This window comes from Capsicum annuum, chromosome 2 (assembly GCF_002878395.1).
Source record: "Capsicum annuum cultivar UCD-10X-F1 chromosome 2, UCD10Xv1.1, whole genome shotgun sequence".
Classification (NCBI taxonomy): Eukaryota; Viridiplantae; Streptophyta; class Magnoliopsida; order Solanales; family Solanaceae; genus Capsicum; species Capsicum annuum.
The window spans coordinates 113,405,490-113,477,578 of NC_061112.1; the positions used below are offsets into that span (position 1 = coordinate 113,405,490).

At 35.8% G+C, this 72,089-nt stretch overlaps 2 protein-coding genes across 4 annotated transcripts; one reads left to right on the top strand and one right to left on the bottom strand.

The window, feature by feature from the left end:
• The first annotated feature begins 27,695 nt into the window (after positions 1–27,695).
• LOC107859003 (vesicle transport protein GOT1) lies at positions 27,696–53,581 on the top strand. Of its 3 annotated transcripts, none has more exons than XM_047406637.1 (7): positions 27,696–27,765; positions 28,383–28,450; positions 28,749–28,840; positions 28,968–29,048; positions 29,186–29,283; positions 29,362–29,443; positions 53,272–53,581. In XM_047406637.1, exons 2-7 carry the CDS (start codon positions 28,420–28,422, stop codon positions 53,308–53,310), a joined length of 423 nt encoding a protein of 140 aa, XP_047262593.1. In that variant the 5' UTR covers positions 27,696–27,765; positions 28,383–28,419; the 3' UTR covers positions 53,311–53,581. The 3 variants fall into 3 exon arrangements, with proteins under 3 accessions (XP_047262593.1, XP_016559335.2, XP_016559334.2); XM_016703849.2 differs by having other exon boundaries at positions 27,732–27,883; XM_016703848.2 differs by lacking the exon at positions 27,696–27,765 and adding an exon at positions 27,882–28,144.
• Positions 53,582–53,898: 317 nt separating this feature from the next.
• On the bottom strand, positions 53,899–58,652 carry LOC107859004 (probable ribose-5-phosphate isomerase 4, chloroplastic). The gene is made up of 9 exons (XM_016703850.2): positions 58,191–58,652; positions 57,956–58,083; positions 57,309–57,378; positions 56,780–56,884; positions 56,524–56,619; positions 56,374–56,430; positions 55,044–55,161; positions 54,891–54,957; positions 53,899–54,259 (listed from the first exon to the last, which is right to left on the bottom strand). The coding sequence occupies exons 1-9, from the start codon at positions 58,362–58,364 to the stop codon at positions 54,181–54,183; spliced, it is 894 nt and encodes a 297-aa protein (XP_016559336.1). The 5' UTR covers positions 58,365–58,652; the 3' UTR covers positions 53,899–54,180.
• Between the last annotated feature and the right edge of the window lie 13,437 nt (positions 58,653–72,089).

The following is a 72,089-nucleotide window of genomic DNA, read 5'->3' on the forward strand; positions in this document are numbered from 1 at the left end:
GAGAACCCTGTTTCTTGGATATCAAGAGATACATTTAGTCAGGAGAATACCCAACATATGCCACCAACGATCAAAAGAGGACTATTACGCGTTTGGCTAGTGGATTTTTCTTAAGTGGGGGGATCTTATATAAGAGAACCCCAGATCTGGGACTTTTGAGGTGTGTAGATGTAAGAGAAGCCTCAGCAATCATGGTTGAAATACACTTTGGAGTATGCGGGTCTCATATGAACGGTCATGTCTTGTCAAAGAAAATTCTTCGAGCAGGTTATTACTGGCTTACTATAGAGAGGGATTCTATTCGATTTGTTCGAAAGTGTCATTAATGTCAGGTATACGGTGATCTAATACGTTCTCCTCCTGATAAGTTGCATGCAATGGCCGCTCCATGGCCTTTTGTGGCTTGTGGAATGGTGTGATTGGACCGATTGAGCCGAAGGCATCAAATGGACATAGATTCATTTTGGTAGCCATTGATTACTTCACAAAGCGGGTAGAAGCAGTAACTTTTAAGTCAGTGACAAAGAAGGTTGTGGTAGATTTTGTTCATGCCAACATCATTTGTAGGTTTGGAATTCCTAAGATGATCATTACAGACAATGCTGCCAATCTCAATAGTCATTTGATACAAGAAGTGTGTCAATAGTTTAAGATCGCACATCGAAATTCTACTCCATATCACCCAAAGGCCAATGGTTCTGTAGAAGCCGCCAATAAGAATATAAAAAAGATACTGTGAAAAATGGTACAAGGGTCTAGACAGTGGCATGAAAAGTTGTCGTTTGCATTGCTAGGTTATCGCACCACTGTTCGCACTTCAACAGGGGCAACTCCATATTTATTGGTGTATGGGACATAAGCAGTCATCCCTGCAGAAGTTGAAATTCCCTCTCTTTAAGTCATTGTAGAAGCAGAGATTGATGATGACGAATGGGTCAAAACCCGACTGGAACATTTGAGTTTGATTGAGGAAAAAAGGCTAACGTTTGTGTGTCATGGCTAGTTGTATCAGAGGAGGATGGCTCGAGCATATAACAAAAAGGTCCGTCCCAAAAATTTTGAAGTTGGTCAGTTGGTATTGAAACGTATTGTTCCTCACCAGGTTGAAGCGAAAGGCAAGTTCTCCCCTAACTGGCAAGGTCCCTTCGTTGTGAAGAAAGTGTTGCCCAATGGAGCCTTATATTTGACAAATATTGAAGGCAAAATGGTAGAAATGGCTATCAATGCTGATGTGGTCAAAAGATATTATGTATGATATTTTATCCTTTGTTGATTTTATTGCATGTTTAGTACTTGCATTTTTTAAGATTGATATGATGAAGGCATTTTATTCTTCTATCCAAACATTGTGTCATTCTTTGTTTACACGTTTGAGCTTCGTTTAATTTTTTATTTCATATCCCTCTTTTGGAATCAAAATAGAGTCAAAGATAAGTGTCAAGAAAATAAGAATAAAAGAAAGAGTTCAAAAAAAAATCAAATCAAAACAAAGAACAAGCTTATGGAACTACGTGCGACCTGATTCTCCTCTCTCGGGAGTGAGATACGTAGGCTGCCCTATTTCGGGTTCGGTCCAACCAAATAAAGATTTTAGAGTCACCCAGTCAACAAAAACTGGGGCATGAGTTAATGTGTTGTTTTAGTCGATTCCAAAAGTTGTAAGTCCCACCCCCACTTCAAGTGTCCTTTGAACCTCTTGCCATCCTTTTCTAACCTTATCCGAAAGCCAAGTTACAACCAAAGAAAGTTCTTCAGATTAATTTTTGATAATGGTAAGGCTAAGCACGCAATGGATATGATGATACATTGTGAGGTACCACGTGTCTCCCTCAGCATAAAAAATCAGGAAAGAAATACAAAATAAGAAAGTCTTATTGGTGAAAACCCCCGTGGGCATCATAAGGCGATGGTGAGTTGAGAGAAATGAAAATAAGAGAGTCTTATTGGTGAAAACCCTCGCAGGAACCATAAGGCGATGGTGAGTGGAGAGAAATAAAAATGAGAGAGTCTTATTGGTGAAAACCCTCACGGGCACCGTAAGGTGATGGCAAGTTCAAGAGAAAAGTGAAAAGTGAAAAGAAAGAGATTTGTTGGCAAAAGTATTTTAAGATGTTGTCAATTGAATATGATGTATGAGTCCAATGGATTTGAAGAAGCGGCTTAGCGGCAAAGGCACGAACTCAACAACAAATGGGGAGTTTGGATAGGAAGATCAGGTAGCTTAATTCAAAATGCATGTCGTACTCATTGGAGTTGGTTGTCGTATTCAGATAAGTTTTTTTTTTAATATGGGACATTGCCCTTTTCTTTCATTTACATATTCATGCTTTTGTCTTTTTATTATCATTTATCAAAATAAAAGTCACAATTATTTCTTTACATTTTAAGTCAAGTCTGTGTCAAAACAAGCGAGAAAGAATTTCAAAATTTACTACCAGTCTTTCCAATTATATGAGGAAAAGCCGAGGAACAGCACATGAAAGAAATATGATCGTAATTCAACACGAAGCAAAGGAAGTCTATCAACCGATAGGCTGTTGGATTCGTGGAAGCATTCAGATTTGGAAAAAGGGTGCACCTCAAAGGCACGGTAAAATGGAAACCCATTGTTTGAGTCAGAACTCATTTCCCACAATCTGGATTCGGGTCGACGATGCGGCAAGACAGGGCAAGTGTTAGCGATTTGGAACAAAGATGAAAGGAACGAGTATTGGGGCAGATACCTGAGAAGCCAAGAGCTGCAAGCCACCACTAAGTTTTTAACTGACAAATTTTCTTTGTTGAAATAGGGGTAAATTCGCTTCACTTAATTCAGCTACCATTGGAAATGCACATCCGTGAGAATTTACTTTCTGTTCAAGACCCTCCTGAAAAATGGAATTTTACCTTCTGTTCAGGACTCTCCTGAAAAATGGAGATTTATTTTCTGTTCAGGACCCTCCTGAAAAATGGAATTTTACTTTCTGTTCAGGACCCTCCTGAAAAATGGGACTTTAATTTCTGCTCAGGACCCTCCTAAAAAATGGGATGACCCTCCTGAAAAATGGGATTTCCTCCTGAAAAAATAGAATTTTACCTTCTGTTCAGGACCCTCTTGGAAAATGGGATTTTACTTTCTATTCAGGACCCTCCTGGAAAATGGAATTTTACTTTTTGTTCAGGACCCTCCTGAAAAATGAGATTTTACTTTCTGTTCAGGACCCTCCTGAAAAATGGAATTTTACTTTCTGTTCAAGACCCTCCTGAAAAATGGGGTTCTACTTTCTGTTCAGGACCCTCCTGAAAAATGGGACTTTACCTTCTGTTCAGGACCCTCCTGAAAAATGGGATTCTACTTTATGTTCAGAACCCTCCTGGAAAATGAGAATTTACTTTCAACTCAGGACCCTCCTGAAAAATGGGAATTTACTTATGTTCAGGACCCTCCTGAAAAATGGGATTCTGCTTTATGTTTAGGACCCTCTTTGAAAATGGGAATTTACTTTCAACTCGGGACCCTCCTGGAAAATGGGAATTTACTTATGTTCAGGACCCTCCTGGAAAATGAGAATTTAGTTTATGTTCAGGACCCTCCTGGAAAATGAGAATTTAGTTTATGTTCAGGACCCTCCAGAAAAATGGGAATTTACTTTCAGTTCAGGACCCTCCTGGAAAATGGAAATTCACTAAATGTTCAGGACCCTCCTAGAAAATGGGAATTTACTTCTGTTCAGGACCCTCCTGGAAAATGGGACTTTATTTTCAGAAACATGGAATCTTTCTTTATCATAATATTTGTTTAGAATAATTTTGTTCTAGTTTGGACTTTGATATCAGGATCCCTCCCGAAGAATAGGGTGATGAAATTGCAAGTCAGGAGCCCTCCTGAAGAACAGGGTGATGAAATGGAAAGTCAGGAGCCCACCTGAAGAACAGGGTGATGAAATTGAAAGTCAGGAGCCTGCCTGAAGAACAGGGTGATGAAATTTAAACTCAAGCAACAAACTGAAATTGAAAGTAAAGCAACAAATTGAAGAAATTGAAAGCCGAAGCACAGGGCGAATAAATGGAAAATTAAGCAACAATGTGAAACAATTGAAAACCAAGCAACAAGTGATGAAATTGCAAGTCGGGAGCCCGCCTGAAGAATAGGGTGATGAAACTTAAGTCAGGAGCTCAACAAAAGTTGTATAGATAGGATTTTGTAATTTCATTTATGTTTTAACTTATAATTTTTATTTTTTGATGTAATGACAAAGCCGCGAACCGGAACCTCGATGGAACCTCACTCGACTCTCCAGCTTGGTATAGTCCACCTCCTTTCTATCTTGTAAGATACCGGTCACTTGATTCCCTCATAACTTGGGTAGGTAGGATGTCCGCCAAGACTCGGTTGTCCTTCTTTCTTCAGTTTCTTTTTTCGAATAATCATCGGGGTAAAATTCTGTCTCGTTGTCTACTTCTTTGTATGAAAACACTAGGTGTTTACATTCAAAGGGGGCATGATGTAGACACATAATTTTTGTCCCATCGATGATATTTTTATTTCCGATATGACATAATTTAAGCTCACTTTTTATAATTTTTCCCCAAGAAAATAAATATCCACCTCACCTTTACTTATTTATGCATTTATTTTTTTAGTTTTGTTTTTATCCAAATAACAAGCCATAACAAACTTTATCTTATCCTAATATTCTAACAACCCACCCAACTAAAAATTGACAACACATCCTAACCCCTACCCCTCCTACCCACACCCATTTCGCCCTACCCCACTAGAAATACATACACGACATATATACACACACAGGCACACAGAATAAAGCATTTTTTTGGGGATTTTTTTTCTTTTGCTTCATCTTCATCATCTACACACATACCTGCACACACTAGAAAAGAGTATCACAGAATCCTCACTAAAAATAGGACATACACAAGCTTTCTCTATTCCTGAATACACACAACTCACGATTCCACTCTAAAACACAGCCATACACACGCACACCCATACCAAAATTGCATAAAAAAGGGGTGAAAAATAGTGACATCGGGAGAGTGAGGAATAGAAAAGAATTGAAAGAGGGGTTAGGCGAAGCTCTGGTTGGTGTTGAATTTTTGGCGTTTTGACTATTTTTTCGGCGACTGGACTATTTTTTCGGCAAACCCTTTTGCCGGAATTAATCTACCGATGGTCCTTTGAGCAAATTTCATCTTAAAATTCTGAAATCTCGTCTGCCAGTTTTGTTTTGTCCGTATTTTATTCTGGGGGTCCATTTGTTCTTGTCAAATCTCTAATTCGAGGGTTGGAGCTTGATATTTGAGGTTGGTTTGTTACTGAGGTTTTAGTTCGAGGTTTCTGTGCGGATTTCATCTCGTTTTATCAAATAATATTTGAAAGCGGCATTGAGGTCCATCTCTATTCCTCTCAATATTTACATAAATTTGAATGAATAATTGTTGATATCTTGTTCGTTGGGTGATTATGCGATTATGAATTATTGAGTTTTTCGGGATATGTCAATTGTTTGATAATTGTTGGATGATTTTGGACATAACGAGAATGAAAGAAATTTGTCAGTTTTGTTCAAATTAATTTGGGGGGTGGTATAAAAATCGGTTAATTTGTAATGACAGTTAGTTTACTTAATTTGTTACATCTTGATTAATTTTGATATGAATTCGATAGTATCATGTTTAGGTCAAAACGGGTAGGCAATAGTAGGCTCGGTTAGGCAAATTTAGAACTTGTGGTTTTGTTGAATGTTTGAAATTTTATTGAATAGTTTGGTTTTCTCGCATTGAAAAGATGTATTCATTTGATCGGGAAATGCCCTGAGGTTTCATGTATTTACTCACCGGGGAATGCTCCGATGTATCATGTCTTCAAAGAAGGTTCATGATCAAGGCCCAAGGCATCGGGTAAAGCATTGGAGCGTAGTTTAGGACTAATGTATGTTAGTGTAGGTTAACATTTTCATATTTTTTATCTCGGGTTGAATAATTGGACTGGACATTATATTTTTGGATTTGTTTGCTTGTTTGTTTGTTTGATTGTTTCTGTGTGGTTTATACATTCATAATGTCAAGATGGATGATACACTCCACCAAGCGACCGTGGTTGAACCACGGGATCGAGGGGTGTCTAACACCTTCCCCTCGGTCAACAGAATTCCTTAGCCGGAATCTCTATTCGCAAACCAGTTTTAAAGAGTCAAATTATTTTGAAAAGGATTTTCCAATGGTGACTTGACACACCGGATTATGCCAAGTGGCGACTCTGAATAAAAAATATAAATAATGTTTTTTCGAAATAAATTTTTAATCTTTGTCACTTAATAAAAACCCTTTCGAAACTTAAAACGAACCTTTTTAGAAAAAAGGGGGTGTGACACAAATCAACTATTTTCTTTCAATATTAATGTGATTGGTATTTATTTTAAAGTATTTACTTTTCAATAACATAATTTTGATTTATATTGTAGCGTATACATGTGATATTTTATTAACTTTATCTTTTGAAAAAAATAATAAAAGATTATATTTAAGTTGGTTGTGATAATTATTTTTTTCATGCAACAATCGATGATCTATTGAAAGTTACATTAATCCCCAATATCATGTTCATTCGAAGTATGTCACAAGATCCGTTGAATAAAATTCTAAGAAGCATTATTTTGTATAAGGGTCTTTTTTATTGTGTTAATCTAGATTCTATTATTAGATGTATGTTTTTTTCTATAAACAAAATAATACATTAATAAGTCTTAATATACACCATAGCAAGACAGTGGATGTCAAAACGTATTCGTTACTAGAGTTTACGGCAAAGGTTGTACCTTAGCTTCTGTGGCCTAAGAGTTAACAAAAATCTTGCAAAATCTGAGGCTACGGAGTTTGTGAAGGATCATTAAAGATGGTAGAAAGGCAGAGGTGGACCTATGATCATTGTTTTGATGATTTGACACCCATTAAATTTGAGGTAGATTAGGTATAATTACATTAAAAATATATAAAAATTGGTATAAGACTTAGAAAAGCACTCAGTAAACCAAAAAGATAGTAGTGTGCTTTAATTTTCAAGGAAAACCTTAAAGATTTGGATATCAATATACGTGTTTGGACCTCTCGAGTCTGAATTCTCTACTGTGAAAGAAGCAACGTAAATAACGCTGAGGTGATCAGGATATTATCTCAGAGCTTACAAGAGAATTGGAGGCAACTATTTTGACGAGGTAAAATAAAATCAAAAAAATATTATATTTGATGTTTGCTTGAAATTTTTGATGACGTAGTGTCGTAGTAAGATAGTGGTGGTCCCTTTACCCTTGATCAAAGGTAATCAGCAAAACGCCTCTATGGTTAATTTTTCCAAATCTTAAGAAATGTCTCAACTTTAGTTAAGATGTAAACAACAAAATGTTATTTTTTAAAAAAAAAAGAACCATAAAGTAGAAATTGAATAGGACATGGAAGAAGCACCAGAAATTAATGGAACATCGGTTATGAAAAAGAAACTAATGTGAGGGGGTGGGGAGTCTCTCTATCTGTGGAATCGCAGTAGAAAAATGAGGATTTTGCTGAATATAGTAATATGAAGTTGACATGGAGTCACTAAGCAGAGTGCAATTTATGAATCATTGTTTTCGTAATATCGTAGCTTTTATATGTAATTTAGTTTCAGTATTATTGCATGTCCTTAGTAAATTAGTAGGTAGTTTTTCTTTAAGTTGTTTTTCGACAGGTTTAGATTTGGTGGGAGTTAAGAGCATTGTGTCTGTTGTAATTTCTTATTTTGAATGTCTATTACCATCTATTATATTTTGTGTTTCAGTTACCACATTAGTTTATAGGAATGGTGACATGGCGCTCTCCTAGGCCTATAATCATATTTATCTTTTTTTCTCATTTTTTTTGAACTTTTTCTTTTTTCTTTCTCATTTAAATTCTATGTAAAAAAAAACTCATAAATCATGGTATCTCATAAAGTATTTATTGGATTTCATTACATACTGCCACAACCGTATTAATTCATTTTGTACGAGTTACTATATTAGTTGTTATGTACACTATTGAAAATTGATTTTGAAACTTTATCAATTCCTAGAGTCTCTTTATCCTCTTCAATTTCAGTTTTTTATCATAAAATGAATTAAATATCACAATTAAAAATATTAATGCATGAGTCTTTTTCTTCTATTCTTTGCTTATAAATAAAAATCATAAATGTCTTTTCCTTCTTACAAATATTGGTTCCTCTTCTCTTTTTCTTTTAGTTTGCTTTGTCACTTTTGTCTTAAATTTTAATTTCACAATTTTTTCTTTTTAATTTTCGAAGTAGCAACAAGAGGATTTACTACTCTTATCAAGTAAGTTTCATTATCTTCTCTTCAATTTTACCCATATGTTACATGATTGTTAGTTTTGAGTTTCAATGTTAATGCCTTTCTAATTTAAATGCAAATCAATAGTAACCAAATATATTTTTTTCCTCATGTTTTTTGTTTATATTTTATAAGAAAAAATTATTACAATCATAAAATCTTTATAAAAATTTCTTTCTATATTTCTTAGTTGCAGATTTATGCTCCGAAATTTTGTGATTCTCACAAGCAATTCTCAAGGTAAGCAAATGTTTATTTTCTCATATTTTTTGTTCATATTTTATAAGAAAAACTTATCACATTCATATAATCTTAATAAAAAATTATTTTTATATTGTGATTGAATAATTTAATATATTTTTATTTATATTTTGTAAGAAAATTAAAACCAATCTTTCGTAGTTGCAGATTCATGCTTCGAAATTTTGTGATTCTCATAAGCAATTCTCAAGGTAAGCAAGTGTATTCTTTTCTCATATTTTTTAGAAGAAATTATATAAACTAGCAACCTTAAGACTTTAATTACAAGACATAACAATAGTTTGGTAAAATTACAACTTATAACAAAAATAGCAATATTTTTTTTTAAAAGCGCGTTATATCACCTCAAACTTTTCACATCCCTACTTTTACTCTACTTTACCAATTTACTTCCCTCCAACTTCCGTTTTTTTTTTCTCCAATTTCTGCATATCTCTCCCACGATCTTGATAAAGATCATGCCCACTTTTTAAGGTAAGTATTTCTTTCATTTAATGCATGTTACTTTTTTCCATTTAATTTTTGTTAATGTGTTTACTGTTGCCATTTTTTTCAATATTAGTTCTGCGAAAATTCTCTGTTTCGGATCAATTTTTTTCTGTTAAAATTTATAATGGCTCAACATGCAAATCGAAGTTGTTCAGTTAGAGAAAATCAACCGAAGAATTTACTTACCGATGAAGTACCATCGTTTAGTCTTGGTTTAACACAAGACGAAGTTTTCCACTAATGTTTTCTCTAAGGAAGATGTTAACATTGAAGAGTTGAGATCTAAGCACCGAAACGATCCCGAAAAGATTGTGGAAATAATGAAAAGGAAAGGATTGACAAAAACTTCATCTCCCACAAAATTTAAAAAATCAGTAAAAAGGAAAAAGTCGGATGAAAAAGGAGAATGTAGTAAAATTGCAAGTCCCGTTGCATCAAATTCTGAATCTGAATAAGAGAAAGTGGAGGAGGTATGGTACTATTCGAAAATCTTGTTATTGATATGAATTGTATATGCTATATACAATATATTTTAAATATGTATTTCATATCTAAATTTTGTGTAAGATATTTGTATTTATTAGGTTTCTGTATATATATATTCTTTTGGAAAAATGGCTTAAATAGCAACTGTAGAAGTGTAATATGTATTCTGAAAATACATATGTTATATAATTTTTATATGTGTTGTTATATTATTTTCTTTTTAATTAAATTTGTAATAATCATGTATTCATAAAATACATATGTGTCTGTTGAAATATAATTCTAATATGTATTCTGAAAATACATACAGGTTAGATATGTGTTTTTATGTTTACCTCTAAGATTTTTATTCGATGTTAAGTTGTATTTGGTAGTCATTAGATTTTTAATGTGATATGTATTTCTTATTTGTTGAAATGTATTTTTTACATACATAGTTGTATTTGTTATTATACATCTTATAAAATAACTATAAGATGTATTTCATAAATACATATAAGACAATTTGTATAAACTAGTTTTAAGATATATTTCATAAATACATATAAGAGACTGTTTTGTCATATAAATACATATGTGTTTGTTGAAATTTAATTCTAATATGTATTCTGAAAATACATACAGGTTAAATATGTGTTTTTATGTTTACCTCTAACAATTTTATTCGATGTTAAGTTGTATGTGGTAGTCATTAGATTTTGAATATGATATGTAGTTCTTTTTTGTTGAAATGTATTTTTTACATACATAGTTGTATTTGTTATTATTCATCTTATATAATAACTATAAGATGTATTTTATAAATACATATAAAAGAATGTTTGGATTAATATGTATTATTAAAATACATTTGTTATATAATTTGTATATGTGTTGTTATATTCTTGTCTTGTTAATTAAATTTGTACAAATCATATATTCACAAAATACATAATGTGTTTGTTGAAATATAATTCTAATGTGTATTATGAAAATATATACAGTTTAGATATGTGTTTTTATGTTACCTCTAAGATTTTTATTCGATGTTAAGTTGTATTTGGTAGTCATTAGATTTTTAATGTGATATGTATTTCTTATTTGTTGAAATATATTTTTTACATATGGTTGTATTTGTTATTGTACATCTTATAAAATAACTATAAGATGTATTTCATAAATACATATAAGACAATTTGTATAAACTAGTTTTAAGATGTATTTCATAAATACATATAAGAGACTGTTTTGTCATAGAAATGTATTTTTTTGTTGTTTAGGTCATTCGTGATCAAATATTCATGGCGCGGGTATTGCCCAAATTTGCTCCTCATATAGGATGCCATACGGTCAATGACATTGAAGACCGTATTAAGACAATGTTGACGAAGAGTCAGTACAAGATGTTTTGTACTGAAAGTATATTTGGTTTCTTCATGAAGAAGAAAATTGTGTAGTCCAAGCCCAGTTAAGGAGATGCATTTTGTCGCTTGAAACTAGGGAAAGTTCTACAAGTGTCATAGTCATTCGAGCAAAGGGCACAATTCTTCATTTCACTATTAGAGAGTTTGTTTTAGTGACTGGTTTGAATTGTGCTATAAATAAGGATGAATTTGTGTTTGACGAGGAGCGCCCAAATAGAATTATTGATCAATATTTTGATGGTAAGTGTTTTGTACAGAAAAAAGATTTATATGCTGTTGTTTCTGACAAAATTTGGGGGAATGATAACGATGAAGATGCGTTAAAGTTTGTCAATTTTTATTTTATTCATGCATTCTTACTATCGTCAGTTGATACCGCAGCTATTCCACGCCTCCACTTTGATTTGGTTGAGAGTGGTCGCTACAGTGATTATCCGTGGGGATCGGTTGCATTTGAAGAATTAGCTAGAAGTTTGCATAAAAGTTGAAGCTGAAAGGAAAGTTCTATATGCTTCTTGGAATGCCACTGGCCATTCAAATTTGGTTGTACGAGTGTTGTTCAAACGTGCCTCGTAATGTTGCTTCCAAGGTGGATTCTCAAGTCCTTCATATTTTGAATTGGAAGACAAATTCTCCTCGTCCAAGATATGAAACTGTTATCGGAAGTATGTTTGATGATAAAGATGGCAAGGTTAGTTTTACGATTTTTTTTTTGTATGTGATGTTGATTATTTTGTAAATGTATTTTCTGATCTGGTATATGTATATATACAACATACCATTTGTCAGTGTATATTCATTATTGGGTTTGGATCATGGTTAACTAATTTATAATGTAATTAATTTTACCATCTAAATTATTATTTTCATTATGTTATTTAAATTGTAGGTTGTTTTTAAGAATATCGAGCCAACAAGAAAAGAGATTTCAGCTTTTCATATACCAAAGAAGCTTGTTCCTGGATCTGCTAGTCATAATGAAGATGACATTGATTCGGGTGATGATTTTCAGGATCCTCCACAAAGACAAAATCAGTTTACCACAAAGAAAAAAACATCATGGCGATTTCTCAGCTTCACCTGTAAAGAAAAAAATGAAGCCACATCCTAAAGGTGTAGATGAGCTGATATCAAAAAGGACCTCTCTACCCCGTGCTACAAAGTTGCCTTTTGTCAGGACTCCAATTCACAAGCCAACTCAAACAAAAGTTACGCTTCGTGGAAATAGGAAAGACAAAAATCGGCCTGACAGTTAAAAATCTATTTCGGTTCAGTCACCTGCTCCGTCTTCGTTCAGTTCTGAAGATAAAGACGGTGTTGTCTCGAAGAAAGCCTTTGATAAGTTTTGTGAAAAGGTAATTTTTCTTTAAGCTTTTGATTAATTTATTTTTTTCATTTCTAATTATTTTTTTTATAATTCAGGTATGGCAAGATTTTAATGATGTCCATGGCCTAGTGTCTTCCAGGTTTGATCAGATGATGAATGCAATCAATGAAAATAAGGTACAACATATATACATTTACAGCATATGTATTTTTTTACAACTAAGTTGTTATTTATTAATTTTTTTTATTTATATTTTCATGTTTTAAACGCAAAGAAACAAGCAAAAGGCAGCGAATCTGATCAGCCACCAGCGGATGAAAATGTTAAGAGTACACCCATCAAGCGACTACAAAGTTTGTTCATGAGTTTAATAAGAATCCTGAAGGCACATTGGAAAGTAAATTCCGTACATTTATATTCAACTAATTTTATATATACAATTCTAATTTATCATTATAAAAAATAATATTAAAACAGGTTGTCGAAGAGATGGCAGGATATCAAAGCAACAGTATGAATGATGTGTATAATGAGATTGATGGGTACAATGAGGATAATGACATTGTTCTGGTAGAGATTTTTTTTTTGGTTAGGTATAGTTATATTGATCAATAATACTTATTTTAATTTTTTATTGTTTCATGTTTTAAAGGAAAAAACTGATATAGATGTTCATGAAGCAAGAGATGTTTGTGTCGCTCCGGTATGCTGAATACATATTGGATAGTTTTTTAGTTCTTCATAAATATTATTTTATTTAATTTGTATGAACATGTGTAGATCACAAAATCAGTTGACGAAAGTATTAGTGAAGCACAAATATCAGAATCTCAACTCACATTTCCAGATGACGTCCTTAGAAGCATTGATCTTGACTCCATAACAAAAGCCAATGTTGAAGTTGAAGATGAGTTCAAGGTATCTACAATACGTGCATTGATTTCTATTTTTAATTTTTTGAATAATGCAATCTAACTACATCTTTATAAAATTTATACAGAACAAAGAAGGTGCGATCGAGATGAATGTAAATACACCAGCGGAACATGAGTCAGAGGTTAATGATGTGGATAATTCAAAGTTAGATCAGCAATATAAAAGTGCAGTCCACATTCCTGCGGGAGTAAATGTTGAAAGCAATGTTGATCAACATTTGTCTGACTCTCAGAACTCTTCTGGATGAGCTTCTTCCCAATCTTAATGCGTATGTCAATCTTGAACGAAGTATAATTATACATCCATCGACAAATAAAGCACAACAAACGCCAATGCATGTTTCAAGGATTAGGTGACCATCTAGATACAATGAGTCACCATTCACAATGAAATTTGGTTCAGCAGATGTTTAGTACTCTTAACATAATTTTTTCAGTTAACAAATTTGTTTACTTTATATTTTTTTCCTAATGGATAGTGAAGTATGAATTTGGTTTTTGTTGTTCAGTTGTATTTTTGGAACAACAGTAAATGTTTTTAATGAGATATGGTTATATTTTGAAGAATAATTTTTTTCATTTTGAAGTTGGATAGTTTAGACATTTTTACTCTGCATTTATTCATATGTATTTCAGAAATACATTTGTTGTAGTTTTCAGACATGATTTAACTTTTGTTTCAGCAGTATACTTATTGTTTCTTATAATACTGCATTATCTTATGTAATTGATTATATATACATAATTAATTGCATAACTTAATAATAAAGTAAGCACGGAAGAGCAATGGAGAACATTCGATCAGAAGCATCCCTTCACATCTAATCCAGTTAATGCGATAGAAGACACTAAAATCACCAACAAGTTCATGACGTGACTTTCATTGGATCTTCTTAAATATCATTCGAAGAGGTATACAGAATACAACTTAATAGTACTAACTTTTGTAAATTAAGATTATGTAAATTACAGACTAATATGTATAATGAATAAACAGGAACAACAAAGAAGAACATTATTTGAAGGGAAAGGCAAAAATACCAGTTATCAACTTTGAAATTTTATCTGTTGAAAATAAGAATTGGTTCTACGTTATGGGTACTCCTAGCCAAACGTGGTCAGATAAGGTAAGTGATGTATTATTACATTGATTTGTATATTGGAATATATATTAGTTCAGTGTTAAATATGAATAATTTAATCGATTATTTTGTTATAGTTGAAAATGTATATTGTAAATACATATGAAGTATGTTATATGAAGATTTGTACATGATATTTTCATATGTAAGGTTTGATTTTTTTTTAATTTGTTTATTTAATACTAAGTATGAAATTTATTTATAATGCAGCAAATTGATGTATGCTTGTACTATCTGCGAAAGAAGTCCAAGTATGATCCCAATATCTCATATAAGTTCAGCACTGTAGACTGCAATTTCATGAACATTGTTACAACTGTGTTTGATATGCATAAATTGGATGATGCAACTCTTAATGCTGGTGGAAAGAAATATCATCTGAATGAGTATGTAAGTGGATTCCGCATGCATGCTACAATGCCATGGCATACGGTTAATCATATGTTCATTCCTGTTCACGTAAAGGCAAAACATCATTGGGTTCTTGCAGTTATATCTTTCAATCATAGGTGTATATATGTATATGATTCTTTGTCAGCTGCTGGTCATGATGCGGCAGTGCTTATTGAAATTGAAAAGTTAACTAAGGTTATACCTATATGTCTCATTGAATGTAAATTCTACGAGAATAAGAGTATTGACATCGTCAATCATCCTAATTACAAATTGAATGATAAGATGGATTCGTTTGGTGTTTCAATTGTGGAGAATGTGCCTCAACAACCAAGTGGCAGGTTGTACTTAATTAGTATGCATATTACTTGTATATATACATATGCATTAAGGTTGTAACAACTTCTTACTTATTAATGTATGTCTTTGCAGGGATTGTGGTTTATATATGATTACGTATGCCGAGTGTCTTACTTTTGGTGAAGTTGTTCCATGTATTGACTTTGACCCAGATCTAATTCGCATAAGATATGCTTCACTGTTGTGGGATTATAGTACTAGGAAAGCAAACGCAAAGGCACAAAGTGACGATGAAGCACCAATGAGGCCTCTTTAGATCACTAAATTAACAGAAGGCACTGAAGTGGTAGATATTTGATTTGTATTTTATTTTGTTGAAGTTAACAACATTTAAGATTAGGTGGATATTTTTTTTTTTGAATAGATTATGGGATTCATATGTTACTTTAATGGTCAAAGATGACATGTTAATGTTCCTTTATTGTTAACTTTTTGATTTTTAATCGTCTAATTTCCAGTTTTTCATGGTTAGTATATGTCTATGTGCATATTTGAAATAATAAATATGCTTATTCCAGTGAAATTATGTATTTTTAACATATATATGCTTATTCCACTTAACATTTATATTTTTAACATTACATGAACATACAGTTACCGAATCAATTCTGAAGTCAACATATCACCATTACAGTGAAGATATGTATTTTCAAAATACATATTACCATTACAGTGAAGATATATATTTTAAAAATATATATCACCATGACAATAAATATATGTATTTGTAAAATACGTATTACTCATAAATATGTCATTCCAGTTAACAAATGTATTTTATTAACATAAATTTTAAAATTTCAGTGAGTAAATGTATATTTAAAATACATATACCATTCAACTGAACATAATCGTTTATAATACATATGTATTTTTATTTGATTTCCATATACACGTTTCTACTTAATACACATTCAGCCATATGTATTATTCAGATTTCAATTTGTATTTTTTGAAAGATACACATTATGGTTAATACTAATGTTCGTTTCAGATTGTATTTCCATTTACGTCTAATGTAAACATATTTATTCTTCAAAATAACAATGGCTCCTATTATTCCATATTCAAACATATTTTTAGTGCAAAAAATATATGTATATATATACATATATAATATAAAATTAAACATTTGAACTATAACAAATTAACAAGTTCAACTTCATAAAAGTGCAACATCTGAACACTATCAAATTATCAATATCGATAAAAAGTTCAAAATTCAAAATAAAACAATTCAAAAAAAAAAATAGAATAATAAAGCAACTGAATTTTCACTAAAGACATGATAAAATGTATCATTTGTTGTATTTCCTACATGAACGCCTATTGTGACCTTTTTGTCCGCATGAACTACAACAATTTTTGCTTTTTTTTCCAAACATAACCTCTCCTGATTTACCGCGCTCCTTCTTTGCAGGTCTTCTAGGGGGGCGTTTGTATTTTGGGGGCAAAACTACTTCGTCTAAAATTTCCTGAGGTATCACTCAGTCATCTTTATGTGGTAAAGGATATACAGGAAGATCATACATTCTCAGTACAATTTTTAGCTTGTATAGATTAGAGCAATATGGTCCTTTTTCAAGATTCTTTCTATCAAGTACGGCATAAGCATGCACACATGGTATCTCATCCAATTGGAATGCATGACAAGAACATTTTTTTCCTTTAGACAAACTATAAAATGTTTCTCCTTATCGTGAACAGTATAGACGTACTCTGACACTGGTATAACCTGAAAATATTAATACATAAAAAATATTATATAAAAAAAAATATTACATTAAAATTTGCTACAGATTAGCAAATGTATTTTTTTTTCAAAGCAGCAAATGCATATTAATATGTCTAAAGAATATATACATATTTTTTTCATTACAACACATAGATTTGTTATAATTTTAATAATTTTTATATTAAGATATGTTTCATGCAACATATAAAAATTCAAGAAGATATAACATTAAACGATTATATCTATTTTATCATACCTTCATACATGTACATTCTGCTTCATTCTGTTGGAGAATTGCTTGAAATTTTCCAATAAGATCCGTGCGTGTGTACAATGCCTCCTGTCTGTTTTCACAGTTTCCTCTACCAAACATCAATCTAACTTCCTCTAAAAATCATATATTGGAAGTTCTCTAGCTGATACCAGTGCAACATTAATTGACTCTGCAATATTTGATGTTAAGGTCCATCCCCTATGAACTGTTGCATATGACCTAGTCCACTTATCGTATCCCGCCAACTCCAAGTAATTCTTCACCCTAACATCAACTACCTCCACTTTCTCCATTAAATTATGAAATTCAGACTTTGAGTATGATTTCGCCATGGTATTGAAGATTTCAAACAATGCATCATGTGACTTCCTAATTTTTTTTTCACATTACGCCATAGATGCCACATACAAGCGTAATGTGGTACATTATTGTATACTCCAGCAATAGCTTTTATAATGCTTGGGTTACGATCGGAAACTACACACATATGTTCTCTTTCACCGTATGCTTCCTTTAGATTTTGAAAGAACCATATCCAGGATACATCATTTTCAGAATCTACTATTCTATATGCCAATGAAAATATATGGCCTAAACATGGAACAAATACATTAAAAGTACGATATATACAGACATTAAAAAAATCATATGCATTTTTCAAATACATACATCTGGGAACAAATTTAACTGGAATTTAAAACATAAACATAACTAAAACCTATAATACATATGAATATATTTGAAACTATATCCTGCTCCCAATCAACATCCACAAAAAAATTAAATAAGTACTCTATAAAAATGTATAACTTACCAATTATGTGAATGAAATTTATTTCATAAACATAATTCACAACTTTAATATAAATTCATATATCTAAAACATAACAAATAGATAGTACAAATATAAATATGCTGCATATATATATATATATATATGTATATATATATATATATTATTAACATATACATCTATTCATAGAGTCAAATACATTTCGAGAATAGCTTACCGGCTCCATCCATGGTACATGCAGCTACAAATGTGCCGTTGTACAGTCCTCTAAGATAACTTGCATCAACAACTATCATAGGTCTACAGTGATCGAACCCTTGTATGAATGTAGTTAGTGCGATAAAAATATACAAAAACTCATTATCTTCATGCTTTTTCATTCGTATATGTGAACCTGGATAAGTAGTGTTCAAAACATGAATGTATGCAGGTAGTTTTCCGTATGATGCCGAAGGTTTAACTCTCAAATCTTCAAGTGCTTGTTCCTTAGCTCGCCAACATATAATATACGTCAAATCCATACCAAGGTCTTCCTTCATGTCACTTCTGATTTCAGTCGTGCTGTACTTTCTTTTGTGATTTTTAAACTTTTGTTTCACCATACCTCCAATCAATTTACTAGTAGCATGAAACTTAGGATAAATCTTATCCTTTATCGAACATATGTGTTCGGGTAAGAATTCTCTAACACAAAAAATTCCTGATTTGTTGATATCAGATGCACGAAATAAAAAATTACAATTACATGGTTTGATATTAATGTGTAACTGCAAAAAAAAAAAATGATGTAATGTAATTTACAACATGTAAAAAAAAATAATCTATATGTATTTTTTAAATACATATGCTGTAATAAAATTTAACAAGAAAAAAACAACAGATTTTACATACATGACAAACTTACCAGGTTTTACTTGATCTAACAGATCGTGATTGAAACTTCTCTCGAATCGTGTAATCCTTCATGACAGATTTTAACACCCTTTTCGAGATATAAACTTGTTCAACCTCAATATGTTTGTGATGTGGGTCCGAGATAATTACTTTAGTTGCGTCAATATCCAATACATCTAAGCATTCATCTGAATTAGTAACTATCAATGCTCTTTCAGTACTTGTATTCACAACGTTACGCACAGTGATAGATAGATTCATACTTGCAGCGTTACATATTGATGAACTAACGAATTCATTGAAACTATTATTTTCTGAAATACTTATGTACAAGGGCAAAGCACTCATTGCTTTTACATCCCTTTTCTGCATAATGTAGACTTTCAAACCCATGTCATTATGTATACGTATTTTACCTTCAATATTTGTTAACTGATATTCAATTTGAATACTTAACAATGTTGCATCAGTGATGTAATCTTCATATTGTTGTTCAATGTTGTTCATACTACCAGTATGTTTAATGAGAACAGGTATGTTTCCTATCGTTAAGATCCAGAACACTACAAAATATTAAATATAAATTAAATTATATAATATGTACTGCATACAATTAATAATTTGTATATACACAAACAAAAAAAAATTTCACGAAAAATTATTTAGTTTAGTTTAGTTTCATACATAAATGACTAAAACAAAATCTTTGATGTTTGAGAAAAAAAGTAGAAAATAAAAAATTCACCCACAACTTATAAAATTCAGAATACAATATATAAAATTTTCAGCTTCATGATCATTAACACATATTGTTATTAACTTTCAAATTATTTTCGCAATTCCATTAACATGATCTAAAAAGTTTATTTAACCATACCTGTAATCGTTGGGTTGATTATTCAAATATTCTTCATAAAATACAGAGTTCATCAATGATATTTCAATCTCTCAATTTTTTTTAAATGCTTTTACCAGATGTATATGGAAACCGAATTTTGAATTTCAAATTGTTTATTAACGCTTAAAGTAAAAAAAAAAAGAGTCATTAATGGTAAAGGTATCTGTTAATTGAATGTTGCTTAAAATAAGAAACAGTTTAATCCCATAATTTGCTCTAACTGATTAGAGTTTAATAAGGAACATATTTGTATATGTATTTTTATAGCAACCTTTTATTAAAATACAAAATACATATTGCTATTTTTCATAATTTTGAAACTGTTGCTATAAAAATTTTAATTATGGCTCTACAGTTGCTATTTCTGAAATTTTTCCTATTTTTTATTTATATTTTGTAAGAAAAACTTATTACACTCATAAAATCTTAATAAAAATTTCTTTCTATATTGTGATTAAATAATTTAATAACCTAAATCAAAGGAGCAAAAGGGTTACTTTTCATAATAATAAATGGGATAATACCCACGAAAGTACGTTGGGAGGTGTGATACACACACCCTTTCTTATCCATTTTCATCATTTTCACCATTACAATCATATTCCTCCTACAAACAACACTAGTAATACTACAAATAATTCCAAAACACTGGTAATCACAAAAATCTTGATTTTTCACCAAAATCTTGATTTTTAATTCTTGAAATTTGGCTTATAATTAGTTCATATTATTTTATTTATCGTGGTTGATCCATTATTGAATTGAAATTAAACACAATTTCATCACACACACCCCCAAATGGGTCATCTTCTCGAAAACCTCACAAAACATACACACACAGTCACAGAGATCATACAACACATACCCAGATACACACACATCATTGGAAAACACTCACCTCACCAGAAAATGCACACACACAAAAAATTCACTCGTAAAAAACACAACATACACACACAGACGTGGGGTCTACACAAAAAAAAAAATCCAAGAGAGGTAGATCTAGAAGGCCAAAAACAGTGATAAAAAGATCAAAATGGACTGAAAATTGTCAAGTTCTGATCCGAACAATATCACCAAACACATCCAATTCATATTATTTTATTCACCATAATTGTTCTATTGTTGAATTGAAATTAAACACAATTTCATCACACACACCCTCCAAATGGGTCATCTTCAATACACCAAATTCAATTACATCAATTTGACCCAATTTAAAAAAAAATTAAAAAAATGCCCATCAATTTCAATTTCAATTACATCAACAACACAGTGTCTTCACTACACGTGGAGTGTGAGTAATAGACCAAAGATACTGTGAGTATATATATGATTATCGAATTGAAGGATTATGGAATTGAAGCTTTGGTCACTTTCTTTACTGTAGGTGGAGTATGTGTATATGATGAGTATATGTAAGTATTTTAATGGAAAATAAAATAAAATAAAGGTTTATAATGAAAATTAAGGGGTTGTTTGAAAAAAAAAGAGTTTATAATGTTTTTAATATTTTTCACGCGCTCAATGCGCGTGACTTATATGCAATAGTCCAAGTGGCAGATATATGCTATTAAAATACAAAAAAAAATAAAAAAAAAAAAAGTTTTGGGGGGAGGTAATAGGACCCCCGCAAAATTCAATATGCTCAACTGGTAATCCGGTCAAACTTCAGGTATTTTTGTGAGTATTCTCCCATAATAAATCTTCCATGAAGAATTAAGACTATAATGTTCATTCTTATTTTTTGTTACAGATTTATGCTCAACACTTATGTGATTCTCATAAGCAATTTTCAAGGTAAGCAAATGTTTTTTTCTTGTGTTTTTTATTTAAATTTTATAAGAAAAATTTATTACACTCATAAAATCTTAATTGATATTTTTGAGATATTTTGTAATATGTAGAATATAGGAGTATAATGTGATGAAATTTAAAAAATTGGATAAAATAATTAACTAGTCTAAGTTTATCTAATTGATAATAAATTTTTTCCTGAAAAGTAAATTTGAGATGAGACTTGTACACAAGACATCTTTCATTTTGAAATATACAAGTTTGATCATAAAAGTTGGCTCTCCTCTCTCTCAAGCAATTCTTAAGGCAAGTAAATATACCTTTTTCTTTTTGGTGTTTTATTTTCAAGTTTGTAAAAAAAAGAAATTACTCATAAAATTTTAAATACATATTTTCTATCTCTTTTTAAGATTTTGATTAGATAGTTTAATAATCTAACTCAAAGGAAGGGGAGAGAGAATTTTGCTAGAAGATTTTGAAGATTGGGTTATTGAACAAGTAATTTACGTTGCAATAATATTTTAGAATATCAAAAATATAATAGGGTGAAATTAAGGAAATTGAAGAAAATGTTAATTGATCGAAGTTTATGATGAGATCATGATAATCTTAGATAGAAATATGTTTCAATTTTTAATTAATATATATTAAGTTTTGATCATAAATATGGAACACGAAAAAATACTAACATATTTGAAATATATGTTTTAATTTTTAATTAATATATATTAAATTTTGATCATAAATATGAGACACAAAAAGATACTAACATAGTTGAATATTTCTTCAATTTTCTTCTCAATTCTATGATAGAAAGATGCTACATAAGAAATGATGCTAAATCAAAATAACTTTTGATTTTTTGGAGTAATTTTATAGTTATGACTTATATATAATATTTAATAAGAATGTAAATAAAGTATAGAAGATGAAAAGTTTTTGTAATATACTAGTTTAGGTGTTCGCGCTCCGCGCGTGTACCTCAATTTAATGAGTTTAATTTTATTAATAGTTGGATATGAAAAACATGATTGTTATCACATAATTATTAATGATATGATTATTGATGTTGATAGTGACAAAAATAAGCGAGAAAATGGTAGCTTAACTATCTAACACACCTTTTATCTTAATCTGAGTCTTCCATAATCTCCTATCAAAGTTTATGTGTTCGATAAATTGAAATTACGTGATATCCGTTCCATACAATATAATCAATCTATCACCACTCTATAGAACGTATAATTTATATATAATATTTAACGCTATTAATGAAAAGAAATAAAGAAAGACAAAGACTGTGATGATGACGTATGCAAGAAGATGACTTGAATTAAAATAAAAAATACGAATAAATATCGAAGTGGTAGAAGAAGACGAAGAAAAGTAGAAAAAATGTTCATTGAAGCTTGATCCAAAATATACAATTGTAATTTTTTTTTATATAAGGTAAAGTTTTTGATTGATTTTTATCTCTTTTTGGGGAGCAATCCTTCATCAGACTCTACGTGCACATGGGCAAGTCAAGAGTTATCTTATTTTGTATCCAACAAATGATTAAAAAAAAATTAAAACTGTTTCAGCACAAATAAAAAATTCACTAAAAATGAAAGTAGTGCGACTAAAACTACGACCGACATAATGCTTTTAGACTTTCAATAAAAATTCTGACATTATAAAAAATATAATTCATAAATCATTTTTTTTAACCTTTTATCATAGTCTGTGACCACTCTATACCCTCATATCTGATACACCTGTATAAAAAAAGAAGCACAAAATTTTGAAAATAAATATATCACGGACATGCAACATTATTAGAAAAAGCTGCGACATTATAAAAAATTTAATTTATAAATTAAAAATAATTTAACATTTTACCTTAATTTGTCACCTCTATATATACCATATTTAATGCACCTACATATATAAATAAGAATCACGAATCCTACCTCAAAAATAATGAAACTATTGGATATCTCAAACAAAAACAGATAATAATAATTTGAAATTCTCTATGAGAAAATTATAGAAGTTAAGAAAAAAGTAACAAAATATGAAGAAGAGGAAGAAGCACTAAGGAAAAACAAGGAGTTTTATTTCTTCTGAATAACATTTACACCGTATATATTCAAAATAGTTTTATCTTAGATATGATTTGAATCTGTTATTTAGTCCTAAATTATTATATAGTATTTTAGTTATACAAGAAATTAGTTTGATCCTAAATATCACCATAGTATTTTAATAATACAAGAAATTTCGGACATAATCAATAGTTTGATTTTTGTGTCCTTAATATTGGCACATAGAAATACTATTATATTTGATTCTGAATGTTATTATTATACGAAGAATTTTGTAGTTGATTTATTTTATTTTTTTTGAAGAAAAAAACTATCATATTTTTCCCTTTTTCTTACTATTTTAGAAAAATAAATGTGAGTTACCATAGAATTTCTTTTCCTTGTAGGAACCTTATACTAATATTATTTTTTAATCAAGAAAATAATTAATTAATAATTTAAAAAATATAAAAAAGATAATTTTGTCTATTGCGGGATTGTTTTAAGGAAAAAAACTCAAATATGCCACTGACCTATCAGAAATGACTCATTTATGTCATCCATTAAAAGTTGGGCTCATTCATGCCATCGTCGTTACAAAACTGGCTCATCCATACCATTACTTTTAACAGTCCTTTTTTAGAAAACAGCTTTGCCACATGGCGGCATATTAGAGGTCCATGTCATTCTTAAAAAATATTTTTTAAAAATAAATAAAAAAACTTTTTTTAAAAAAAACTTTTTGATGCATTAAAAAGAATCCACTCAATTTTTTGATCCATTAAAAATTAGTTTGATGTATAACGATTAGGTTAATAGTAGAGTCAAAATTTTCATTAAAAATTTTTAAAATAACATAAAAATATATATGAAGATATCAATGAACATATATATATATATATATTAATTATTTTATACTCCCACATAAATATATACTCATGTGTTATCTAACTTATCAAAAATATATTGGATTTACTTTTGTTTTTATATATGCCAACTGGCCTTAGACTATATTAGACAAATTTCATGTCATCTTCATTTTATTCTTTCTTCTTAGATATTTAATTTCATTAAAGAGAAACGAACAATAAAATTTTGGAATTAATCAATTCATTGAATTAAGTATATAATGAAATGATAAAGACAATACATACATCATACTTGTGAGTTGTAACTTGCATGCATGACTTATATATTGTTTTTATTCAATTTCTAATTAAGTTGGACCACTTAAAATTAATTATAGAAGGATATAAAACTATGACGTCTCACCAATTTTTATGTAACTATATCATTAAATCAAATTGTAATTTAAGAAAAACATAATTGTAATTTAGCCAAATATTCTACCTCCAATGATTAATGTTGATTGTCAAATAATTATCTTAATATATGATTGTGTCAAAACATTAAACGACATATTAAAAAAGATGAAAGGGAGCAGTATAATGAGTGTTTGAGAGAACAATATCCCACGTGAAAAGTAAAAAAGAAATGAAATTATTTATAAAATGTCGGATATTTAAGGTCTCTTGAAAAAAAATGTCAATTTGGTTCAAAGCGAATGATATCATATAATATTAAAAGTATTTTATGGTAATTAATTAGCACAATAATTGATATCAACCTCACTGTACTGAAATTTTTGCAGGATGGGTATGAGAATGATAGAGTGACGGCATGAGACGTATTGTCTTATTGTCTTTGCTTGTCTATGGATCAATTTACTATATTTGACCACAATTTTAAGCCGCATACAACCCCAAAAAAAGTCGATGAGCTTGAAAACTATAAATACTCGGATGATATGAGGCGATACACAAATAATCTCAAAATTAACTCATTAACAGTAATTAATCAAGTAAAACTTAGTTCAAAGGGAGATGATATATTATTGATCCGTATTGTGAACAAAGTCACACGTGAAAGCCAGAAAAGGAAAAAAAAATTATTGATATGGGGCAATAGACAAATAATCTCAAATTTTAAAAGCATAGATCAAACTAATTTTTAATAGATCAAAAAGTTGGGTGGATTCTTTTTAATGCATAAAAAAAAAAGGCGTGGACCTCTAATATGCTACCACGTGGCAAAGTTGTTTTCTAAAAATCGGATGTTAAAAATAATGGCATGGATGAGCCAGTTTTGTAATGGCGATGGCATGAATGAGCCCAACTTTTAATGGATGACATAAATGAGTTATTTCTGATAGTTCAGTGGCATATTTGAGCCTTTTCCCTTGTTTTAATGAAGGGTAAAAAGTTTGAATTACTTTTCTAAGAGCCTTCACATTTTTAATATATTATAAATAATATAATGTAATTTTGGTTAATTTAAATAGTTATGAACAAATTATTAACAAATTATTGATATTTTATTTTATTTTATTTTAGATTTCATGATATATAAGTATTTTGGTAGGAATGGATAAACAAGAGTTACAAATCAAAAAATATATTCCATATTATAGTCCTACAGGGACATAGTAAAATTTTATTTTTATTTTTCTTAATTAAAAGATAGCAACACTTTCTAAAAATGATGAGATTAGTCTTTTAAGTTGTTATGATTTTGATACTAATGATATTCATGCTTGGAGTTTGACTTCAAGAACAAAATGGAGAGTATTGAATGATGATCGGCTTGTGGGAGTGGATGTCGACAATATCTCAAATGATTGTGCATTGATTTCGTATTTTTTACTTTTAATTATGCTATTATTTATCTTTCTATACGTTCTCGATACTATTTCTTCTAATTTATATTTTATACAAAATTTTTATTATAGCAAGTTTATAATTTTTGTTGGTTCGAAGTATTAACTTATGACTTTGTGGGAAGTCTTGCCAACTACTTATTAGACATTTTTCTATATGAAACTAATATATATATATATATATATATATATATATATATATATATATATATATATATATATATGATAAAAAAAGGCACCCCCACTCCCGTTTTCTTTCTTCTTCATTCCCCCCACCCACCCCCGCCCCTGCCCTGCAACGCAGCCCCCATCCCCTCTCATTTTCTTTCTTCTTCACAACCTCCACCACCCCTGTCCCTACCATGCAATGCAGCCACTTCCCCCTTTTTTCTATCTTCTTCAAACCACTCCATCTCTCCCCTCTCCTCCATTTTTCTATCTTCTTCAAATCACCCCACCTCTCCCCTCTCCTCCATTTTCTATTTTCTTCAAACTAAAAACATACTACCTATAGCCATTGTTGTTGTCCAGTAAGCAAAAAAAATATATCAATTATTCCTTCATCAAACCACCAATTCAAGAAACAACAATGCAATAGCATCACCATGTCCCAATTCAAAACTCTTCATTCCGACATATTCCGACAAAACTCACCGAAAAACGATTAATATAAATTCACAAAAGAATATATGCACACCATTAACACCACCATCACCATTAACACCGCCGCTAATAACTTTTCTTCAATTTCAATTTTATTTTAAATTTTCAAATTCATGAAGATAATTTTTACTTTTAGAAATTCAATTATTTTCTAATGATCTTAAGTGAGTTTAAGAAGGAGAAATTGAAGGTAGGGGGTGAAAAATTTGGTAATTGAACGAGAAAAAATTGGGAGTTTGGAGGGGGTTGGGGCTGGTGGTGGTAGTGGTGGTGGTGGTGAAATTGGTGGTTGAAGGAGGAGGGGGGCTGGTGGTGGCGAGTTTGGAGAGAAAAAATTATGGTGGGGTGGGGGTAGAAGAAGAAAAAAGGAAATGGGGGTGGGAGTATGAAGAAAGTGGGTTTTTATAAAAAATTTTTATTAATATATATATATATTAAAAAGTGAGGCCATATCTATTTTTAAATTAAAGAATGCATTTTTTTTTAATTTTACGTCAGTTTGAGGGGTGAAAATAATACAATTTAAAGATGTCAAAGAAGGTAAATAAATGAAAATTAAAGTTTAAGTGTTAAAGTGAGTTGAGAGTATAGTTCAGGAGAAAAGCTGTCTTTTCTCATACATGTGTATATATATGTTTTGTAAATACCTCTTTTATCTATATTATATTTAATAAAATTATTAAATATTTTTAGTCATTAGTAATTGCGCTAAGCGTGAACAATTTTACTAGTAAATGAATAAAATAACAACATTTATTTTTTTAAGAAAAGTAATTTCCATCATTTCATTTTTTATCTGACATCTAAATTAGTAATTCATCCTTTCCAAAAATCATTTATCTTTTTAAAAAGTTGTGCAAAGTTCACTTTTGTTTCTTCATTTCTCAGGTTCGTTGGTAAAATAATCTCTGTATTTTGTGTTTGAATCTTTTAGGAATGAAGCTTAGCTGAATATGATTTACTGTACCATAATTTACAAACCCTAACTTCAATTGACCTCACTTTCATATACTAATATTCCTCGTGTTAATTCAATAAAAATCTACTTGTATTTTTCATTATTATTCGTATAAATTTCGATCAAATCGAGTGGAAAACCCTATGCAATAGCTTTGTAGATTTCACCTACATACTGGTTCGCTGAATTAGGTGTGTAATTTAACATGTATATTATTGATAAAATGATCCCTAATCGACCAGTGAGTTTGTAAATTTATGAAATTTTAGATTGAATTTTATATTTCTATCTGTTTCTAGTAACTTGTTTGATTTTGAGTTTTGCTTTGTGTTTATTGTAGTGTGAGTTCATTTTGTCTATGTGGCATATGTGCTTTCTTTGTTTATGAGTGAGAATTGATTGTATTTATGATGGATTTCTGTGTTGTAGGGTTCAATTGTGTTTGGATTGAATTGAAGCTGCGAAAATGTTGTCCTTCGAAATGAATGACCGCAAAAGTAAGTCCGTTGGACCTAAGTTGTTATTACTTAACTGTGGTCAACTGATTTGGGAATTTCATGTTGTAACAACTAGTTTGACCTAATTGTCGTAAACTACTTTAGAAATTGCATGTTATGCTTGTAGCTTAGTGTTCCAATCAATTGGAGCGAAACAATCTCTTTTTTTCGAGGTGCAGGTGTCTGCGTTCTGTCATTGTTTTACCAATACGTTATTTGCTCTCCTTAATTAAGACCTAGCTATTGAGATGGTAGGATTACGTTATGTCTGCTAAGCTTGGGCTGCTTGTTGAAACAGAGATAGGGCTAGGATTGACGGGATTTGGTGTGTTTTTCTCATTCTTGGGGATCATATTTTTCTTTGACAAGGGACTAATTGCCATGGGAAATGTAAGTACATTGTCTTTCCATTATCATTACATATCATAACTCATATGTTTTCTCTGACCTTGTTATTTACCCCTTTGTTTTCCGACTCCTGCCTGCCAGTTGACATAATGTTATTTAACTGAATCAGATCCTCTTCTTCTCGGGTGTGGCACTGACCATTGGTCTCAAGTCATCACTGCAGTTCTTCAGTAAACGTAGTAATTTCAAGGTTTAGTTGCTTTTGGGCTTTCTTTCCTTCCCCGTTCACCTCAACAATTCCTCCTTTCTCTCTAGAGCTGTTGGTTTAGTGTTACATCATTTGTATTTATGTTATTTAAAATGTGTATCTTTCCTTTTTTTGCACAGGGAACAATAGCATTTGGTCTTGGCTTTTTGTTGGTTATTATTGGTTGGCCTATATTGGGTATGATTCTTGAGGCATATGGATTTGTTGTACTTTTCAGGTAAATTGTTACATGGTTCCTTAGCTGCCTTAATAATCCTTTAGTTGCAATTGGGTGCTGATGTATAGTTTTGGGCAGTGGTTTCTGGCCAACATTGGCAGTTTTTCTGCAAAAGATACCTGTTCTAGGTTGGATCTTCCAGCAGCCCTATATCAGAACGGTATGTTTGGCTGTATCATTCATAGCTTTTCTTTCATTTCTTTCGGTTCGGGGGAATCATATAGTTTTTAAGAAAGCAGTTTCTTACTTCTGTTGTGTGTTTTCGGCCGTTCCTAACATAATAAATTGGTTGAACAATGATATGATTGTGGTAGAAGGAACCAATGGCTGATTTATGGAGTAGGAAATCATCCTTAGATTTTACCTAGAAAAATCTTTAAGTAGTCTTAAGTGCCTGTCTTTTGTTTATATTATGACTAGTCTGTATGATAATCACAAGGATCGTAGAAGGAAAAGAATCAAATGCTAAGTTTTTCTCCCAAGTCACTAGAAATTGCTTTAAGATTCACGGTTGCTTGTGCCACTCAAAAATTCAAAGCATTGCTCCACTATTCTATTTTGCTATATTTGTTTCTTTCTTTTATTGTTCTTTTAGTGTGTGTCCTCTATCACAAACCCACCATGTGGTTATTCTAATGGCATTTCCTAAACTTAGGGGCGGCTCAACGGAATTTACGGCCTAAAACCAACTTTAACAAGAGCCCTTAAATTTAATTAATAAAATTATATATTATGTTTATTTGATCTCTTTCCTTTTTGTTGTGTAGTGATGATATACGGGCAATTTTGTACGTATATTGACTATTCATTTGTCAGTAGTATTATTATATAGTGAATATCTATTGATCTAATCTTATTTAGTTTCAAAAAATAGTCAAATTAACTGTGGGAAAGCGAAAAATGACACATAAATTGAGACAGATGAAGTGTTTATTTGTGTAACATATATTGGTTTCTAAATAAAATCTATTAAATACATAAAAGACGAGCATAAATCTTGTTTTTTTTAATTTAAAAAATGATGCTTATCTTATAATATATATAATGTATAATATTAAATACCAATGAAAATATGGGCTGGGGCCTTTAATTTGGGGGGGGGGGGGGGCTAAAGCCATGGCTTTAGCCGCTTCCCCCTTAAGCCGGCATTGCTTAAACTTTTACATAGTAGTCCAACAGTTACTATAGACGCAACAACGCTCAATGTAGATTATTGTGTTTCATAATATTGTGAATACCAATGCGTGTTAGGGGTCAATTTTTCTGATTAATCTTCATATTGATTTCCTTATTAGCTCTCCTGGTATTCTCGTAGGATAATGCTTTTAGTCAAAGAGCCCCAGAGTACTTCTTACCTTAGTATGTGCCCTTTAATGTTTTCTCTCCTCCTCCTGCCTACCTCCTCTTTGTGACTCAAACAAATCCATCAAAATTGAATAATCACCTCAAACTTCTCATTCCTTCCTACGCCGACCAACTTGTCGCAATAGGCCCGTAGATGTACGTGTGGGTCACCTTTTCCATTAAACACATCAAACTTCGGTGGTTTGTACCCAACTGGCATGTCGATGTCTAGGTGAATGCACAAGTTATTATAGTCCAAGCTTTCAGTTCCTCTGGCGACTTGCATATTTCTAAATGCCCTTTTTAGACTATCAAGCTAAGATTCTATCGACCGTTGCTCATTCGATTGGAAATCCTTCCCTAATCCCGCATACCGATCAACCTCATATGGAACTTTAACAGCTGCAGATGTTGTGAAAGTAGGAGCCTCAGTAGCATATACCGGTGGCACAGGTTTCTCGTAGGCGCCGTGTGCCTCAGGTATGTGCTGCATTGTTGGATGAACCGGAATGGTAAAGTTCTGAGTAGGAAATGAAAAGTTAGGTGCAGCCCTGAAGGTGGGTTAAGAAGCAAGTGGGGCTTGAGCATATGAAGATGGATTTGTTGGGTTAGCGAGAACAACTAGGGGTGATTCAACATTTGAAGCCTGGAATTGAGCGAAAAAGGTAGCCACTGTCAGCTTGGTCAAATCCCGAACTTGATGTGGTTCTTCTTTCGGTATTTCGATTTCTTGTGCCATGTTAGCCATCTGTTTACCGTTCTGCTTGTCTGACAACTTTTGAGAGCTTTCGGCGTCATCCACTAGTATCATTGCGGCCTTGTCCTTGTTAGTCATTTTGCCTTTGGACCGAAGGTTGTATTGGGATTCTGCCAGATTGCGAGTTGATACAAATCAACTTTATTTTTTTGGGATTAATAAACGAAAAGAGAAAAAAGAAAAAGAAAAGGAAAACCATGTTAGTTTGGGAGATATCGAAAATTCAACAAGTATGTAGCACATATATACGCCAAGTTAGCGACATCCAAAAACGCGTCCTAATATAGAACCTCTTTTCTCCAGAGGTAGACCTACATTGCAATCAGTTGGATGATAAACGATTCATTTAAACACATTTGGATTTGAGAATAAATAAGACTTTCATTAAACAAAGGGCTTCAAGAGGTTATGTCAAAATATAACAATGAAAGCTTAGAAAGAAAGTACATGAATGTCCGCAAGGACATACAATGGGGTTGGCCATGCGGCTTTTTAGGGAATGTGTAAAATACAAACAAGAAAAGGAAATCTAGGGCCAAGTAACATCATCATCCTCATCTCTACCCGCATAAAAATATGATCTTGGGTGGTATTCTGGCGATCCATCGGGGTCATGCTCAGGTGCTAAGTCTATATCCATCGCTCCTGTATTTTCGGGATCATAATTGTTGGAACCAATTTCTGAGCCTTCCTGGGGTCTTCTTCCATCCATTCCTTTGGGTCTTCCTTAGGATCCTCCTTAATCACTGGAATCTGGTAATCGACTGATCCTGGGACTATTTGATCATACATGTGTGTGGTGAGATATATGCGGGGAAGCACCTCATCCTTGACCCATTTAACCCATTGAGTGTCTGTTAATCCTCAAAACTCATCCGCACTTGGTTGAGCTATATGGCTCACGGTGGTGTGCCACGCATAATACTCTGGCGTGCACCACTTTTGTCCTTCCATGTTCAACATAACCATGTAGTCTCATTTTGTCTGCAAGTTCATCACTCGTGCTTCGGAATCAGGGAACCATAATTGTCCTCATGTAGTACCATGACTGACCAAAGCGGGATATCCTGGATGACACCAAACTGTCTGAGGACTCGCAGAGGCGCATACGGTTGGATGTCTCGTAGCCCAATCAATTTAATAAAGTATAAATGCCCGGTCCGAACGAAGGCCAACCCTGCCATCCAAGAATACTTCCATTTGATGGCATTCCCGGTAAGATTGATCAAAAACCTGCGCTACTCTTTTTCTCCGGTCGGCTCAATCCAATACCTTAAACGATTTTCGTGGCTTTGAATTTTGTTGCGTGTATCGACTGTATAATCCATCTGCGGAAGGTGGACGATAGAAGTTTTCTGTTGCCCAAATTTGTAGTAATCCCTGCCATCCAAGAATACTTCCATTTGATGGCATTCCCGGTAAGATTGATCAAAAACCTGCGCTACTCTTTTTCTCCGGTCGGCTCAATCCAATACCTTAAACGATTTTCGTGGCTTTGAATTTTGTTGCGTGTATCGACTGTATAATCCATCTGCGGAAGGTGGACGATAGAAGTTTTCTGTTGCCCAAATTTGTAGTAATAGGTTGCAGCCCCCAAAGAAATGCCCTCTAGAGCAGCCGGATAATGACCCAAATACCTCGACAAGGATCACGTGTACCAAGGTGTCTCTATGGCTCCGCGAAGATATCCATTACTATCGGCAGAATATTGGTGTCAACATAACGATCTCTCATTGGGAAGATCATGGTTCTCAAGAAAGCCAAGACGAAGACCCTCGGTCGCATATGCACCCATTGTCTGCGGGTACAAACAAACTCATTCTGATACTCATCATAACTCTCCAGACAACCATACGTTTTGAAAAGGTAATCCAACTTTACCTTCCCGTCCTCCACGTTCCTTAGCGATGAAACGATATCCAACCCTAAAAGCCTTAGGAAATCCTCTTTTCTCACGGATGATGGGAGCACCGCCAGCTTCCCTCTAAGCGGCAGCTCAGTGAAGTCACTAACTTCCTCCAGGGTAGGGGTGATTTCGAAATCCAAAAACGTGAAGGTCACCGTGGTCGGGTCCCAAAATTCCATTAATAGCGTAATGAGGGTTTTATTGGCTCGGACCCTCATTAGCAATAACAGAGCACTTAAGTGTTCTCGAACCTCCGCACAATGCGCCACACAAATATTTCTCCACTAGTTCCGCAGGCTGTCAGGGGCTGAGATGACCATTTGGATGTTCGGTAGATTTGGATTAATATTTATCTGAAAGGAAAATGAAAGGGTATGAATCCATCCCAAATCTATCGTGTGTTTTAGTTTGGACCGTTCACACAAATCTTCACATAAAAACATGTCGTTAGGTTTGTAACCTTTGACAAAGGGGTGGTTTTCTAATTGCGATGACGATGCCTTGGAACAGCTCGCCTAAGGTGTATGCAAAATGACCTATTTCTAGAGTAAGATTTTTTCGTAAATGTTTGAGAGTAGGACTAAATAGCTGCGAGAAGGCGCACTAACCTAATTGCACCGACTCTGAAATTAAAGAATCCAAAGAAGGTTTGGAGGAGTGTAAGACACCTTGTGTGAACCACAGTGTGTGAATTGTGTACGACCAAAGACACTATAGGAAAATGCAAGTGATAAAGTAGCAACAAGTAGTGTTTTCAAAAAAATAAGGAACACAAATTTGTATGTGGCTTGCGTCTGTTCACCCAAAACTGGAAACCACCCTTTTGTCAATAAAACCCTCATTTCGCTATTGATGGAATTTTGGGACCCGACCATAGTGACCTTCAGGTTTTTGGATTTCGAAATCACCCCTATCCTGGAGGAAGTTAGTGACTTCGCTGAGCTGTCGCTTAGAGAGAAGCTTCCGGTGCTCCCATCATTCGTGAGAAAAGAGGATTTCCTAAGGCTTTTAGGGTTGGATATCTTTTCATCGGTATAGAATATGGAGGACGGGAAGGTAAAGCTGAATTACCTTTTCAAAAGGTATGACCGTTTGGATTGTTATGATGAGTATCAAAATGAGTTTATTTGTACCCGCAGACAATGGGTGCATATGCGGCCGAGGGTTTTCATCTTGGCTTTCTTGGGAACGATCGTTCCCAATGAGATATCGCGGTGTTGACATCAATATTCTGCCGATAGTAATGATTATCTTTGCGGAGCCACAGAGTCTCACCTTGGCACACATGATCCTTTCCGAGGTATTTGGGTCATTATCCGCCGTCTCTAGAGGGCATGACTTCTTTAGGGGCTGCAACCTGTTACTACAAATTTGGGCGATAGAACACTTCTATTGTCCGCCTTCTGCAGATGGATTATACAGTTGATGCACGCAACAAAATTCAAAGCCACAAAGATCGTTTAAGGTATTGGATTGCACCGATCGGAGAAAAAGACTGGCGCAGGTTTTTGACCATTCTTACCGGAAAAGCCATCCAATGAAAGTATTCTTAGATGGCGGGGTTGGCCTTCGTCAGGACCAGGCATTTATACTTTATTGAGTTGATTGGGTTACGAGGCATCTAGCCGTATGCGCCGCTGCGAGTCCTTAGACAGTTTGGTGTCATCCAGGATATCCCGCTTTGGTCAGTCATAGTATTGTACGAAGACAGTTATGGTGTCTTGATTCCGACAGCACGAGTGATGAACTTGCAGACAGAATGGGACTACATGGTTATGCTGAACATGGAAGAAGAAAAGTGGTGCACACCAGAGTATTATGCGTGGTGCACCACTGTGAGCCACATAGCTCGACCAAGTGCAGATGAGTTTCGAGGATTCACGGACACTCAGTGGGTCAAATGGGTCAGGAAAGAGGTGTTTCCCCACATGGTTCTCACCGCACCCATTATGATTAGATAGTCCCAGATCAGTCGATTATCTAATTCCAATGATTGAGGAGGACCTTGAGGAATACCTAGAGGAATAGATGGAAGAAGACCCCAGGAAGGCTCAGAAATTGCTTCCAACATTTATGATCCCGAAAATGGAGGAGTGATGGATATATACTTAGCACCTGAGCATGACCCTGATGGATCCCCAGAATACCATCCAAGATCATATCTTGATGCGGATAGAGATGAGGATGATGATGCTACTTGGCCCTAGATTTTCTTTTCTTGTTGTATTTTACACATTCCCTAAAAAGCCGCATGGCCAACCCCGTTGTATGTCCTTGCGGACATTCATGTACTTTCTTTCTACGCTTCCATTGCTATATTTTGATGTAACCTCTTGAAGCCCTTTGTTTAATGAAAGTGTGACTTATTCTCAAATCCAAATTTGTTTAAATGGATCATTTATCATCCAACTGATTGTAACATAGGCGGCAACATAGGCCCACCTCTGGCGAAAAGAGGCTCTATATTAGGACGCGTTTTTGGATGTTGCCAACTTGACGTATATATATGCTACATAATTGTTAAATTTTTGATATCTCCCAAACTAACATGGTTTTCCTTTTTTTTTTTTTTTTCCTTTCTTTTCGTTTATTAATCCCCCAAGAAAGAAAGTTGATTTGCATCGACTGGCGGAATCCCAATACAGCCTTCGGTCCAAAGGCAAAATGACTAACAAGGACAAGGCCGCAATGATACTAGTGGACGACGCCAAAAGCTTTCAAAGGTTGTTAGACACCCAGAATGATGAACAAATGGCTAACATGGCACAAGAAATCGAAATCCCGAAAGAAGAACCACGTCAAGTGCGGGATTTGACCAAGCTGACAGTGGCTACGTTTTCTGCTCAATTCTAGGCTCCAAATGTTGAATCACCTAGTTGTTCTCGCTAACCCAACAAATCCATCTTTATATGCTCAAGCTCCACTTGCTTCTCAACCCACCTTCAAGGCTGCACCTGATTTTTCATTTCCTACTCAGAACTTTACCATTCCGGTTCATCCAACAATGCAACACATACCTGAGGCACACGACGCCTACGAGAAACCTGTGCCACCGGTATATGCTATTGAGGCTCCTACTTTCACAACATCTGCAGCTGCTGAAGTTCCATATGAGGTTGATCGATATGCGAGATTAGGGAAGGATGTCCAATTGAATGAGCAAGGGTCGATAGTATCTCAGGTTGAAAGTCTAAATAGGACATTTAGAAATATGCCAGTCGCCAGAGGAACTGAAAGCTTGGACTATGCTGACTTGTGCATTCATCCAGACATCGACATGCCAGTTGGGTACAAACCACTGAAGTTTGATGTGTTTGATGGAAAAGGTGACCACATACACATCTAAGGGCCTATCGCGACAAGTTGATCGGTGTAGGAAGGAATGAGAAGTTAAGAATAAAGCCGTTCATCCGGAGTTTGTCTGGAGAAACTTTAATGAAGCCGTTCATCCGGAGTTTGTCAGGAGAAACTTTGACTTGGTACACCCGACAAGATCCTCGTAAGTGGCGTGACTGGCGGGAAATGGATGAAGACTTCATGAGCCGCTTCAGGTTTAACACTGAGATCACCTCAGACATGTTCTCATTGGCTAACATACAGAAGAAGCCATCAGAATCATTTCAAGAATATGCATGGGGCGTTGGAGGACTGAGGTTGCTAGGATCCAGCCTCCACTGGACGAAAGTGAGCTCTCCAAGTATTTTATCTGAGCTCGGGAGGGTGTTTATTTTGATAAGATGATGTCAATGATTGGCCAAAAGTTTGCAGAATTGGTCAAGATGGGAGATTTCATAAAAGAAGGCGTCAAGTCTAGAAAGATCCAGTCTATGGTTGCACTGCAAGTCGCAAGTAAGGCCATACAGTCTGGTTCCATTGGTGGTTGTAAAAAGAAGAGAGAAGATGTCTCAGCCATCACACCATACTACCAACCTGGAAATTCTTCCTACCTTTACCCTAACAACGCCCATATTGTTGCACATGTTCTAGTGTACAATACTCACTCCACATTACAACCTACCTCGAGCTCCAGCATACCAAAATCCACAAAAACCACATGCCACTGTCCAAGCTCTAGCTCACCAAAATAGACCAACTTATGCACCAAGACCACGTCCAAATCTCGAAGCCAGAAATATCCTTACCTACACACCAATTGCTGAACCGTTGGGCCAGCTGTTTGAAATATTGTCGGCAGCAGGATTGTTACATTCGATCGAAGGAAAAACCCCTTACCCAACCTCTCGGAACTTCGATGGCAACAAGCGATGCACTTATCACTCAGGAGTTCAGGGGTATGACACGGAAGAGTGTTATGGTTTGAAGAATCAGATTGAGTCTCTAATCAGGGAGGGAATAATCATCAAATGCATCGCGTCGGCTCCAAATGTGAACAATAACCCTTTGCCAAATCATGGAAATTGAGAAGTCAACATGATTAATTTTGAGGAAGAGTATGACTTGGAGGAAGCTATTATGCCCGCATGGAACGTAGAAGAAGTCGCCACAACATCCCCATTAGAACCTTTTGTCACAGTTCAGTTGAGGGAGCCTCTAACTGTTCAGACGTAACTGTCAACAGTCATAGTAACCACAATAGCCATAGGGAGGGGGATTACCGAGCTGAAGCCAAGGGCAAAATAATAGACGTTGCCGCGGCTCAGGGGATGACCAAGCCGGGAAGGTGTTACGCTCCAAAAGATCTGAATCGAGGAGTTCCCGGAAAAGAGCAAAACCCAATAAGGAATATTATTGATGCCGAAGCCGTAGAATTTTGGAAGAAGATGCAACCCAAGGATTATTCAGTAGAAGAGCTTCTAAAGAAGACGCCGACTCACATATCCATTATGTCCTTGCTTATGAGCTTTGAAGCCCATGGAAATGTTTTAATGGAAGTGTTATGTGGAGTTAGCATACCGAAGGAGATCACAAGCGAGACTTGGCTGTAGCAATCGGACGAATGGTAGAGGCGAATAAGGTTTCTTTCCATGATGATGAGCTACCGTCAGAATGGGTTGCACACAACAAAACACTTCATATTGCAGTCAGATATCATGACAAGATCATGAATAAGGTTTTGATCGACGGTGGTTTGGGTTGTAAGATTTGTCCGTTCTCCACTTTAAGGGATTTGGGTGTAAACATAGAAGATATAAGGGAGAGTCGGGTGAAGGTCCGAGCCTTTGATGGATCGCAAAGGAGTGTCATCGGAGAAATCTACCTGACATTGCTGATAGGACCAACTGAATTTCCCATCTTATTTCAAGTGATGGATGTATTGTCTAGTTACAACCTATTGCTGGGAAGGCCGTGAGTCCACATGGCGAGAGCTGTTCCTTCCACTCTCCATCAGTATGTAAAGTTTGAGTGGGGTTGCGCAGAAGTTACTGTCCATGGGAGCTCAGTCATCCTATCTATTCTATCAATTCAGTTCCAGTTACGAGGAGTTAGATGGAGCCATTTTCCATACTATGGAGATCATGCAAGCTGCAAGGATCGATGAGAAGACAGAGCCAATAGAAGTGAAAATGTCAATTGCTACAAAGATGGTTGCGTCGGAGATGCTGGGTATCAATCCAAGACAGGACTAGGGCCAAAAGCCAATGGTATAATCGAGCTAAATCCAATTGAAACATCAGAGAGGTACCACGGGGCTTGTATATAAGCTCGCTTCTGGAGGAGTCCACAGTGAAGGATCGGGAGTGACTGTGTTTGTACCTGGCCAAGTCCCAGCTTTAGAATAGGCAGTTGATGAGGATGGCCGTGATTGAAGGAGAACCAGTGATGGATTTCAAGAAGCTCATTATCCGTGATGTTGAACCTAGAGAAGTTTTGTTGAATTGGACGACCAGCCCATCCCTATTTCGACAGAAGTCTTGGTAGTGTGTGATACAAGACTAAGTGTGTATCAAGAGATTCCAACCAACACAAGAACAACAAGAAGAATAACAAAGTGCTAGGGAATCGAAAATGGCCACACACGGCTTCACTAGGCTTGCAACACTTGTTTGAACTAGAAAACAAAACGAGTTTATCAACAAGAACAACAAAGACAATAATGCTAGTGAATCGAAAGAGCCCCACACGTTTCACTAGACTTTTAGATTCAACAACACAATGTTTACAAGATTACAAAAAAAGAGATAAACTTGACATACAATATTCAATGATCTAAGAACCCTAACAATGAGAAAGAACCCTAATACTAATGAATATCAACACCAAGCTTTACTTAGACCAAGAGGAACTCAAAGAACCCCCAAGATCCTAGTTTCTAGCCAAGATACAACACTAGTATTACTCTACTAGTGAGTTTCGGTTTTGGACTCTTTAAATGAGAAAGAGAAGTCACAAAATATTACAAGTGTTTGTTGTCTTCAATAATATGAATGAACTAAAGAGGACTAGCCCTAACACATGGCTTATCTAGTCAATTACAAAGGAGGGACAAAAGACCAAGACACCCTTGGCATTAAATGGGCGGGTTTGGGGTGCTTTGGTGGGCCTCTTCACACTTTAATAAGTATAGGCCCTTAGATGGGCTCACAAGGGCCTCGCACGGCCAAGGATGTGAACAAGGCTTAGAGTTGTTGCAACTCACGTGCTTGGTTTCGTGTGAAAGGTCTCGAGCTAGGAATTCCTATATCACCGTCTCCATGTTGAAGGAAATTTGTCCTCAAATTTGGATCATTTCCATCTTCCACCGTTTCCACCCGAGAGAGGTCACACACGTTGAAAGTGTTGTACATTTGATATTCCGGGGGTAGATCAATCTTGTAGGCGTTGTCGTTGATCCTTTCTAGTACTTGGAATGGGCCATCACCCCGCGGCATCAACTTAGCATTCCTTTGAGACGGGAATCGATCCTTCCTCAGGTGCACCCACACCCAATCTCCCGATTCAAGAATGAGCTTTCTTCTTTCTTTGTTGGCTCGACTTGCAACTTCTTGGTTTTTCTTCTCCAACCTCAACCTCACCTTCTCTTGTAGCTTCTTCATGGCCTCGGCCCGTTTGCTTCCATCTAAGCTTATCACAAGATCACTTGGCCAAGGGGTTAAATCCAAAGGGGTGAGGGGGTTGATGCCGTATACACCCTCAAAAGGTGTCATTCTTGTGCTTGAGTGTATAACACGATTATAAGCAAACTCAATCAACGGTAAGTGCTCCTCCCAAGAAGTCATTTTTCCTTTATCCATGTAAGCAAACTCAATCAACGGTAAGTGTTCCTCCGAAGAAGTCATTTTTCCCTTATCCATGGATCGTAGCATAGACCCGAAGGTCCTATTTACTACTTTCGTTTGGCCATCGGTTTGTGGGTGGCATGAAGTCGAAAACAACTTAGTACCGAGCCTACCCCACATGGACTTCCAAAAGTGGCTTAGGAATTTAGAATCCCTATCACTCACTATAGTCCTTGGAACACCATGAAGTTTCACAACATTATCAACAAACAAAGAGGCTACACTAGGCGCATCATCATATTTAGAACAAGGAATAAAGTGAGCCATCTTGGAAAACTGATCCATCACGACAAAAATACTATCCCGCCCCCTTCTAGTCCTCGGCAATCCCAACATAAAGTCCATATTGATATGTCAAGGGGTATACAATGGGGTGTACAACCTGTGGGGTTGGAGCCGTGACTTGGCTCCTTCCACATCCCTGTGCATTCTAGGCCAATAAAATTGTTCTTCCAAAATTTCGAGGGTCTTCTTGACCCTAAAATGGCCCATTAGACCGCCATTGTGTGCTTTCCTCACAAACAATTCTCTTCACGAACTTGAGGGAACGCACAATTGTCTACCCTTAAACAAGTATCCATCAAATTTGGTTTAGGGATGGGAACCCCTATCCGTAACCCACCTATCCCTACCCAACTCTTCACTTTCCTTATAGATAGGAGCAAAGTGACGGTCCTCGGGATATAAAGACTTGAGGCTTTTAAACCCTATCTAAGTTGACAAAGTAGACCCAAGCACATGTTTTCGGGACAAAGCATTGGCAACCACATTGTCTTTACCCTTCTTGTAATGAATAACATAAGGGAAAGTTTCAAGAAATTCAATCCATTTGGCATGCCGCCGGTTAAGCTTGTCTTGTGCCCGTAGATGCTTCAAGGATTCATGATCCGTTCGGATCACGAATTCTTTAGGCCACAAATAATGTTGCCAAGTGGCCAAGGCTCAAATCAAGGCATACAACTCTAAATCGTATGTAGAGTAGTTTAGAATTGCTCCTTTGAGCTTTTCGCTAAAGTAGAAAATAGGTTTCAATTCTTGCATTAAAACCGTGCCTATGCCGACTTTGCTAGCATCACATTCGACCTCAAAAGTCTTGCCAAAATTCGGCAATTGTAGCAAAGGGGCTGAGATGAGCATAGCTTTCAAGTCCTCGAAGGCCTTAACTTGTTCATCTCCCCACTTGAAAGGCCGATCCTTTTTAATCACTTCGGTCAAGGGGGCGGCATGGTGCTAAATCCTTTGACAAAACGTCTATAAAACTAGCCAACCCGTGGAAGCTTCTCATTTCACCCACGGTTTTAGGAGTTGGCCAATTTTTAATGGCGTCAATCTTAGGTTCATCAATTTCGACCCCTCTTGAGCTCACCACAAACCCAATAAATACAACCTCATGGACACCAAAAGAACACTTTTCTAGATTAGCATATAACTTCTCCTTTCGGAGGACATCAAACACACATTGTAAATGCTTTATATGCTTATCTAAGGACTTATTATACACCAAGACATCATCAAAGTAAACAACAATAAACTTTCTGATAAATGGCTTCATCACATGATTCATTAGCCTCGTGAAAGTACTTGGAGCGTTTGTTAGGCCGAATGGCATAATCATCCATTCATAGAGACCGAATTTGGTCTTGAAGGCGGTTTTCCATTCATCACCCGATTGCATACGGATTTGGTGATAGCCACTCCTCAAATCAATTTTAGAAAACAAACACGAACCACTCAATTCATCAAGCATATCATCTAGCCTAGGAATAGGGTGACGATATTTCACATTATTTTGTTGATGGCTCGGCAATCAACGCACATACGTTAAGTCCCGTCTTTCTTGGGAACTAGTAGCACCGGGATCGCACAAGGGCTCATACTCTCCTTGATGTATCCTTTGTTGAGAAGTTCCTCAACTTGGCGTTGCAATTCCTTGGTATCCATCGTGTTACTTTTATAAGCCGGTTTGTTAGGCAATTGTGAGCCCGACACAAAATCAATTTGGTGCTCAATGCCCCGGAGTGGGGGCAATCCTTTCGGCAATTCCTTTGGGAAGACATCCTCGTAATCCTACAAAACATGAGAAATAGGAGGAGAAATGGAAACGTTGGCGGGTTAGTATTGAAACAATGAGCCAAGAGGAGCATCAGAGTGTCCTCGTCATGATCCACAAATAGTTCCTTCCTCCTAGCCATCATCACCATGCTCCCGTGCCCCGTAGAATTTAGGGATCCCTCGGCTTGCGTTACTCCCTCACTCTCGGATTCCCCTTCTTTCCCCTCACTCTCGGCCTTCTTTCTCTTTTCCCTCAATTCCCGCATCTTTTGGTGTAATTCATTCACTTGGGAAGGCGATAATGGATGAAGAGCGACCTTTCGGCCATCCTTCTCAAGTGTATACCGATCGGACCTTCCATCATGTTTGGTCGACCTATCGTATTGCCAAGGCCTTCCTAACAAAAAGTTACAAGCTTGCATTGGTATCACGTCACAAAGCACCTCGTCATGGTAGTTGGCTACCTTAAAACGTATCACACATTGCCTTGTGACCTTCAACTCGCTGCATTCATTCAACCATTGCAACTTGTAAGGACTAGTGTAAGGTGTAGTCGGCAATTTCAAGAAGGTCACCATTGTAACACTAACCACATTCGCACAACTTCCACTATCTATCACCATAGTGCACACATTTCCCTTCACAAGACATTTAGTATGGAATAGATTCTCCCGTTGGCTAGGATTATCTATCGCCTTACTAATCATGGCACGCCTCACTACAAAGTTTGGAACCACGCACTCCCCTTCTTGCGGATAAGCATCCTCACAATCATCATCATCATCATGTGGCTCCCTCTCGACCGTCTCTCCATCTTGAGGCTCGGCCTCACTCTCATCACCCTCAATGCCCACTTCTTTCCCAAGGAAATACAATCTAGCTTCCCGTAGGATTACATTGCGTCAATTAGGACATTCATTGGCTTTATACCCCCAACCTTGGCACTTGAAGCATTGGAACTCTTTAGGATTAGGATACTTGTGAGTTTCTTGCCTCGGAGGAATTTTGTGGACGGTTTTGGCCTCGGGCAGCCTTGTAGTGGCGGGTTGGTCCTTGTTTTTGGGCAAACCCGAAGGGGATTGAACCATATCCTTGCTCTTCGGCCAACCCGAGGTTGATGGTCCCTTTGCTTTGAACGACGACCTCTCTTTAAGTTCCCTTTCAATCTCAAGAGCCGCTTGAAAAATACCTTCAATGATATCAAATTTGTGAAGTGTCAAATGAGTGGAGATCCCTTTGTTCAACCCACACTTGATCCGAATGATGTCATGGCCAATTTGTTCTCCCCAATGATCAAGCTTAAACTCATCATAGTATGCCATAACACTTCGATTCCCTTGTCGCAAATTGTACAATCTAGCAAGCAACTCATGAGGATAACTTTCGGGAAAATACCGTTGCTTCATTAGGTACCTCAACCGAAACCATGGTGGTGGTTGCCCTTCTACCAACTCGTTGCCGAACCGCTTGACGTATTCCCACCAAGTGTTAGCATAGCCTTCAAAATGAGCTATGGCATAACAACTCTTCTTCTCTTCCGAGATATCATTCACTTGAAACACTTTATCACACGCAGACTCCCAAGCAAGATACACCTCGGGGTCACTTTTACCCTTAAAATAGGTATGCTCAATTTGATGGTATTGATGCCTACGTCTCTCTCTTGGTGTCGGTTTCCCCTTTCTCCATACCCTCGGTATCTTCTTGGATCCACACGTCCCCCTCTCATCTCCTCCTCCCTCATGTAAGCACGTCAAAGGCTCCATACCCTTCATAATCCTCTCTACCATATTCCTCAAAGTGGACGGGACGTTGGAACTTGATTTGGAGGGATTGGATTTTGTGGAGGTGGTGGTCTTTGGTTTAGTGGAGCTTGGAAGGGAGGGTTTGGATTTAGTGGAGTTATTGGACGGCCAAGTCCCTCTTGCGGAACTTAAAGAGTTTGGGAATGGGTTGGTCTATTGGAGTCTCGGTTTAGGGGGTTATGAGTGGTTTGACTTGCGGCATTTAGTGGAGCTAGTGAAGGATTTGGCAATTGTGGCCATGTTTCGGGAGTAACGGTGGCGGAGGAATTTCTATCATGTCCACTTGACGAAACATGTCGAGTAGTAGGGTGAGAGTTCCTTTGACTCTCCACTTGTTCTAACCTCCCACTAATAGTCGTCACTTCTCCCCTTATGGCTCCCACTTCTGTACTCAACCTTTTAAGAGTTCGGGTCATAACCTCAAGAGTGACCCTCATATTCTCTGTTCCATTAGAATCCACGGTTTGAGACGTGGTTCCCTCCATTGTCAAGGTATCACCTATACAAGCAACAAACAAGTTAATTTAAAACCCCTCTCCTCACTCACACTCTCTTGGTTCACTCACACTCAAGCTCCACAAGTGTTGTAGATTGGCTAGTAACCCATGAATCCTTAAGGTATGAGTATGCTCTTGCCTGGAATGGATTCTTGTTTGAAACTCAAAAGAATTCTTGTCGGACTAGAGCCAAAAGTTACAACGTATTCAAACGACAAAAGCACACAAACAAAGTTGACACGAACATAAGGCTTCAAAGGACTAATTGACAACCTAGTAGGAATGTACTAGCTTGTTAATTAGTTCTCGAATCAATTTAAAGGAAACTAAGAGTCAATAATTAGAAACTAGAAAATCCAAATTTGAGCTTAATTAACGTCATGAACAATGTTTAGGGTGACATGGCGGTGTGGTATTGGTCACGGGTCCACACGTTTGATCATCAACTTGAAGTCTTAGCCCTTTTATATCACTTTGCAATGGATGGCTTGTTATTGGAGGGAAACATATAGTTTTGTTACTTTTTCAATTTTTCAAGCTCAAAAGGTGACGTTTGACTTTACTAGTTCCACAAGACAAGGTTCCTTGTTTTAAGGAAAAGTGGTTAAGTCTAGAAAAGTGATGTTGGCAAGTCTTCTCACAAACAACTTTTCAATTTTGTCTTACAACTTTTTTGGATCTATTTCTCTTTTAAGACATAGGATGAAGAGAAACTTTTAAGATGAACACAACATCAACACCTTCAAGAACAAAACAACAATACACCACAATGGGCACTCCAACGTCCAACACAAGTCACCACACGACCAACCTCAAGTTTTCACAACAAGAAGTCACTTTTTCTTAAGCTCAACTTCAGATTTAGACCCTTTTGTATTGATGAGAAAGAAACCAACACAAGAAACAAACTAAACAAGTAAAACCTTTGTAGATCTACAACCAACTTTCGACCAAAATGTTCAAGAACACACTTTTGGTAAGAGCTCCCCAAGATTGGTTTTGTAAGAACAAGGCCAAGCCTTGAGCTTTGATACCAATGATACAAGACTAAGTGTGTATCAAGAGATTCCAACCAACACAAGAACAATAAGAAGAACAACAAAGTGCTAGTGAATCAAAAATGGCCACACACGGCTTCACTAGGCTTGCAACGCTTGTTTGAACTAGAAAAAAAATGAGTTTATCAACAAGAACAACAAAGACAATAATGCTAGTGAATCGAAAGAGCCCCACGCGGCTTCACAAGACTTTTAGATTCAACAACACAATGTTAACAAGATTACAAAAAAAAAAGAGGGAGAAACTTGACATACAATATTCAATGATCTAAGAACCCTAACAATGAGAAAGGACCCTAAGACTAATGAATATCAACACCAAGTTCTTACTTAGACCAAGAGGAACTCAAAGAACCCCCAAGATCTTAGATTCCAGCCAAGATACAACACTAGTATTACTTTACTAGTGAGTTTTGATTTTGGACTCTCCAAATGAGAAAGAGAAGTCACAAAATATTACAAGTGTTTGTTGTCGTCAATAATATGAATGAACTAAAGAGGACTAGCCCTAACACATGGCTTATCTAGTCAATTACAAAGGAGGGACAAAAGACCAAGACACCCTTGGCATTAAGTGGGCGGGTTTGGGGTGCTTTGGTGGGCCTCTTCACACTTTAATAAGTATAGGCCCTTAGATGGGCTCACAAGGGCCTCACACGACCAAGGATGTGAACAAGGCTTGGATTCGTTGCAAGTCACGTGCGTGGCTTCGTGTGAAAGGTCTTGAGCTAGGAATTCCCGTATCAGTGTGGAATTGTAGTCGCTTTTAAAATTATTTTTGCATGATCAATTAAGGCTTGAATCATGTCGAAGCTCTTTTTGCTAGTCGCCTCTTGCCAAAGCCCAGTGCTTTCCTATTCATAAAAGTCCCTATTTTCAAAACTTAATTTCCTATTTTTAATATCTATTTACTTTACTCACTTTTTATATCTTTCAACACAAATATTAGTAAAAATCATCGTTCCATGATTATGACATGTAACGAATCCGTTGAGCAAATACGAGCGATGAGCAAGACTATTAGGAGTACGCTGAAAGCATGATACTTGAAAACCTACCGGAAGAAATTGAGCAACTTAAGAGACAAAAGAAGCTTAATATGGACGAAACTGAAGTCATTAATTTGGGTGATGAAGAACGGTGAAGGAAACGCTAGCCAGCATACACTTGGAGGTTGAAAGGAAGCAAGAATTGATAAGCCTGCTCAAGTAATACATCGATGTGTTTGCTTGGTCTTACGACGACATGCCTAGTTTGAGCACTGATATCGTTTCACATCGACTGCCAATTAACCCTCTATGTTCGCCAGTAAAGGAAAAGACTAGGAAATTCAAACCCAATTTGAGTTTAAGAATCAAGGAGGAGGTGACCAAACAAATAGAAGCTAATGCGTGAGGGTCACAAATTACTCCACATGGTTGGTCAACATTGTGCCAGTGCTGAAGAAGGACGGGAAAATGTGAATATGTGTAGGTTATTGGGATCTTAACAAGGCTAGTCTAAAAGATGATTTTCCTCTCCCAAACATTCATATTCTCATTGATAATTGTGCAAAACATGAGTTGCAGTCATTTGTTGATTGTTTTGCGGGATATCATCAAAACTTAATGGATGAAGATGATGTGGAGAAGACAGCCTTTATCACTCCGTGGGGAGTATACTGTTATAGGGTAATGCCATTTGAACTCAAGAATGCCGGTGCAACTTACATGAGGGCCATGACTACTCTTTTTCATGATATGATTCACAAAGAGATCGAGGTGTACTTGGATGATGTCTTTATCAATTCTAAAAAGAGTTCGGATCACCTGGGTGATTTACGAAAATTTTTTGAAAGGTTGCGAAGGTACGACCTAAAGTTGAATCTAGCCAAATGGGCCTTTGGAGTTCTTGCGGGAAAGTTATTGGGATTCATTGTTAGTAGGAGAGGTATAGAGTTGGATCCATCCAAGATAAAGGCGATCCAAGACTTACCACCTCCTAAGACCAAAAAGGACGTAATGAGTTTCTTGGGAAGACTCAATTACATCAGTCAGTTCATAGCCCAATCCACGATAATTTGTGAACCAATATTCAAGTTATTGAAGAAAGATGTCACCACTGGATGGACTGAAGAATGTCAGAAGGCTTTCGATAAAATCAAAGAGTACTTGTCCAACCCACTAGTATTGGTTCCACCAGAGCCCAAGAAGCCGTTGCTGTTATATCTATCTGTTATGGATAATGCATTTGGATGTGTGTTAGGGCAGCATGATGAAACAGGAAGAAAAGAACAAGCTATTTACTACCTGAGTAAGAAGTTCACACCGTATAAAGTAAGGTACACACTGTTGGAGCGGACCTGTTGCGTATTGACTTGGGTTGCACAAAAGTTGAGGCACTACCTATCTGCGTATACCACATACTTGATTTCAAGAATGGACCCGCTCAAGCATATCTTTCAGAAGCCAATGCCTATTGGAAAATTGGCGAAATGGCAGATTTTTTGAGCGAGTTTGATATTGTGTACGTGACACAAAAAGCCGTTAATGGACAAGCTTTAGCTGATCACCTCGTGGAAAATCCAGTGGATCAAGATTACAAGCTCAAGATTACAAGCTGCTCAAGACCTACTTTCCATATGCTGAATTGTTTGCGGGAGAAGATATCTCATAGCCGTATGATGGATGGAGAATGTTCTTTGATGGAGCATTGAACTTTAAAGGAGTCGGAATTGGAGCAGTTTTAGTTTTAGAAACAGGTCAACATTACCCAATCTCAGCGAAGATTAGGTTTCCTTGCACGAATAGCATGACAAAATTTGAGGCTTTCATCAGGTACAAGGAGAATGGACCACCAAGAATGTCAAAATCCTTCCTTATGTGCAATATATTAAGGAGCTGAGTAAAAAATTCACAAAGATTGAGTTCAAACACATCCCTTGAATTCAAAATGAGTTTGCCGATGCCCGGGTAGCACTATCTTCAATGATTCAGCACCCAGATAAGAATTACATCGTTCCCATCAAGGTGGAGATACACGATTAACATGCATACTGTTTCCATGTAGATGAAGAACCAGATGGAAAGCCGTGGTACTATGACATCAAAAGGTTACTCAAAGCAGGGGAAAATAGCATTTACTACGATGCTGGATTAAGTCATTCGAGATTATTAAATGTCATTCAGGAGCTGAAACATGGTATGAATGGTTCGAGCGCAACAGGAATTTAATGAGGAGAGTTAAAGTAACAATGACCGTCCAGATTGTCCTTGTTTCTAAGATGAAGGCTTTGAAGATCAAATTAAAGGAATGGAGCAAGGCAGCTCCAGGAAATTTGGGCATTCAAAACCAGAGTGTACTTGCTCAACAAGCATAATTAGAGGATTTACAGGAACACAGGATCCTTTGGGAGGAAGAAGTTGCCTCCAGAATGTCTTTGACCAAAGAATTTGAAGAAATTGCTAGAAGAAAAGAAATATTTTGGAGACAAGAGGTCTAGGGCCACCTGGCTAAAAGAAGGGGTCAAAAATACCAGTTTCTTTCACAAAACAACCAATGCACACAGAAGAGTAAATACAATTGATAGGTTGAAAATAGGAGAGGTGATCGAAAATCCTGAAGATATTAAGAAAGAAGTAATATCCTTTTACAAAAATTTATATGCAGAGACAGAAGATTGGAGACCTCAATTGGAAATGACACTCTGTCCTAAGATCAGTGAAGTGGAAAATCCATCCTAGAGGTTCCTTTTGATGCTCATGAGATTTTGGAAAACATCAAGGCATGTGTGGGAGATAAGGCCCCTGACCTTATTGCTTTACTATGGAGTTTTTCAAACAATGTTGGGATGTTATCAGTGTTAATTTAGTAGCAGCTATCTAGAATTTTCATGAAAGAAGCTTCTTTGAAAAGAGTCTAAATGTAACTTTTGTGGCTCTAATTCCAAAGAAGGTGGGTGCTGATGAACTAAAAGACTTAAGACCCATTAGTGTTATTAGGCGAGTCTACAAGATCATAGCCAAGCTTTTCGCAAAGCGGCTCAAGAAAGTGATACATGGCCTAGTGGATAGGCAACAAATGACATTCATTAAGGGGAGACACATCATGGATGCTGTGTTGATAGCCAATGCAGGCGAGACAGAGAAGTAACAAGCCAAGGATAGTTTGCAAGTTAGATATTCAGAAAGCTTATGACTTTCTGAACTGGAACTTTCTGCTTTGGATATTGGTAAAAAGTGGAATTTGGAAGGAGATGGATAAGCTGGATCAAACATTGCATTGGCACTTTAAGGTTCTCAATCTTGATTAACAGATCTCCATGTGGATTTTTCCTTCGCAGAGAGGCTTGAGGCAGGGGGACCCATTATCCTCATTTCTATTCATATTAGCTATGGAGGGGATGAGTAGTCTGATCAACACCGTAAAAGGGAAGGGATTGATCAGGGACAACTTGGAGATAACTCACCTCCAATATGCAGATGATACATTGGTGTTTTGTGATGCAGAAGTAGATCAAGTTTTGATTCTCATAGTCATATTTATCATTTTCGAGGCAGTATCAGGTCTCCATATTAATTGGGGAAACAACTTCATTTATCCTATTAATACAGTTGCTGAGATAAGAGTTGTTGACTACAAAACTGAGAGGCAGAGTAGGTGAGTTCCCTACAACTTACCTAGGCATGCCTTTAGGTGCCAAGAGTAAATCAAAAGGTATCTGGAATGGAATGGGGGAATGGGGTTCTGGAGAAATGTGAAAAGCAGTTCACATTGGAAGAGTCGATACTTGTCTTGAGGAGGTAGATTGAAGAGTGTGTTGGATGCAATACCTTTCTATATGATGTCGGTATTCCCAATGCCAGCCAGTGTAGCTAAAAGCATTGATGCCCTCAGAAGGAACTTTTTGTGGCAAGAAAGCGAATACAAGAAGAAGTCTCAGTTAAATGGGAGGAATTGATTGTGAACAAGAAAGCAGGAGGTTTGGGAATTAGAAATTTGAGAAAGCAAAATCAAAGTCTTATGATGAAGTGGCTTTGGAAGTTTGCTAATGAGGAAGGCATGCTTTGGGGGGATGTCATCACAGTAAAATATGATATGGGAGATAGGTGGATGACAAAGGTGATAAGCACTCCATGTAACTGCATCATGTGGAGGGCAATTAGGAATTGCTGGCCTATCTTATACCACAGAACAAGAGTGAAGGTGGGCAATGGGCAAAAGACCTCATTCTGGGAAGATAAGTGGAATGGTGACTCTACCATGAAACAATTGCATCTTGAGCTGTTTAATTTAAGCCAACAAAAACTAGCCACTGTGGCTACAATGTGGACTGGACAAGGGTGGAATTTGGCACTAAGACACTTGCATCATTGGGAAATTGACAAAGTGGCACAATTTCTGAGTTCTTTAGCTTCCTTCACTAATCTCACTGATGAGAAAGATCTGCTGATATGGGAGACAAACAGTCAAGGGCGGTTCTCCGTCAGATCAGTCTACAAGGAGCTTAATATGTATGCAGGACAGCAGATCAACTGGCCGTGGAAGATGATTTGGAAACCTAAGGTGCCTTGCAAAGTAAAATGTTTTTTATGGTTACTAACTAAAGAAGCAGTTTTGACTCACGAAAATCTTAAAAAAAGAGGCTTTCAATTGGCATCCAGGTGTTCATTATGTGGAGAGCAAGCTGAGACAATAAACCATCTCTTTTTGCATTGCCCGTGGACGGGATAGATCAGCTCTGGAGAATGTTCATTTGCCTGAAAGGGATCAGGTGCGTAGGTGGGTGAAACCAGGGAGCATTAAGGGAGTTCTAAGTAGTTGGAACAGGGACGGTAATGCTTCAAAGGATGAGGAGAGATGGAAAATTGTCCCAGCATGTATATGGTGGACAATTTGGAGAGAAAGAAACAGCAAATGTTCTGGCAATGTGCAGAACAACTTGCAGAAGATCAAAATGAGCTGTCTAGGCATTTTTTATTTTTGGTGTAAACTTGATGTATTAGCACAGACAGAAGATATTTTTGATGTGCTAGATTATTTATAGGCACCAGTTAGCTCGAAAATGATGTAAGTTGTAACAATTTTTGGAGGGTAACTACACTTTTGGTTGTAATATACCTGTGGATATATAGAGTAAAGTTACCAGTTTCAAAAAAAAAAAAAAAGAAGAAGAGAGATTTGAGATTATTTGAGCTTGTGTAAGTGTTAAACTTTAATTAGATAATTGGTCAAGAAGAAAGAAAACTATGTCGACATAGATTGAGATGCGCTCAAGAGTCCCTCGGTTGGACAGGAAATCTAGGATATAGAAGACGATATCATTGCTGAGACTATGAGAAAACATAAATTGATTCTTCTAGTCAGTAGGGTTTAGCAAATGGATCAGGTAACTGTGAGCCAACTTTAAAGTGAGTTAATAGGGTATGCTAAATATTGTAGGGCTTGGATACAAAAATTAAAATTCGGTACACATAGGGTAAAGCCTAGTGCCAAAAGGGTCAGAGTCTCTTAATAAACCCAACGCTTTATCATACCCGTACTCCTATCCGTATTTCCGAATCTGAAAATATAGGTCACACCAAATCTGACTAGGATGGCTGAACTGGTACTAGATATTCAAATGTGTCCATGTGCCATAGCATTACAGTGTTCCCTATTTATTGTGAACTTCGCTAGTTACAGAATATGCCAATCTCTTTAAATTTGGCTTGAATGAAATTGGGAGGCCATATAGGGTATCTCTCTTTTCATCGAGTATACTCTATGTGACGCTTTATTCTATGTATCATTCTATTGCTGCCCTGATAAATTAATCAAAATTTCTATTTGGTTGTTAGATATCTGATTTTAAGGTGATCGAGTCTCGACATGCCTTACTCTAGGAAGGGATCATAGAGAATTATTAAGTCTCTAGATGCCTAATCATGAAGTAATTATCCGACATTCTGTTCCACATGCATCTATTTGAAGTAGTTGAGGTATTGCATTGAGACATTCCCACAGAAGGAAAAATTCTTCGCAATTTTTACAAACTTCAGTTTTCACCTGTACCCCTATTGCCATGGTTAGCAACCTTTCTACCCCAATGTAATATCTTCATATAGAAGTAGTTCGGAAGAAGATTAAACATTCTTCAAGTTATAAAATTAAATGATTGTTTTTTCTCAATTAAATTAATAAGTATCTCTTTAGCGGCATTAGATAATAAACTTTGAAAGAATGATTGCAGTTTTCTTATATAATTCTTCTGTCGTATGAATATATTATTACTCAATCGAACTTAAAACACTATGCATTCTAGTGGTTCCTGTTTTGTTCCTTTGGCCTGAGATTATTGTTTCTCTCTGCAGTTCTTTGACCGCTACCGTGGAAAACGTGTCCCTGTATAGTATCATTTTCAAAGATACACAGCAAGCGAGATTGATTAGCTAGCCCACTTGTACGAATTTGTAAAGCACCGTGGTGTGAGATTTATATCTAGAAGAATGATGGTAGTAATAATAGTTTGTTCCTAGTTGGTTATATCGGCCCTTCTATGCTTAATGCAGTTCTTTCTTTGGCTTTTCTGTAACTACAAACAATTAGTCCAAGAAAAATACCTTGTACGTAGTTACCGGTATAACTCTTTTGTTTTCATTAGTGATTGTTCTTCACCAATTATATCCAGAAATTGGCAATTAGATTACAGAGATCATGCGGTAAGTTCTGATTAGCTGACCTTGAATACCAAGATGTGTTTGCCTCCAATGTACCTATACGGCAATAAACCACAACGTTGACCAATTCTACAAATAATAAAACTTCCATATGTTCTCTTAGTACTTGTGCAACCAATTCTACAAATAATAAAACTTCCATATGTTCTCTTAGTACTTGTGCAACCAGGCGTACTTGCATATGTTCTGGTACATAACAATTACTTCTAGTTAAACGAAGAAAAACAAGTGAAAACTAGTAACAGTTTATCTGGATTAAAGTGAAGAGAAGAAAACTTCATGTTCAGATGATCTTTTAATCAAGGGGGACAAAGCAAGTCTTATCTCTATTTACATTCTTGCATACACTTTTCTTCTTTCCTACTTTGAAAACAAATTGTAAAAACATACTATACTTTAACCAAGCATTCAGAACATAAAATATGACCCAGAGATCTCGAGCCTTCTTCTGCTTTAAAATGTTACGGAACAATTGAAATAGAACAAAGTGGAGAGTGATAAGACTTCAAAATTACAGCATCAACAATGCTAAACTTTTCTCCATTAAAGGTTGCTTGATTCCATCTGAACTCTATTATCGACGATTTGCAGTCCATCTTCTGAGGCAATGATTGCTGTGCACCTGAGATTAATCCAGTGAAAGTAGATCAAGTTTAAGGAAAAGCTGAAAGATGGCAGAAGAGGAAAGAAAATAAATGAAGTAAAACTATTTTCTTCTGAGGACACTAAGTTAAATATATAAGACACTTCTTGCTTCTGCAGAGCTGCCAATCATTTATGATTCAAGCAAAAACAAGCTGGCCCTATAGGTAGAACCAATTTGGTCGTCAAACTTGAAGCTGATAAGAAATGGACCTCGGGCCTAACTCAATCGCAGAAGCTAGCTCATAAGGTGATGATTGCTCAAGAACATTTCCTAAAACTAACTCCCCCATCCCACCACTGATGCGGGACTCAACAGGAACCATTGGACTAACAATGTAGGACATGACCTTTGAGCCCAAGGCACAAAAGAATTGGAATTCTTGGTGGTGCATAAACTTGTAGACCTCTTCACTTGATGTAAGATAGGTAAACATTCCTTTCTGAAGCACTCGAAAGTGTTCTACCCAAATTCACAGCTCATCATCTACACGCTATTAGTTGAGGTATTAAATCCGATGTCCCTCCAACAATTTAATGCGTTCAAGCATAATGTGTGCAAAAACATGAAATAGTTGAGATCACTAGATTTAAGGGGTTGCAGAACTAACTGTTTCCTGAAGATAACACCATGTTCCACAACACCATCAATTTGATCAAGGATTTTAGCCACTTCAGCTGCATGTGAACAATGGGAGGGTAGCAATTAGCATCAAACAAGTTCAACAAGAAAGGCAAAGAATAATTCAGAGATGAAGATATACCAAGGCTTTCAATTGGAGATGTAAATATGACATCAAGGATGTTGTGCCCTTCTTTAGTGACTAAAGGGAAATCACCTCCCAGAGGACCTGCATACCCTATAGCTGGTCTCCTCCAAACCTGCATACAGAAACAAAAAGTACTAATAAGTATGACGTTGTAATGGCCTCATGTCCCGACAAATTTCTAATGGACCTTCAAATATTACTACAAAGAAGGTTCATATAGTGTCACAAACTTTCCAATAGCGATTGAAACAGAAGTCAGTATCTAACGCCCAAATCTATATGCAAAACTCTTATATCCAAAAAGGTCCATCGGACACTATCAAAATAATGACCTTACAAAAACAACAGCGAGATTTGGGGAGGTAAAGTGTACGCAGTCCATACCAGTACCTGACAGAGTGGGTATTTTTGTTATGGCGCTCAAGTGGTTTGCAATAGGCTTGGTGTTTTTAGCTAAGAGCAAAGAAGATACTTGTCAACTTACAGTATGTAACAGATAATTTGGTTGACAAAGTGCAACTTTGGTGCTCCTTCACAATCCAAAATTAGCAGCACATTTAGGAAAGTGATGTGATTAAAACTGTCTCTTTTGTTGGTTCACTATTGTCCCATGGTTTCTGTGTCTTAATTCTTATTCTCATACTATCCCACTATCTAAATCAATAATACTACTCTTGCTACCATAAAGATGATTTCAACAAACAGTTGTCTGTTATCAAATTCCTGATTATCATGGCACATACACCAAAACCAAAGCTAAACATGCATTCTGCTTAATATAAAGTGCAATTTTCAACAATAAGAGAAGATTAATCTATAATGTGAAGTTTGATAGTGGGACTTTGGCATTAAAGCCAATAACTTCCTTTTACTAGAAAGAGAGGTTTAATAGTGAGGTTTTTACATCAAAAGTTAAGAACTTTCCTTTCCAAGAAACATACATTACTTTGCATCAAACTGAAAATCAACATTTAACTTTATACTGAGTAAACCAGAAACAGGATATAATAAGAGTGGCACATAATTGGTAATGGCATAGTCGTGGCTAATGGATATGTAAACTGTATAGAAGGTTACCCAAGGAGATGCAAAACATCACTAACATTTCAGTAATAAATTAAGCCTAATTAAGCCTAAAAAGACAAGTCTCTAAAATATAGGCTTTCAGATCTCATGTCTTATAACATTTAACAATTCCTAGAGGAAGCAACCAGTTGGTGCATGAAAAGCAGGGTGATCGTGACCTAACTGTGCTTATCGGGTTTTCATAAATAACTGTGAGCAATTTTATGCCTTAAAAGAGCAATACATGATTAGTCTTTACCTCTGCATCTCCTAGGAAGAGATCGTCTATTTCTTCGGCTGTTTCAAGCCAATTAACCTGAGAAGTAAATAAGCTAGATGATGATAGTTTTCGCCTTTTAAGCTATACCTGTTCATCAGCATTCAGTAGAATATTTGGTACAGAGCTTACAGATTTGATTAGTACTGGAATTGAACCTTCTACACTGCCCTTGAATTGTTTTTCCTTTATAATAAATATTAGTTGATCAGCTGCATCCAAAATAGTCTGCACAGCCTCATAAGAAGTCAGTGGATAATGAAGATAACAAAAGATAAGGAGCTGAAAAAACTAAAAGAAGCAACAATATGTTACAGATAGATATAGAAAATGCAAAAGAGAGACAAATAGCATTAAATACATAACAACTACATGAAATATGACAGACCTTTTCTTTAATTATAGAATCATCACCCTGCAGTTTTCGACGACCAATGATTGCAGCAAGTGTTTCTTCTTCCATAATGTCAGCTTCATCAAATGCTAGATCAATCTATATAAGAAACATAGACAGGTTTACACAACATTTCAGCTTCAATGAAATAATTCAATAAAAAGCACAGAATCCCAGGTTACTAGGCTTTGAAGATTCACCACTTAAATCGGAGTATCGGTGAAAGTTCATTTTACCATGACTTTACTTCAATAGGTCTCTCTCTCTCTCACACTCACTCACTCTTTCTGTCTCTCTCTCTCTCGTGTGAAGGTAATAATTCAATTTATACCCTCCTGACTGAAGATCATCTATCTGCTAACTTCATTAATAATTGCATTTTGGAAATGAGACTAGATCAAATAGCTACATTTGGCTTTGCAATCTGAATGCATATGCAGGTCCAATATGTGACTAGATGCTCAAATTTTTAAATAAGTACTAATGCAATTTTCTAAGGAAGAGTCTTAGTAGTAATGTGCACCTTATAACTATCATCATACTGTTCCAAGGGGATTCCTGCCTTTGCTGCTTCACTTGCACTGCCAACACATCTGCATCAGAGTGTTCCTGATTACTCCTAATGGAAAAACAAACAAACTCAATAACAATGCTTCTCATCAGTCATCACACTAAAAGCAGGACTCTCATAGGTAAGCAGTATAAAAATCCACGAAATATGTTTTTTCAGAAAAAGTTCTCCTTGATGAAATCAATTTCCAGTGTTTGATTCTCTTAAATTGTTGAAAATGCTTTTTCTAAAGAAACCATGGTGTTGGACTCAAATAGTGTGGAATATTTACAAAGAATTTATATAGCAAACACTAATTTTTAGAGGGGCAACTAGAAATTATCCAGGAAATGATATTCCTAGATAAAACATTTTTCAGTACACACCTTAAAAGGATGAATAGAACAATATAACATGGATTATACCTGTTCAACACACAAATTATTCTACGTTATGAACTACAAGAAGGAAAACACGAAATCAATAAGTTATTTTTTACTTTTCTGAACTCAATAAACGATCAATATACAGTTGGAATACGACCAATCGGAGAAAAATAGAATTCTTATGGTAGAGGGATTTTAACTAGGACATTCAGGCAACTGGACAATTCAGCTTACGTGGGAATGCCAGTGACATCTTTTAGAGTACCAGCTCGGAGTTGCTGACCAAGATAGTGTATAGCCAATGCAGAAGCATGACCTGAACCCAGTCCAACTACCATACCACTCTTCACATACGAATCCACCTACATTTCAAGAACTAGTAGTATCAACACGCATGTTATACACAAGTTTCCAGAAGACTTTAACACCCAAACAGAAACCAAAAGCTTCAAAGTTGTGATCTTCTTACTGCATGTTTGGAGGCTAGGAAGAGAGCAGCAGAGGGATCAGAGAGAGTAGAACGAATGACAAAGCGATGGAGGGACTTTCTTGATGAGGTGAAATAAGCTTGTTTTTGAGTAGTAGAAGAAGAAGAGGAAAGAAATGAGGATGCTGAAGAAGGCAATGCCAAAGCCATAGCCATGTTACTCACTTCTGTATCATGTTAATCCCATCATTATCATCATCAGCTCCTATTAACAGTTTCCCTTTATCTGTTTTGAAAGAGATAAGAGGCCGCCACTCCCACCCACACAATTTTCATATCTTTTTCTTCTTCTTACTCCCTCCTCCCCTCCACTATGTTCCCTATCAATTCTTTATAAATTTTTAAAGTTTATTCAGATCAAAGTAATATATTTGGAAACAAGTAGTGTACGGCTATTAATGATCGGGGGCGAAGCTAGCAAAAAATGAGGCGTTCATTCGAGTTCATCCGAATCTTCTTTAGTAAAAAATTATACTATTTATTATTTATGTATATATAATAGATATTGAACCCATTGACTAGTTTGTGTGTGCACTTATCACGCAATTGGAGAATTGAAGTATTTACTTGATTGACTTAAATTTAGATAGGTGCTACCTGAGCATCGCTAATTAATTTGCCTAAAAAGGAAAAAAAAAAAGATAAATTACACAAATCTCAAATTAATATACTATATTATCTAATATCCCTTACTTTTTTAAAAATTTACCTTAATTTTCAACTTTACTTTTGATACATATCAACAAAACCCACATCCAATTTTTACTCCACAATTAACTCATTCAAGCTAATTTTTTTTCAAAAATTTCCTTCCCTAAAATATTTTCCTAATTATCAATAATTAAATCATTTTCTTATTTAGTTATTCATACATGTTTATTCTTTTAATGGTAATTCATATGAATGATAAATATGATATCATTATATGAGTATTATGGTGATTCATACGATAAATATATTTTATATGATTTTAACGGGTGATACATATGATATTAATGGGTGATACATATTATATTATGGTGATTCATATGGTAGATACAATTATTTATTTTAATTATTGGGTGATTCATATGATATTAATGGGTGATATATATGGTATTATGGTGATTCATATGGTAGATACAATTATTTATTTCAATTATTGAGTGATGCATATGTAATTAATGAGTGATACATTTTGTTCACACTGTATCAAAATATGGAGCAGCTATTCTCATCACCGGAGCTCACTGTTGCGGTTAACCAGCGCTGGTCCACTAAAAAATGATCCACTCACCACCGAAAATTTCTATAACGGCCTACCAAAAAAATCATCCCACCGACGTCATCAATTATTGGGTGATTCATATGATATTAATGGGTGATACATTTCAAACTTCAAACAAATGTATCACACATATTTCAGATGTATCACATAGTAATATTCTGCCACCAAATAATAATTCAAATAATAATCAACAAAGGTGAATCGGCAGGAGGGTGGACCGTTATCAGAGAAGACATCAATTGGGTTGGATATTGCGCAGCATCGGCGCCGCAGTGTCGGGCAATTTCAACGCCAGTGGCGTGCCAGGCAGCGAGGAGCTTAGAGGCAATGGCAATAGGCCCCCGCGTGCGACGGTGGTTGCTTCGAAGCTTACCGGAGATGAAAATAAGGAGGCAAGTTAAAGTTGGTCAGCCGACCTTCTCCGATAAAAAACTCATTTTCATCTATTTTCTTTCCTTTACGTTAAAATTATCCTGTTATTCACTCCACAAAAAACAAAGGTTCTTGCAAGAGCTTTTCTTTCAAACCTACAATTTATTAATCTATTGAATTTGAAGCAATTATACTAATGGATGCTCTATGAATTTGTCATCGATTGCTATTGATAGTGGCAGCAACCAGTGACAGAAATTAGGATATTGAATTTTATTTTTGAATTTGATTAATTCATTGTATAATTGATTATGCGTGATTTGCTCTACAGAAGAAAAGAGAATCTACTGTTTCCTTAAATAAATATCTTTGTCAGTTTCAAAAATCGGGATAAAATGTAATTAACAAAATAGTCGGGATTTTATGTAATATCACTTAATGATTCAGGGATTTACGTAAGTTACTAAAAAAAAAAAAACCAAACAACTTTATCAGTTACTCCAAAACTTCCCTTCAATTGCTAATTAATTTGTATTCAATTTTTTTTAAAGGTTTATACATCTATTCAATTCGGAACAACTTCATGAGATTTCATAGCTGAAGTTCAAGCAACAGGTGGAGTACTGACTCTAGGCAAAATGCTAGAGCTTTAGGCAAAAATCGTTTAGATCATTGAAATAAACTTTAGCCATATAACGAAAAATAATTAAAATAGGCATATAACGCAAAAATAACTAAACGTTAGCCATATGATACTTGTCATAAGTTAAATTTTACAAGAGTAACTTCAAACGTTGAAGTGTTAGTAACACTGAAAAGATAGACGTGCACAAATTTATAAACTTGGAGCATAACTTAAACAATGAAACCAAAATTGCATATGTGTGCGCACTTTCCCTACTTAATTTGGGTTCAGACCCCAAAGTTAGATTTTCTCAAGTGATGACCCATTTGTTTTGGGCCAAAATAAAAGCCACAAGCTCGAAACTGATTTTCACATTTCATATTTGACTAGCAGAATTTAGAAACCATTTGGGCACTCAAATTATAAAATTCTTTAGAACATTGTAATAAGGCAAAAATTCACATATAGGCAAAGTATAAGACCTATAACTAACTTCCTAGTGAAAGTTTCAATAATTACAAATTATAGGCAAAGTAGTTAATAGTTATTTGTATATATATAAGAATTATACAAATTAGAAGAAACATAACCTAACTGAAATAGGAGATAAAAAAGGAAACTTGAAAGCAGTAAATTACCTTAAATTACTCCAATTTCCCACTAACTGCTCATCCATTAATGAGCATTAAAGCTCATTATCTACAAAAAATGGTTGTATTAAAGTTAAAAAAAATTATTTTGGGAAGATTTGAGAGAAGAAAGAGGAGATATTCAACAATAAATTATAACAAATATTTTCTCAATTCAAATTTCGTTTAAAAATACTTGAAAGACGATTTTTTTGAAAATCAAAATTGTGTATTTGCGCTTATATTTGTGTATTTGTTGTTTTCGACTAAATTATATAAATTTCAATATGTTTTGATTCATTATTTTTCATTAATGTATACACGGTCCATATGGCAATTTCAATTTGTGATCTAACACACGAATTTTTATAATTTTTGAAACCTTATAATTGTTAGTTTATTTTGAATTCATAGTTACTAACAATTTGCATACTGTATTTGTTTACAGATTTTTTTTAAAAAGATGGGGTAATTACCAATTGTTCTGAAGCATTCAGGCGTATAAAACTATTATAATGAGTATGAACAGTATGAGTTGGACTTGATTACAATTGAAGAAATAGAAAAATACGATGGTTTGATTCAATTGATTGGTAAGCAACTTTGTATTGAGTTGAATTTAAAAACATTGAAAGTTGAATATAAAGTTGAACTTAGCAGTAAAAGAATTCAATATGATACAATCACATGCAGTCAGGTAAGTGTATTTATCGTATTAAAGCATTTGTGTTTTTATTCTATACATGATTTTGTCTTATGATAAAAATGTATTTATGTATTTATGTGTAACGCCCCGAAAACGAGTCCCGGAGCATCACACGGTGCTTGAGGCTACGATTAGCCCCAAGTAAACCCTTTGAGCCATTTTCATTCAGTTCAACACGAATTAACGGGGTTTCCATAAATAACCCTCAAATATCAACAGAGTAATCATCATCCAAGAATAAAAGAATTTCAGAAAGATAACAAAATACAACTTATTAGTCAACTCCCAACATCTATACTAGTCTGACAAGCCTCTAAGAAAATCAATAAAACCAGCGAGCCATTGAGACATGCCCCAACTGACTCATACTCAGTTATCAAATGTAAACAATTCCGTGAAACCAACATCAGACATCACGTACTTGGAACATGAGGACTTACCAAAATAGAGGATGTAGAACAACGTGCCCGAAGAATCATTGTCGAACCTGGAACTGAGCACTTGAACCTACATTCTGAGAAACTGTAGCCTACATCTGAAGATGTGGGTTAGTACCATGGAAAGGAACCGAGTATATGGGGGTGTATGCAGTTGTATAAACATCATCATCATAAATATTTATAAGAAATATGCAGGATGTATGAAAGACTCACATAACTCGAAGAAAATCATCATAATCATGAGAGGATGAAATAAGTATAATAACACATGTGAGTCATCATATAATTTGTCAATCACTTTCAGTTCATCAAGAATATCAATTCTCATAATGTAAATATCATTTAAATCTTTCGAAAGAATAACTTTCACAATCCCACTTTCAAATCACTTCACCATTCACCATAGACACAAGGAAACACACACACAATGGGAGATCCTATGACCGACATAAACCATGTGAGCTACATGGAGTCCAACGTACAACCCACATTGGGGAGAGCCGTCCTATCCTTGCCATCGGAGTAGGACTATCGATATCAAATCCACACAAACTAGTGATCACTATATAAATCAGCCTCAGGCTCACTCCTACGGGGGCACGTAGTTCTAGGAAAGTAAGGTCGCTTTATACCTCCCACTCAGTGCTAAAGATTTCTCCCAGCCTTAGCTCAGATCATTTCAAAGACAATCCACAACAAAACAATTTTAGTAATATATAAATATACATCGGGAGCCATCATGCTTCCCATCTATCAAAATCAACCACGTTGTGGATTTCTTTCACACTCGAGTTCAAAACAACTCCATTAAGACCAAAAGGTCAAATCATTCAAAATATCTCAAATATTCAACATCAACGTGCTTATAATACACACTTTCTAAAAAAAACATAATTTCCAATGGGGATTCACGACTCAAATATCAAAATTATGATAAATATCATTCAAGATTCATGCTTTATATCTCCACACATGTAAATTCATCTTTCAAAATCATAAACATCAAGATTTCATAATAATCATCATAAGATATGGGTTCATGCTTCAAATTCGTAAAAATCAAATAAAAATCATGCCTTTGTAAAGAAAATTACTTTTGGGCACAAGAACGAAAGAGAGTTCTTGTTGAAAAAAAACTCCACATACCTTGAATGATGAACTTTAGATCGATACTCGTTTTTGAGATGTTAATCGTGCCTTTGAATGATGGTTCTTGGAGTTCTTGAACTAGGAACTTGGAATCTTGAATAAATTTGCAGAATTAATGGTGAACTTTGGAGGTTCTTGAAGTTGGATATAGGAGCTTAGGGTTTTTTTTTTGAGGGAATTTGATGAAATATAACATATAATACTTCTAATAGGCTTTAATATAGGGTTTGGACAGATTTTGGGTGAGGGGGAATGACTAAAACGCCCCTAAAAATCAAATAATTCTCGAATCTGTCCTTTGGTGGACTGTTTTGATAGTCTAAAGTAGATCAACCATAATATTTTACTACTATATCCAAGTTGGATGAAACTAATTTCATTAGAAAGAGGACTCTCATATCTTTCCGTTGATCTATAGTATCTCACCCAGATCATTGTGTACGAGGAGTTATGATCATTTGAAGTTGATCCAAAAATTTGCTTTTGATAGGCTGAAGTAGATCGACCATAACTTTTTGCTCCGATAGAAAAATTGGATGAAACTAATTTCATTGGAAAGAGGACTTGCAGAGCTTTCCGTTGATATATAGTAGATCACCCATATTATTATGTAAAAGGAGTTATGATCGTTTAAAGTTGGAGAAAAAATAAGCCAGGCCTCAGTACTTTTTCCTGCCCGTTTTACTAGTTCACTACTATTCATGGTTCGATCAGAATGTTCATAACTCGTCGCTCGGGTGTTCGTTTTTGATGATCCACATATCTTTCGAAAGCTTATTCGATACTCTAAGCAATGGTGGGTCATAATCTAAGACATTTCGCACAAAAAATTTATAATTCATTCTAGAAGATAGAACCCAACATGTTTATGCACAAAATTTCAACAAAAAATTTTCCGGGGTATTACATCATCCCCCTTGGAAACATTCGTCCTCGAATGATGCTAGACATGCTAAAATTAGATTAAGAATAGAGCATACAACTGAAACCATTCGTTAGACTCATCACCACATCGTTTCTCACTCCGAATGCAACATAGAATGCATAAATTCAAGAAACTATAGCTGAACACATAATAAATGACAGCTGAACTGCCGCAACTTTTATCAAAAGTGCATGATTTAGGAAAGACCGGTACCTTTGGCTTGATCGGAGTTCGCAGAAAATAGGTGCGGGTACTTGGATCACATATCCACCTCAGCTTTCCAAGTTGCACCCTCAACAGATTGGTTTCGCCACAACACCTTGACCAAGGGAACTTCTTTGTTCCTTAGTCTTCGGACACTGAAATCAAGAATCTCAACAGGAATCTCATCAAAAGAAAGATTTTCTTGAATGTCAGCACTCACAGAGGAATCCACTACCACAACATCGCTAATATGCTTTCTAAGCATGGAGACATGGAATATTGGATGAACAGAGGACAACTCGGAAGGCAACTCGACCTCATAAGCTACCTTACCAACACGTTTAAGAATTTTGTAAGGACCAACATAACGAGGACTAAGCTTCCCCTTCTTTTCGAATCTCTTCACCCCTCTCATGGGTGAAATTTTTAAATACACTAGGTCACCAACTTCAAACTCAAGGTCTCTCCTTCTAACATCCGCATATGACTTCTGACGACTCTGTGCAGTTTTCAACCTTTCCCTAATCAACTTAAGTTTTTCCATAGCCTCAAATACCGAATCAGGACCACTCACAACCGCTTCACCCACCTCAAACCAACCTATGGGTGATCTACACTTTCTCTCATATAAGGCTTCAAACGGAGCCATGCCAATACTAGAGTGGAAACTGTTATTGTAAGCAATCTCTATTAACGGTAAGTGATCATCCCAACTTTCCTTAAAGTTAAGTGCACAAGCTCTCAATATATCCTCTAAGGTCTGGATGGTCTGCTTAGCCTGACCATCGGTCTGCGGATGAAAAGCAGAACTCAAAAGCACTTGGGTACCAAGACCCTTCTGAAAAGTTTTCCAAAATTGCAAAGTGAACTGAGTACCCCTATCCGAAATGATAGACAAGGGAACTCCATGCAGTCTGACTAGCTCTCGGATATACAATCTAGCATAATCCTCAGCAGTATATGAAGTATGAACAGGCAATAACTGAGCAGACTTAGTCAACCTATCAACCACAACCCAAATAGAATCATGATGACGTCGGGAATGAGGTAAACCAATCACGAAGTCCATATTTATCTCTTTCCACTTCCAGGTGGGAATACTAAACTCTTGCATCATACCACTAGGTCTTTGGTGTTCAACCTTAACCTGTTGGCATGTTGCACACTTAGATACAAATGCTGCTATATCTTTCTTCATACCACTCACCAATAAATTTTTCACAAGTCTCGGTACATCTTGGTGGCACCAGGATGAATAGAATATCGTGCCCCGTACGCTTCAGCCATAATCCTCTGTCTCAGATCATCAATATTCGGGACACACAATTTACCCTGCAATATCAACACACCATCTCCTCTTTAGGAGAAAACCTCTACTTTTTGGTCCTTGACTGTCTCCTTCAGTCTGACCAAACTAGCATCTAAGTATTGCTTTTCCTTCACTTCTGAAACCAAGGAGGATTCGGAACTACTCTGAACCCCTGTACTACTTTCAGCAGAGTCAAACAACTTAACCCCCAATCTAGCCAAACGATGTACATCACGAGCCAACTCTTTCTTACCTTCTACCACATGCGAAACACTACCCATGGACACTCTACTTAGGGCATCCGCCACAACATTGGCCTTGCCCGGATGGTACAACACACTCATATCATAGTCCTTTAACAATTCTAACCATCGTCTCTGCCTAAGATTCAATTCTCTCTAGGTAAACATATACTGCAGACTCTTATGATCAATGAAAACTTCAACATGGACACTATACAAATAGTGTCTCCAGATTTTCAAAGCAAACACAATAACAACCAACTCAAGGTCATGGGTGGGGTAATTTTTCTCATGGGGTTTCAACTGTCTAGAAGCATAAGCTATCACCTTACCCTTCTGCATTAATACGCAACCCAACCCAACTTTCGAAGCATCACAGTACACCACAAAACCATCAACACCATCAGGCAAAGTCAAAACAGGGGCTGAAGTGAGTCGAGTCTTCAACTCCTAAAAACTTTTCTCACAAGATTCGGACCACAAGAACTTCACTTTCTTTTGGGTCAACCGAGTCATAGGAGACTCTATAGAGGAGAAACCCTCAATAAAATGGCAGTAATAGCCAGCTAAACCCAAGAAACTTTGGATATCAGTCGGAGAAATAGGTCTAGGCCAATTTCTAACAGCTTCTGTCTTTTGGGGATCAACTCTAATACCCTTGGTAGAAATGATATGACCCAGAAAAGCAACTGACCTTAGACAAAACTCACACTTACTGAACTTGGCAAACAATTTGTGATCTCTAAGGGTTTGCAAGACAGTTCGAAGATGATCGGAATGTTCATCCTTACTACGGGAGTACACTAATATATCATCGATGAATACTATAACAAACATATCCAGATATGGTCTGAAACTCGATTCTTGAGGTCCGTGAAAGCTGCTGGAGCATTAGTTAACCCAAAAGACATAACAAGAAACTCAAAATGGCCATAACGAGTTTGGAAAGTGGTTTTCAGGATGTCACACTCCCTAACTTTGAGTTGATGATAGCCAAAACGAAGGTCTATCTTTGAGAAATAAATCGCACCTTGCAATTGGTCAAATAAATCATCTATTCTTGGAAGGGGGTACTTATTTTTGACGGTGACTTTATTCAGTTGGCGGTAATCAATATACATACGCAAAGAGCCATCTTTCTTTCTCACAAACAACACAGGAGCACCCCAAGGAGAAACACTGGACCTTATGAAACCCTTATCTAGTAGATTTTTGAGTTGCTCTTTCAACTCCTTAAGTTTTACAGGGGCCATATAGTAAGAAGGAATAGAAATAGGCTAAGTATCGGGAAGAAGATCAATCCCAAACTCTATCTCTCTATTAGGAGGTATCCCTGGGACATCATCCAAAAAGACATCAAAAAACTCATTGACGACGTTAACAGATTGGAGAGTTGGAGTCTCAGACTTAGTGTCTTTGACTCTAACCAAATGGTAAATACACCCCTTGGAAATAAGCTTTCTAGCTTTGAGGTAAGAGATAAAATGACTCTTGGGTGACACAGAATTCCCATACCACTCAAACACGGATGCACCCAGAAACTGAAACTTGACCATTTGGGTCCGACAATCAATAGAGGCATAAGAAGAATACAGCCAGTCCATACCCAGAATCACATCAAAATCTACCATGTCTAACTCAATCAGATTAGTCAACAAGACTCTATGAAGAACGGTAATAGGACATTTTTTGTACACTTTCTGGGCAACAATCGAATCACCCACTGGGGTAGAAACTAGGATAGGCTCAGGAATAATCTCAGGACTCATTTCAAAATTCACAGCAATTAAAGGTGTAACATATGAGAAGATGGATCCAGGATCCAACAAAGCATACATATCAAACTGAAATATACGAAGCATACCAGTAACAACATCGAGAGAGTCCTCCTGTTCCTGGCGGGACGGTAAAGCATAGAATCTATTCTGACGCTGCCCGCCAGTATTGCTAGAAGAGGCGCCCTGAGCTGGGGCTGGGCGAGTCACTGGAACTGGAGCACTAACAGTCTGAGTCTGGGTCTGAGGGCGATAGTCACGATGCCTTTTTCCATCCTATGGACAATCTCTAACTCTGTGACCCATGTCACCACACCGGAAACAACCCCCCTTCTCACCCCAACACTCACCCGAATGAGCCCTACCAAACTTAAGACACAGGGGACGATTTGGCTTACTACCAGCACTGTACTGGGACCTGGATGCATATGACCTGCTACCTTGCTCCTGCCTACCTCTAAGCATGAGAGCACTAACAGATTGTCCACAGAATGGAAAAGGTATGGAAGCACTAGCAGATGATGGTGCTGGCATAGACGAATGGTCCTAATACTAAGGGCGACTCCCTCCCTGCGATCTAGTCTGACCCTGTCCGTACTGCTCGGACCTAGCTCTCTTATTCCCTCTCATTCTATCTCTATCCTTAATCTTGTCTACCTCAATCTGTTGGGCATGAGTCATCAGCCTAGAAAGATTTATCTTACTATTCAGCATAGCAGACCTACACTCCTTAACCACATAACTAGACACTCCAGTCACAAACTTACTTATACTAGCTCGATTATCAGCCAATAAGTCAGGAGCATACTTGGCCAACTGATTGAACTTTAGACAGTACTCCCTAACAGTCATAGAGCCCTGTCATAGGTTCATAAACTCTTCCACCTTCGCCTTCCTCATCTCCAAAGGGAAAAAGTTATCCAGGAATGCATCCTGGAACTCTTGCCAAGTCGTAGGGACAACTCCCTCACCTCTACCTTTCCTCCAAGCAACAACCCATTTATAAGAAAGGTCTTTCAACCTATACGCAGCCAAATCCATACTATGTTCCTCAGTTACATGCATCACCTGAGTAATTTTCCGCGCCTCCTCTAAAAACAACCATGGATCCTCATCAGACTTGGACCCATAGAATTTCGGCAGATTCATCCGCATGAAGTCACGAATCCTGGCAGAAGCTGAATCACCTCCCTGCTGCAGCGGAGACGGGGCCAGGTTGGCCTAAATATTTGCAGTAACAGCTTGGGTCAGCACCTGAAAGGCTGCCCAAAATTAGCATGAGACACGTTTTCATTCTATGGGTTAGCGGGTTGAGGTTGCTGACCATCATTATTTCTTCTCACTCGATGTGGAGGCATATTTCTAAAAGAGGAGAGCACGAATCAATAGCAGAGAGAGACACTTTAAGCATGATAGACTTCTGAAAGAAAGAATCACACTTTTTCCTAAAATATCTTGTAGCCTCTTGCTCATAGATGTGGCGCGCTACACACCGATGATCAAGACTCTACTTAACGCGGCTTGTCAGACTTCCTAGGACGCCTTAAAACCTTAGGCTCTGATACCAAGTTTGTAAAGCCCCAAAAATAGGTCCCGGAGCATCACATGGTGCTTGAGGCTACGATTAGCCCCAAGCTAACCCTTTGAGCCATTTTCATTCAGTTCAACACGAATCAATGGGGTTTCCATAAATAACCCTCAAATATCAACAGAGTAATCATCATCCAAGAATAAAAGAATTTCAGAAAGATAACAAAATACAACTTATTAGTCAACTCCCAACATCTATACTAGTCTGACAAGCCTCTAAGAAAATCAATAAAACCAGCGAGCCATTAAGACATGCCCCAACTAACTCATACTCAGTTATCAAATGTAAACAATTTCATGAAACCAACATCAGACATCACGTCCTTGGAACATGAGGACTCACCAAAACAGAGGATGTAGAACAGCGTGCCCGAAGAATCATTGTCGAACCTGGAACTGAGCACCTGAACCTACATTCTGAGAAAATGCAGCCCACATCTGAAGATGTGGGTTAGTACCATGGAAAAGAACCGAGTATATGGGGGTGTATGCAGTTGTATAAACATCATCATCATAAATATTTATAAGAAATATGCAGGATGTATGAAAGACTCACATAGCCCGAAGAAAATCATCATAATCATTAGAGGATGAAATAAGTATAATAACACATGTGAGTCATCATATAATTTGTCAATCACTTTCAGTTCATCAAGAATATCAATTCTCATAATGTAAATATCATTTAAATCTTTCGAAAGAATAACTTTCACAATCCCACTTTCAAATCACTTCACCATTCACCATAGACACAAGGAAACACACACACAATGGGAGATCCTATAACCGACATAAACCATGTGAGCTACATGGAGTCCAACGTACAACCCACATTGGGGAGAGCCGTCCTATCCTTGCCATCGGAGTAGGACTATCGATATCAATCCACACAAACTAGTGATCACTATATAAATCAGCCTCAGGCTCACTCCTACGGGGGCACGTAGTTCTAGGGAAGTAAGGTCGCTTTATACTTCCCACTCGGTGCTAAAGATTTCTCCCAGCCTTAGCTCAGATCATTTCAATTACAATCCACAACAAAACAATTTTAGTAATATATAAATATACATCGGGAGCCATCATGCTTCCCATCTATCAAAATCAACCACATTGTGGATTTCTTTCACACTCGAGTTCAAAACAACTCCATTAAGACCAAAGGTCAAATCAGTCAAAATATCTCAAATATTCAACATCAACGTGCTTATAATACACACTTTCTCAAAAAAATACAATTTTCAATGGGGATTCACGACTCAAATATCAAAATTATGATAAATATCATTCAAGATTCATGCTTTACATCTCCACACATGTAAATTCATCTTTCAAAATCATAAACATCAAGATTTCATAATAATCATCATAAGATATGGGTTCGTGCTTTAAATTCATAAAAATCAAATAAAAATCATACCTTTGTAAAGAAATTACTTTTGGGCACAAGAACGAAAGAGAGTTCTTGTTGAACAAAAACCCACATACCTTGAATGATGAACTTTAGATCGATACTCATTTTTGAGATGTTAATTGTGACTTTGAATGATGGTTCTTGGAGTTCTTGAACTAGGAACTTGGAATCTTGAATAAATTTGCAAAATTAATGGTGAACTTTGGAGGTTCTTGAAGTTGGTTGTATGATCTTAGGGTTTTTTTTTTGAGGGAATTTGATGAAATATAACATATAATGCTTCTAATAGGCTTTAATATAGGGTTTGGATGGATTTTGGGTGAGGGAGAATGACCAAAACGTCCCTAAAAATCAAATAATTCTCGAATCTGTCCTTTGGTGGACTGTTTTGATAGTCTGAAGTAGATCAACCATAACGTTTTACTCCGATATCCAAATTGGATGAAACCAATTTCATTAAAAAGAGGACTCTCATATATTTCCATTTATATATAGTATCTCACCCAGATCATTGTGTACGATGAGTTATGATCATTTGAAGTTGACCCAAAAATTTGCTTTTGATAGACTGAAGTAGATCGACCATAACTTTTTGCTCCGATAGACAAATTGGATGAAACTAATTTCATTGGAAAGAGGACATGCAGAGCTTTCCCTTGATAAGTAGTAGATCACGCAGATCATTATGTAGAAGGAGTTATGATTGTTTAAAGTTGGAGCAAAAATACACCAGGCCTCGGTACTTTTTCCTGCATGTTTTACTGTTCACTACTATTCACGGTTCGATCGAAATGTTCATAAATCGTCCCTCGGGTGTCCGTTTTGGATGATCCACATATCTTTGGAAAGCTTATTTGATACGCTACGCAATGGTGGGTTACAATTTAAGACATTACGCACGAAAAATTTATAATTCATTCTAGAAGATAGAAACCCAACACGTTTACACACAAAATTTCAACGAAAAATTTCTCGAGGTATCACATCATGCATATATAATATGGATAAGTTTATTAGGTTTATTTATATTATTGTCTAACTAGATACATACAGTTTTTATTATATGTTTCTATTCATATAGAATTCGGTAAATAAAATTGTATACGTTAGCAAATCAGTTTTGATGTTTTTTAAAGTATAGATTTTTTTTATATAAATTACTAATAGATAACTTTTACATCACATGTATAATTTGGTGTGTAAATCAAAGGGATGTGGTTGGTTTCTAATGACATCT

Coding starts and splice junctions, on each gene's coding strand:
- LOC107859003 (XM_047406637.1), top strand. CDS start 28,420: ATGTTGTCCTTCGAAATGAATGACCGCAAAA. Junction 28,451..28,748: donor CGAAATGAATGACCGCAAAA/GTAAGTCCGTTG, acceptor TTGTTGAAACAG/AGATAGGGCTAGGATTGACG. Junction 28,841..28,967: donor GACTAATTGCCATGGGAAAT/GTAAGTACATTG, acceptor TAACTGAATCAG/ATCCTCTTCTTCTCGGGTGT.
- LOC107859004 (XM_016703850.2), bottom strand. CDS start 58,364: ATGGCTATGGCTTTGGCATTGCCTTCTTCAGCATCCTCATTTCTTTCC. Junction 56,885..57,308: donor AGTATGATGATAGTTATAAG/GTGCACATTACT, acceptor TTTCTTATATAG/ATTGATCTAGCATTTGATGA. Junction 55,162..56,373: donor TCTTCCTAGGAGATGCAGAG/GTAAAGACTAAT, acceptor TTCTGTATGCAG/GTTTGGAGGAGACCAGCTAT.